General features: G+C 41.0%; 1 long non-coding RNA gene across 1 annotated transcript; it reads left to right on the top strand.

Moving 5' to 3' along the window:
* Positions 1 to 30,671: 30,671 nt before the first annotated feature.
* Positions 30,672 to 33,318, top strand: LOC117349973. Its single transcript, XR_004537218.1, has 2 exons — positions 30,672 to 30,906; positions 33,206 to 33,318. It is a non-coding gene; the product is annotated as an uncharacterized LOC117349973 (long non-coding RNA).
* Positions 33,319 to 72,089: the final 38,771 nt, after the last annotated feature.

Raw genomic sequence — 72,089 nt, 5'->3', positions numbered from 1 at the left:
ATGGAATAAACTTCCATCTTATATCATTTCTTTTCAAAAAAACACGTCCTTACTTAATATTCCCCTCCCCAATCGCACATGCACTCTCCCCAGCAAATAACACACTAGTCATCCCCTTGAACCTCATTTACCAAAAATATCCAAACTCCTAAATAAGCATCTCCCTTAGGTATCCATTTAACCTTCTCCTAAATAAGCATCTCCCTTAGGTATCCATTTAACCTTCTCCTAAATAAGCATCTCCCTTAGGAATCCATTTAACCTTCTCCTAAATAAGCATCTCCCTTAGGTATCCACTTAACCTTCTCCTAAAAAAGCATCTCCCTTAGGTATCCATTTAACCTTCTCCTAAATAAGCATCTCCCATAGGTATCCATTTAACCTTCTCCTAAATAAGCATCTCCCATAGGTATCCACTCAACTGATTCCTTCAAAGTTAGGTATCTTTCTTCAGTTGCCTATATTGTTTTCCCCACTGAACCTTGTAGCTACTTGAACCCTGTCAAGCTATTCTATCGATAAATCCAGATATCTTAGACTTGTATTTCTATACCACAACATGTAATTTACTTAAATCGTTGTAATGTAATTCTCTCGGTAATGTCCTGATCTCTTTTAACTGTAATCCGCTTAGAACCGCAAGGCACAGGCGGAATAGAAATCACAAATGTAATGTAATGTAAATGTAAGAAAGCAAGAGAATAATTTTTATGTTTAAAATACTTTTGATGTGGTATATATTTTATCATATGAAATATCCAGAAGAATAATGGAATGTTATGGATGAAATTGTGACCTTGCTTTATCAAGTTGTTAGGGTGGAGATTTATGATTGATTAAGAGTGATTAAGAGTGATTCTGAATCATGCTGCAGTTTAACTACCCCTTACCCTCTTGTTTTTTCCATTTCTCCTACCTTAAATTGAAAATTGTAACTTTTATTCTTTCCCTCCCAACTCATGTTTGTTTTTGATGAAAGTACACTGTTAAATGTTTGTTTCTTTTTATTACACTCTATTTTGATTTTATACATCGCTTAGTGATTCTAATAGGCGATTTATCAAATTTACTAATAAACTTGAAACTTGTAATACGTTATATGTTACATGTATTTTATGGGTTGTGCATTATTGTGTATATACGTTGATTTTATTGTATATGTTTTGTTGTACGACTACAAGCAAATAAACTTAACTAAACTATAGCCTCAGCACCCTGAGGCTGTGGGTTCAAATCCCATACTGTTCCTTTTTAAAAGCCCTATAAAAGGACTATTGGATTGTCCTTTTATACAGATTGTGGCCTTATTTATCTTATTTATCACATTCTTTAGTTATTTCATTCAGTTTGGGCAATTTTTCCCTAGGCTTGATGTCAAATAGGCTAAACGTTCAGTTGTAAATTCATCCACCTCTAGTTTTTCTCTTGCTTTTCTACCTCCTCTTTAGTTGACATCTTAGCTTGTCTTTCATTTATTTTACTCTCTTGCAGTTCTGCATTTTTTCCCCTCTATTATGCCTAATCTTTGATTGCAATACCCCATTTTGAATCTCCTCTCTTTTTTATCGATCTTCAAGAAAGGTTTGTGGGGTGATCTGGGAAACTACAGACCGGTGAGTATGACCTCGGTACCGGGAAAGATGGTAGAGGTGCTGATAAAGGACCGCATCATTGATCACCTTGCCGGACACAATCTGATGAGGACCAGCCAGCACAGCTTCAGCAAAGGAAGATCTTGCTTGATGAACTTGCTGCACTTCTTCGAGGGAGTAAACAGGCAGACAGAGAAGGGTGACCCTGTCGACATTGTATTTTCAGAAGGCGTTCGACAAGGTTCCGCATGAACGACTACTTTGAAAAATTGCGAGTCATGGAATCGAGGGTGAAATACTCACGTGGATTAAAAACTGGCTGGCAGATAGGAAACAGAAAGTGGGGGTAAATGGGCAATACTTGGACTGGAAAAGCGTCACGAGTGGAGTGCCACAGGGTTCGGTGCTTGGACACGTGCTCTTCAACATATTTATAAACAAACTGGAAATTGGTATGACGAGTGAGGTGATTAAATTTGCAAATGATACGAAGTTATTCAGAGTAGTGAAGACGCAGGAGGATTGAGAAGACCTGCAACGGGACATAAACACGCTTGAGAAATGGGCTGCAACATGGCAAATGAGGTTTAACGTGGATAAGTGTAAGGTGATGCATGAATACAGGATGTCCGGTGCATTACTTGGAGAGACCCTCCACAAAAGACTTGGGAGTACTGGTCAACAAGTCAATGAAGCCATCCGCGCAATGTGCGGTGGCGGCAAAAAGGGCAAACAGAATGCTACGAATGATTAAGAAAGGGATCACAAACAGATCGGAGAAGGTTATCATGCCACTGTACCGGGCCATGGTATGCCCTCACCTGGAATACTGCGTCCAGCACTGGTTGCTGTACATGAAGAAGGACACAGTACTACTTGAAAGGGTCCAGAGAAGAGTGATTAAAATGGTTAAGGGGCTGGAGGAGTTGCCGTACAATGAGAGATTAGAGAAACTGGGCCTCTTCTCCCTCGAACAGAGGAGATTGAGAGGGGACATGATCGAAACATTCAAGATAATAAAGGGAATAGACTTAGTAGATAAAGACAGGTTGTTCACCATCTCCAAGGTAGAGACAATGAGAGGGCACTCTAAAGTTAAAAGGGGATAGATTCCATATAAAAGCAAGGAAGTTCTTCTTCACCTAGAGTGGTAGAAAACTGGAACGCTCTTCCAGATGCTGTTATAGGGGAAAATACCCTCAAGAGATTCAAGACAAAATTAGACAAGTTCCTGCTGAACCAGAACGTACATAGCTAAGGCTAGTCTCAGTTAGGGCACTGGTCTTTGACCTAAGGGCAGCCGCGTGAGCAGACTGCTGGGCACGATGGACCACTGGTCTGACCCAGCAGCGACATTTCTTATGTTCTTATGACCTTATTCCTGATGCTTCTTTCCAGATCTCTTCTTTCTCTCTCATGAGCCCTAGGGCTATCTTAACCTCTGGACCAGGTGATTGAGGGGAGAGGACAGAAGGGGGTGTGATAGAAATGGATATGATTGGAAGACTGGAAGTTGTATTAGTAACAATGACTGTTTAAGAAACCATTTGCCATTCAAAGGGGATTATAATACTGAATAACAACTTTCTTTTTTTAAAAGGGGAACTAGAGTTCAGAAAGATAACTTGCACCTGGCGAGCCAGATTTAGTCAAAACAGGATATGGATGAATTAATCAAGAGAAGGGGGGAAAAGCAGGAAATGGTTTGTGATATGTTCATGTTTGAACACATAGACAAACCGGATCCTGACCATAATAATTTGAACAATAAAGTGCCTAACTTGTTTATGACATGCTCATGTTTGAGCGAACACAAAACCGGATCCTGACCATAATTTGAGCATAAAAAGACAGGCAGAACTCAGTGGAATCGGGACTTCTCGGGACTTCTCCACTGCTGACGAGCCGTGTGATGCTGATATGAGATGAATGCGCTGCCTCTGCTGTTTCACTGGTCCTCCGATAACAGAGTGATGATATAATATATGGTAACAAATTATTGATTCCTTACTGCATGATTTCATTATTATAAAATTGTATGAATAAACCTATATTATGCTTTCAGTCATCTGTGTATGCTATTAATTTTCCCAGTCAGAGAGCTGGTGAGGGGAAGGGAAAGTGGGATATAGCATTACCCTAAGAATAATAGCAATACATTAATTTGTCGTAGTCGGCAGGATCTCCCTAAATAAGACCGAACAATGTTCCGGCGAAAGGAGAAATCTAAAAAAGAACCTGCAGGGATACCTGGCTGGACCGGGGACCCGTATGAAATAATAGCGACAGAAATGGCCAATCATGGATTGGTGGAATCATGGGATAAGGAATTAAGGGAATTTGAACCAAAGAATGTGGTACAAGTACTTGAAACAATCCCTGTGAAAACAGGTGAAGCAGTTACCCTGGCTCGAAGGAGTTGGGTGTTGGCCTCTGCATACCGTGGGGTGCACAAGCGGTTGCAGACGGCACTTAATGAGAAAGGGAGAGTAGAACAGAGTAAGTTAGAATTAGAGGGACGGTGTCTGGTGCTGGAATGTAATAGTAAATTATTAAAGGATAAACTGGAACATTATCAGGATGTAGCAGAAAGAGCAGCTGTAAAAGTGGCACAATATAAGTATAAAAAGAAGAGAAGGAGGGAAATTCCACAGTATGGAGATTTTCTTTGTCTGAGCTGCTGAGATATCTTTCAGAAATAGGTATCGATCTTTAAAATGTGCTTAAATATTAACATATTGTGGATTTCAAATGTAGTAACTTGCAATTACCTTGTTAGCAGCAGGAGGATTTTTAGATTTTTAGAATGAAAACTTTACGAGCATACACAGGGAAATGTATGCTGTTTGGAGTTCCGATCAGCCGTGGGGAAAAGTTCTTGTTGTTTTTGATGTTCAAGAAACAAAGAAAGTTTGCGTATGTTGATTTAAGTTCAAAAGAGTTTCTGCAGTGTAGATCTGTGCTGTTAAGAATAATTAAGGTATTTTGGTAGTTTAGGAGCTGTTTGTCTGAAAATTCTGTACGAGAACAAGAAAAAAAAAACCAAATATGTTAATGTAGCCTGAATTTTTCCCTTGTTTCTTTATTTTTTAAAAAAAGGTTATCAGAATGTTGAAAGAAAGGTAATGCAGGGTCAGAAGGAATCAGGATGTGATATTAAATGAGGTGGATTTTGCCATAAGTGAATGGATAAAAGAAGTTTGAACAGCTAGATGGGTTTTAACACTGAATTGTTATATTGGAATTGGAATGTGGGAGAAAGGTTTGTGAAATATGTTAAGGAAAAAAGTTTCCTTGCCTTTGTATTTTTATCTCAGGGTTCACATTAGTTTTGAATATGAATTTTTGTGCCCCTGCATGGTTTATAAAGTATTTTTAAAAGTATGCATTGCCCGAAATGTATGATTAGGGAGTAATTAAATTTAAATGCATTTTAAAATTAAATTGGGAAGTTTAAAATAAAAAGATTAACAAAAGTAGAGGTTAAGTACCTATACAATTAAAATAAATGTGAAACAAAAGGCTTGTTAACCTTGTTATCGGAAAAGAATAATTATAATAAACTTTTATGTAAGTGGATGAATTCGGAATTGAAATTTTGCTTACTTTTTACAAGTAAGCTCTTCAGGATAGGAACCTAATAAAGAATATGGATTGAGAATAATTCCCTGATGTTAGGAAAAAGACAGTCTAATTTTAGAATGTATCTGCCTGTTTAAATTTTCCTGTGGCCATATTTGGTGCCACAGGACCCTGAAATAAGTCTATTTAATCTGTGTGTTTTGTGTTTCAGGGAAAAAAAAAAAACCTTTTTTGAATCTTTTCAACAATTCAACACAGAGACTGTGACTCTGTGATACAAGAATTAGTCATGTTTGCAGAGGGGAAAACGTGCCATGTGTTTCTTTTCTTTGTTCTTTTTGTTAATGACCATGTGCTTTCCTTCCAGGATTTACACTGACCCGCAGTACCACATTCCACCACTAGAGCTGTGGAGAACACAGAGAAAAATTCAGAAAGAACATTATGGGCAATTGGTAACCAGATCCAGTTATGCCTCAAAAGGAATAACTGTCTTGGGAGGGGTAATTGATGCTGACTATCAAGGGGAGGTTAGGGTAATCCTAATTAATTTAGGTGCGGAGGATGTAATAATAGCACAGGGAGAAAGAATTGCACAACTGTTGCTAATTCCTATATATATAGCTCCGGTGAGAGAAACCACAGCCCCTACAGAATTGACGGTTAGGGGGCAAAAGGGTTTGGATCCACAAATACTGTAAATGTTGGGGCCAAAATATGGATTAGCAACCGAAATGGTCTCCCCTCTCTCCCGCTGAAGTGATAGCAGTGGGACAAGACCGTACGCTATTGATAATGAGGCCCGGTGTAGAAAAATGGGAATATGTCCCACAGGAGAAATGTTACCTACGGGAGTAATACTGTGTTTAATTTTACAGGAAACCCTAATCGTCCTATGCGTATTCACAGTCCTTGGTATCGTATCTTTGGGTCACGTAGAAGGATGGACTCCGGCTAGGCGTCTGGTTTTGGATGACAATGCTCGATTTCAATGGGGATGGAGAAGTGCTACCAGCAGACGACAACAGAAAAATGTCTTTCAAACACAACTTTTGACAGCAAATGAACAAGTGTGGAGGACCGTCTTTTCTGATGTAATCCGTGCAGGCCATTGGCTACAAATACCTAGTTCGGGGATAAGGTGTGAGGAAACCCTATGTCAGGGATATTTTACCATTTACAATGTAACCAAACAGAGTATAATGTGTAAATACATAGTGATGCCTTTACTAATTGGGTCAGCTCCTAATCAACACTTTTGGACCCCCACCTTTTATGGACAGGTGATAGATATGTATAATCGTACCCATGATTTAACTTTTTGTGATGACACTTTAAGTGGAAAAGTTTGTAAATTACAATCTGCTGTATATGAACCATGTTTATTGCAAAATACTGTAAACAAATGTGAATGGACTATTATGCCAATAACCTATAGGTATATGGTCGAAATAGCACCACAAGTGGTATGTGTAGTAACTGATCAACCAGTGATACCAGGAATGGCAGTGCCTTTTTCGGGATGTATTCATAACATTTCAGTATTACACTGGGAAAATGACACATTCATATTAACTTCCGATGTAGATAAGGATGTGGCTATCATTTGGAATAGCACTAAATGGGATGTTCCAAATTGGGATTTAAATTTGACCAGATTTAAGCAAATATTAATTCAATCAACCAAAATACAGAGTGCCATCCGATACCTAAATCAAAGTATTATGGCTCATCAGCTTACCACCACTATTGCAGCAGATTCGATAGTGACAATAGGATCAGGAATAGCTGATGCTACTTCACATCATTGGTGGGATATATTTTTAGGATACTCACCTTCAGCCAAAACGACTATGGATTGGATCATCCATCCTCTGTTAATAGTTGTTATTCTGGTAATAATTTTATCTATCTGGAATTGTTATGTGGCATATGGCATTTGTTTTAAACGACAAAAAGTGATGATGGTTACATACAACACTCATTGTTAAGGGCCGAATGTGATACAAATGGATATGATTGGAAGACTGGAAGTTGTATTAGTAACAATGACTGTTTAAGAAACCATTTGCCATTCAAAGGGGATTATAATACTGAATAACAACTTTCTTTTTTTAAAAGGGGAACTAGAGTTCAGAAAGATAACTTGCACCTGGCGAGCCAGATTTAGTCAAAACAGGATATGGATGAATTAATCAAGAGAAGGGGGGAAAAGCAGGAAATGGTTTGTGATATGTTCATGTTTGAACACATAGACAAACCGGATCCTGACCATAATAATTTGAGCAATAAAGTGCCTAACTTGTTTATGACATGCTCATGTTTGAGCGAACACAAAACCGGATCCTGACCATAATTTGAGCATAAAAAGACAGGCAGAACTCAGTGGAATCGGGACTTCTCGGGACTTCTCCACTGCTGACGAGCCGTATGATGCTGATATGAGATGAATGCGCTGCCTCTGCTGTTTCGCTGGTCCTCCGATAACAGAGTGATGATATAATATATGGTAACAAATTATTGATTCCTTACTGCATGATTTCATTATTATAAAATTGTATGAATAAACCTATATTATGCTTTCAGTCATCTGTGTATGCTATTAATTTTCCCAGTCAGAGAGCTGGTGAGGGGAAGGGAAAGTGGGATATAGCATTACCCTAAGAATAATAGCAATACAGGGGGTTGGGATGGACCACAGGAGGAGAGGAGGGGGGTGAGATGCGGCAATGCTAGATGGGAAATGAGAGAAGAAACAAGAAAGGCATCTGGGTCACAAGGGGAGAGGAGACAAAGAAAGGCACTTGGCTCAGTGATGTTTTGAGGTGCAATACCCCCTTACCCCCAAACTGTGTCCATGCTGTAGGTCCAGCACTTCTTCCTTCCCTCCCCTGTGAGCCTAGCACCATTTTCCCTCTTCACTGTCCTTCTTGAGCACTGCAGTGCACAAAAACCTGTCTTTCTTCCAGGTGCAGCAACGGTAGCAAACTACTGAGGCCGTTTGGGATCCTTCTCTTTGCAATGTTCCGCCCCTCTGATGTAACTTCCTGTTTATGCATGGGCGGATGCTGCAGGGGGAAGGAGCCCAGTTGGCCCCAGCAGTTTATTACTGTCGGCTCCTGAAGGAAAAACTGTTTTTTTTGTGCACTGCGGAACTCAGGAATGGCAAGACAGAGGGAGGGGTGCGGGACTCACATGGGGGGGGAGAGGGGAGAAACACCAGTTGAGAACCGCTGACCTAGCTTTATCTATGTGCCAGTGAGGTCATGGGCATGGGCATTAAAAGCAGGATAGAGCTGCTGGCACAGAGCCTCGTACTGCAGTGCTTACAGACAGGCTGTGCTGGAAGCTCCCCCAAAGTCTCATTTCCTGCTACCCGTGTCTATAAATGCTGCAGCAAGAGGTTCTGTGATAGCAGCTCTGTTGCACTATATTTGTTGTTGTTGGTATTTAAGAACATGGAACCACGGGAAGGGAAGGAGGCCGGGGGCAGACCATTGGAGGTGGGGGAGGCAGAAGGGTCAATTCTAAAGGGACTTGTTGCACAGGGAGAGGGATTGTGGGACAGATAGGGAAAAATGCTTGAGTACCTGATTGTAAAACCGCTTAGTAATCTTGATAGGTGGTAGGTAAAAACCTAATAAACTTGAAACCAGAAGGGAATGTGCTGTACAGGAAAGGAGAGATGAAAGAGGGCTACATGCTGGGACACATTGGAAAGGGGAAAGAGACGAAGAAAGTATCTTGACCATTTCAGGTGAGAAAAGAGCATTAGGGAGAGCACCGTTTATGGAATAGGACTCAGCATGAATTTTTATTGGTAAGAACATAAGAATAGCCTTACTGGGTTAGACCTATGGTCCATCAAGACCAGTAGCCCGTTCTCACTGTGGCCAATCCAGGTCACTAATACCTGGCCAAAACCCAAGGAGTAGCAACTTTCCATGCTACTGATCCAGAGCAAGCAGTGGCTTCCCCCATGTCTTTCTCAATAACAGATTATGGACTTTTCCTCCAGGAACTTTTCCAAACCTTTCTTAAAACCAGCTACGCTATCCACTCATACCACATCCTCTGGCAACGCGTTCCAGAGCTTAACTATTTTCTGAGTGAAAAAAAATATTTCCTCCTATTGGTTTTAAAAGTATTTCCCTGTAACTTCATCGAGTGTCCCCCTAGTCTTTGTCATTTTTTACGGAGTGAAAAATCGATCCACTTGTACCCGTTCTACTCCACTCAAGATTTTGTAGACTTCAATCATATCTCCCCTCAGCCGTCTCTTTTCCAAGCTGAAGAGCCCTAACCTTTTTAGTCTTTCCTCATACGAGACGAGTTCCATCCCCTTTATCATCTTGGTCGCTCTTCTTTAAACCTTTTCTAGTGCCGCTATATCTTTCTTGAGATAAGGAGACCAGAATTGAACGCAATACTCCAGATGAGGTCGCACCATGGAGCAATACATGGGCATTATGACATCCTTAGTCTTGTTAACCATCCCTTTTTTAATAATTCCCAACATCTTGTTTGCTTTTTTGGCCGCCGCCACATATTGGGCAGAAGGTTTCATCGTATTGTCTATGATCGTACCAAAATTTGGGCACTTTTAAGCAGATAATATACCCGTTCCAATTTACCCCTACTATATCTGTGTTTCCCCAGTCATGGTGCATGGGTTTGTTGTGCCACTGGGGCTTGCGCATCTGAGAAGCCAAAAGCTATGCCGTCGGTAGTTTCACTACCAGCAGGGCCTCCCAAGGTTTCAACGGAGATGTCAGACTAACGATCTACCACCTGTCCTGGCAGCAACAGATGGACAGTGTTTGAGGCGTAGGATCGCATTTGATGCGACGGCGGCGACAACATCAAATCTGTACTGCGCAAAAGGGCCTCGCAATCTACTTCTGTTTCCTGCCACGAAACTTGATGATGTTTATCAAGTCGCTAGGACTCGAACACGAGCATTCAAAATATAAAAACAAACAAGTTCTCCCCGCACCCCACTCCCCCATTGTTTTTCTTGCTTGTATTGACTGTTTCTAGCTAGCACTGGTTGGTACTTTAAAAAGAACTTGACTATAAATTTGAACCAGAGGGACTTTTTTAAAAATGTTTTATCTAAACACAATAAGAGATGCTGTAACATCTGCTGATATATCTGATATTTTGGGCTTGGCATCAGTTGACTCTTGCTGTGCCCTGTGAATCACATCATTTGGCATCCATATCCACTGATTGGCACCGCTGCAGCTCCGAGTCCAGCATTCAGCAGCATGGTGTTAACAGGCTTTTTTTGCATTTAAAAAAAAAATCATCTGTGCTATGTTCCAGTCTAGCAATTAAGAGTCTTTTGGTAGAAATATTCACAAAAGATTTATGGATCCTCTATGCCATGTAAACCCAGAGACTGGAGCTCTGCATCAGCTCATTGACTTCATATGAAATTGTCTGGCCAAGCAAATGTCTGTTTTGCACATTGTGTTATACGCATTTGAAAGGAAGAAAAAAAATAAGCAAGTGTTAAGTACCCTGATCTCAATCAGGCCACGGACAGATAAGCTCCTAGCAGAACATTTTTATATTATTTATCCTTCCACCCTAAAAATCAGATATACAGAGATAAAGACAATTGAGCCATTAACTATGGAATTGTAACCAGTTCACAGTTTCAAACAAGTAAAGCAAACTTACGGAAGTACGATCACACCTGTGTTTTTTAATATAAATGTATGGAACATTTGTGTGTTTATATGTGCGTGGGGGAGGGGGGATTTTGCAGGGGTGTTTTTGAAAGGTGATGGGGTATGGCTATACAGAAGCTCACGCGGATTCTCAGTGGAAAATTAGTCCAATGGACGCATTTCCGCACAATTCTTCCGTGCGCCGGATAAAATCATATCGCGGGCCAGATGTGGCCTGCAGACTGTACTTTGGAGACCCCTGCTCTAGCATAAGCTCCCCATCCGTTCTCCGCAGAAAACACCTCTCCAATGGTCCCGGGGCAAATCTCACCCTCTACCTCTGCTCTTACTGGTGTCCTACTGGTCCCTGATTTCTAGTGGCTACTGGTGTTTTCAATGTTGCTAACCCCCTCTTTTACAAAGGTGCGCTAAGCTCTTTAGCGAACGCAAAACGCTAATGCATGCATGTTACCCTATGGACGCGTTAGCGCATGCTAAGTCCGGGCTAAAACGCTAAGTGCGCCTTTGTAAAAGAGGGCCTAAATGTTAGTAAAAATCCACATTAACAAATCAACATGCTTTTTTAAAATATTTATTTATTTATACGTTTTCAATTTATACAATCAAGATAAACTTGTACAGAAAGAAGATTCATGATAAGAAAAAAAAAATTATCAATAGACAATTAAACAAGCAATTAAAATAACTTGACATAAACCTTCTCAAGTCCTCAAATAGAGCCAAGATGTAAATCAAATGCGAGTACATCAAAACGAAACGATCTTTGTAGAATCATAAGCTATCAGAGAGTAAGGACATCTAATCTATTTAGCACTCTCCTTCTCGAGTCGGGACAAGGACAGGAAGGTCGTCAGTTGGGGAGGTTCAAAGAAAACATACTTTTGAGTTTTATAATGAATTACACATTTACAAGGATGTCTAAGAAAAAAGGTTGCCCCTTCAACATGCTTTTTAAAGTCAGCACAAGGAAATTTTTAAAGCCTAGCATATGTTGTGAGCTAACGATATGCAAATCAGGCTGTGTTAAAAATCCACGCAAACCCAAAAGCCGTTTGGTAATGCTGACTGTTATCACAGTTTGTCAGGTGGGGTGTACCTACTGTGGCTTGGCAGCGACTTCAACAAAAAATGTTTTGGCTTTTTTTTTTTTTAATTTTACTCCTTGAGTGAAGTGGCTTATTCCATCATCCCGAAACAGTTTCTGTCTGGATACAAGCCTCATTAAGGAAAGACATGTACCAGGCCTAATGTGATCTGAGCTGACAGAGCTTACAGGGGTGAAGATATGACAGCTGGGAAAAGGTCACCTATCAGTCAGCTTGCTTTATCTTATTCCAATCAGAAAGCCATAGACCAAGAGATGACATCTTGTTCCAACAGACCAGCCCTGCAGAGACAGAGACAGTTGTCAGATACCTTTGAATAACTCCTGGGATCTCAAGGGCTCATGATATATTGTGTACTGCTGGTATTATTCCATGGATTCCAGCGATGTTTAAGCAGCGCATGTTATCATCCCTCGGGTGTGAACTGAAACTCATCCTAGCTTGATGCTGTCACATTTGCTGAACGGGAAGCAGGAGGGGAGAGAAAAAGAGAACCCCCAGCTTGCCACCACACAGGCCATCAAGCATTTTTTGTTCCCAATTTATTCTTTCAGTAAATAATAATAATAATAACTTTATTCTTCTATACTGCCACAGGCGGTTCACATCGAAGAAGGCTGGACAATCAGCGAATTACAGAATGCAAGAAGAGGGGGGTACAACTTATTACATAAGAAATAGATAAGAGGATAACATATTACTCCAAGGTTGAACAGAAGACTAGGCGGTTCACATCGAAGAAGACTGGGCAATCAGCGAATTACAGAATGCAAGAAGAGGGGGTACAACTTATTACATAAGAAATAGATAAGAAGATAACATATTACTCCAAGGTTGAACAGAAGACTAGGCGGTTCACATCGAAGAAGACTGGGCAATCAGCGAATTACAGAATGCAAAAAGAGGGGGTACAACTTATTACATAAGAAATAGATAAGAGGACAACATATTACACCGAGGTTGAACAGAGGGAACATATAACTTGATAAGTGGTGAGGTTTCATTTTAGGAGATGAATTTGTCAAATAGTGCGGTTTTAATTGCTTTCCGGAATGCTCCGTAGGTCAGCCCGATCCTCACCGCTCACTACCACCATCTCGTTACCTCCAAAATCAAATGAGGGTTCTGCACTAGACGTGAAATTGTGTGCACATCGGGAGAAATGTCCTATTTCACTGATGTTTGTGTGTTGGCCTTTATGTACCACCTTTCAAGACCTACGACCAAATGGGTCCTTTTACTAAGGCGCACTAACCAATGTAGCACGCGGTAAAGATTAGCACACGCTAAATGCTAAGGTGCCCATAGAATATAATGAGCGCCCAGGAATATGGGAGCCTTTCAAAACCCACCAAAAACTTACTGTACCTACACATAGGTGATACCTGCAGGCTATGCTATGTATTTTTCTGGCCTACATGTCAGGCATCTGTCGCAGCCCTAGGGAGACACCTAGGGCCACTTAAGCTCACCCAAGGCCACACCCACACCCTGCCTTGGGTGAGCTTAAGTATCCTGATGGCGTCTCCCTCGACCATGACACATGCTCATTTTTTTAAATATGCATCCTGATTGACTGTTGAACAGCGATATGATGCCTACCCACAATCTTTGTAGATTTTTTTTTGAAAAGTAAAAAAAAAAAAAAAAAAAATCAATTCCTTTTTACCCATTCTACATCGCTCAGGATTTTGTAACTCTCAGTCTTTGTCCCCCCCCCCCCACCCCAGCCACTTCCTTTCCAAGCTTAAGAGTCCTAACCTCTTTAGCCTTTCCTTATCTGAGAGGAGTTCTATTTCCTTTATCAATGTGGTTGCTGTGCTTTGAACCCTTACTAATTCTGCCACCGTATATCTTTTCTGAGATACAGAAACCAGGATTGAATGCAATACTCAAGGTGAGGTCACACCATAGGCTCTTTAAGAGCGAGGAAGAGATAATAGAAGGCATGAACGGGCAGACTTGATAGGCCAGGTGGTCTTTGCCTTCCTTTTCGCTCTGTTTCTAGGCCACTATACATAAAATAATTAGACTCAATGTGAAAAAACCCCCAACTTTTATAAGAGAGTTGCAAGCGAGAAAGGGGCAATGCAGTTACCCAAATGGTTTTGCTCAAGGAGCATAAACTGCTCTTTGAGAGCACGCCTTTAGCATGTGCCGGGGGCGCAAATGAAGAAATGGTATAAATTTTGAAGGCGTTAGACGCCGCCTTTGGGAACAACAGGGGCCAGAGTCAAAGCGATTCAGGAAGGATTCAACTAATGGGATCAGAGAAACACAGCCTCCCTGGGGTGAGCAGAGGTAGAGTCGGTGTGATGTGGGAAGGATTCAACTAATGGAACCAGAGAGGCACGGTTTCTTGGGGGTGAGCAGGATTAAAATCAAAGTAGAAGGAAGGTGTTGATGCCCCCTGTACAGGTCATTGGTGAGGCCCCACTTGGAGTATTGTGTTCAGTTTTGGAGACCGTATCTGGCGAAAGACGTAAGAAGATTTGAGGCGGTCCAGAGGAGGGCGACGAAAATGATAGGAGGCTTGCGCCAGAAGACGTATGAGGAGAGACTGGAAGCCCTGAATATGTATACCCTAGAGGAAAGGAGAGACAGGGGAGATATGATTCAGACGTTCGTATACTTGAAGGGTATTAACGTAGAACAAAATATTTTCCAGAGAAAGGAAAATGGTAAAACCAGAGGACATAATTTGAGGTTGAGGGGTGGTAGATTCAGGGGCAATGTTAGGAAATTCTACTTTACGGAGAGGGTGGTGGATGCCTGGAATGCGCTCCCGAGAGAGGTGGTGGAGAGTAAAACTGTGACTGAGTTCAAAGAAGCGTAGGATTAACACAGAAGATTTAGAATCAGAAAATAATATTAAATATTGAACTAGGCCAGTTACTGGGCAGACTTGCACGGTCTGTGTCTGTGTATGGCCGTTTGGTGGAGGATGGGCAGGGGAGGGCTTCAATGGCTGGGAGGGTGTAGATGGGCTGGAGTAAGTCTTAACAGAGATTTTGGCAGTTGGAACCCAAGCACAGTACAGGGTAGAGCTTTGGATTCTTGCCCAGAAATAGCTAAGAAGAAAAAAAAAAAAAAAATTTAAATTGAATCAGGTTGGGCAGACTGAATGGACCATTCGGGTCTTTATCTGCCGTCATCTACTATATTACTATGTTACTATGTTACATTTCAGCAAGGACTGAGGCCAATGGGACCAGAGAAGTACAGTATCTGAAGATAGAGAAACGGAGGTTTCATAATTGACAGCACAATAGTAGAGCAGTAAAATCACAGAGGTATGTGAGCATTTCCATACTGATAAAATGATCCTTTAGCACAGTAGGTCTATAGTGGATTTCATGCAAAAAGTCTTACTATATTGGATGGTAACACTAGTGTCCAAAATTCCTGAGCAAATTACTGTGGTGGAGGACAGGACAGCTCGTTACATCAATCTAAGAAAGGGGAAAAAGCTTTAGTAATTCAGATCCTATATATCTTTATAGCTATCTGTCTTATCCACTCTTTTCAACTGTATATTTCTGCGAATGCCTCTTGTTTGTTGGATGTTACAGCCCAATTTAATTCAGCTTTCATTCTCCATTCCACTATTTTACATTACATTACATTAGTGATTTCTATTCCGCCTGTGCCTTGCGGTTCTAAGCGGATTACAATTAGAAGAGATCTGGACATTACCGAGAGAATTACATAACAACGATACAAGTATATTACATGTTATGGTAGAGAATTACAAATTAGAGGATATCTGGAATTTTTCCGATAGAATTACATAGCAAGATTCAGTAATTACAGGATACAGTGGAGAATAACAATATATTCGGGTAACAGAAGAAAGTTACCTTACTTTGAAGGGATAGGATTATTGGATACCGATGGTAAATGCTTATTTGGGAATCTAATATTTTTGGTAGGTGAGGTTCGAGGAGTTGACTGATGTGTTATTCACGGGGGAGAGAGCATGTGCGATTAGGGAGGAGATTAGTAAGTAAGGACGTGTTTTTTGAATAGAAATGTTTTGATTTCTTTTTGAAACACTTTGATGTCTGTTGTTTTGATCATCAGATTGGTGATGGTGGGGTCAATTTTCGCTGCCTGTGTCGCTAGAAGGCTGTCGTAAAGTTTCTTACGTCGGGTACCTTTATGAGGGGGGAAGGTGAATAGGTTCTGAGTTCTCCTTGATTTGAGTTCTTGTATGATTTTCTCTCTTTGTGTACGCCCATCATTTCCAATTCAGATACATGAAGGTAAATCACTAATCTTCATCAAATCCAAAATCCTCTACTTTGTACCAGATATTCAGCCATGAATTTTAGTTCTTTATTGTTTCCTTTCCATATTTTTTAAGTTCCAAAAATTTTATTGAACGTTTTTTCATAATAAAATATTCAGACAGAAGAACATATATTTCCAAACATTTCTTATTTATTTACAAGTTGAAACTACATCACTTGAAAGGAAATGAAATAATATAATAAAGGTAGTAACCAATATAATATACAAAACTAAAAACCAAGACAACAGCCCACAATAATAAGGGAGATGAAATCAATCACTTCCAAAGGGATTTAGATTATAAGGAAAAACTATAACAAAATTACAGCGTGCAGTTGGATTACTTATATGGCCTGGTTAGCAATTTCAAAGGAAGTCTCTGGAACTCTTGTAGTCGCTTTACCTTCAAGTAAAAAAATTGCAACTGATTGGCTTGATATGTAATGCACTACACTAACGTTCCCTAGTGGGAAAATTTACAAAATAATATAGATCAAACACTTCTCACTTTTATGAAAAAGTGCATAGTATAATCACTCCAAACTAATATGCATACAGGAGGAGGCCTCAGTAATGGAACCTACGCGTAGTCGTATTCATTGACTGAGGTTATCAGCGTAGTTACTCAGCTCCTATGTTCCAATCATTGGCCATACTCCAGTATCCTTTAATTCTAAACAACTTATTTTTTAGCCTGTTTAATGTATTCAAAAATCTAAAAGTTCTATACCATATTTTTTCTTTTTTTCTTTTTCTTCTTAATTTTCTAAAAGTTCTATAGTGATACTCTCTCAACTTCTTTTTAATTATTCAGATGTCAATTTCTAATTTCCTTTCGTCTTTTATAAATACTTGTTCATTCATTTGCACTGATTCATACTCATGAGACTTTACTGAAAAGACACTTTCCATTTATAATAGTTTCCTTTCCATTCAGTGAATTGCACTTATATGCTAGTAAGCACTTGTGTTTCAAAAAATGCCAACCTGGCCAGCGTTTCGTGGAATCCACTTCATAACCACTGCATCAGGGCCAACTTGTAAATGAACCAAGCCATGTTCTGTGCAAATCTCAACGCAGTGGAGTGATTATACTATGCACTTTTTCATACAAGTGGGAAGTGTTTGATCTATATTATTTTGATATGTAATGCAACATTTGCAGGGAAAACATAACTGGAAGGTCACTCCTAGGTTCAGAACATCTGACGGTAAGTCAGGAATTTCTGACGCCTGACTTGTGTCCACTTAGATACATCAGGAGCCAAATATTTCTTATAATAATGTTAACATAAGCAAGGGATACACACGTATTCTAAACATAAACCATCCCACCCTTTCCCATATGCAAAGAGTGCAGCACCATACATGCCAATGCATACATACACCCCCAATCATCATGACGTTTCAAACCTTATTACTTTCCACATATTTTTAAATGGGTGACTACAATTTATCAAATTCTGTTTTAACCCTTTTTTATTTCTCCATTATGGTTGCTTCATACTTCCCAACTACACAAACTGAGTTCCACCAGAATTGAAATGATAGTAAAGATGAATCTCTCCATGTTCTCAAAATGGATGGAATGGCCACAGCTCTCAATATAGCCACTAATTTTATATTATTCTTACTTATATCTATAGAAGTGTCAAAGAGATTAAATATGACTCCTGCATATGTTAAGGTACATTCATACATAACAAAATTTGAACATGACTCCATATCTGTTGCCAGAAGGCATGTACCATTTTCCAAATTTTTTAAACAAAATTCCAGGAGAACTAGAGAAAAAATCATTCTACTTCTATGTATATGATCTTAAAATCTGAACAGAGGTGAAAGAGGTGGAAAAATGAAATGAGACTTGGAAAACAACTTTATCTATCTATCCATCTATCTATCTACCGTTTTTTCCTCCAAAATAAGACACTGTCTTATATTAATTTTGGGTCCAAAAAAGGCACTAGGGGCACCTTTTACAAAGGTATGATAGGGCCTTAACGCGTGCAATAGCACACGTTAAATTCCCGAGCGGGCTAGCCACTACCGCCTCCTTTTTAGGAGGTGGTAGATTTTCGGCTATTGCACACTATAGCGTGCGGTAATTTTGTGCATGCGCTAAAAACCCTAGCGCACCCTTGTAAAAGGAACCCTAGGTCTTATTTTTGGGGAGATCTTATTTTTTTTCATGTACAATGATTATCTCTCCCTTCCTCTCCTCCACCCTAATTCTTCCTATTTCCTTAATCTCCCCCACATATGCAGCATCTTTCCTCCCCTCTCACCCATCCCCTTGTGCAGTATCTTTCTATCCCTCCCCCTCCCTCCCATCCCCTGGTGTAGCAGAACCCTTGCAGCCTATATCCCTCTCTCCCCTTGTGCAGCAGAACCCTTGCAGCTTCTATCCCTCCCTCCCCTTGTGCAACAGAATCGTTGCAGCTTCTATCCCTCCCTCCTTCCCATACCTTGTGCAGCGGAACCCTTGCAGCTTCTATCCCTCCCTCCTTCTCATCCCTTGTGTAGCAGAACCCTTGCAGCTTATATCCCTCCCTTCCTCCCATCCCCCCGTGGAACATTTTTTAATCCCTCCCATCCCCATTGCCGCCGCTGCGCACCCCCCTCTCCCTACTGACCCTTTTATCTCTCCCACCCATCCGAACCTCGACCACGAGACCGAAATACAGTACCTTATAACAAACCGCATTGTCGGCAGCACAGGCCCCATCACGGCTTTCTCACGCCCGGGTGTTCCTCTGTCGCGTTGCTATCTGCTCTTACCACAACCTCTGGCAACACATTACAGAACTTAACTATTTTCTGAGTGAAAAAATATTTCCTCATATTGGTTTTAAATGTGTTTCCCTTTAACTTCATCAAGTGTCCCCTAGTCTTTGTAATTTTTACTTTAAATCATTTTTATTGAACATGAAGAAGTACAATTAGAATTAGATATAAATGAAATTTGTAAATGTAAACATCAAAGATCAGATTTAAATAATTTCAATTTCAATTACCAATCTCTATCCCACCAACCCATTTCCCACCCGTCCCATTACCCACCCAATTTATAGAGCAATAAATATGTAAATATAATAATTGAAAAATAAATAAATGAGTAAATAAATAATGAATATATCTACCCATATTCCCTTCCAGAACTGCATAAATATGTAAATATAATAATTTTTTTGTAATTTTTAACTGAGTAAAGAATTGATCCTCTTGAACCCGTTCTGCACTACTCAGGATTTTGTAGACTTCAATCATATGTTTATGCTTATCGTATGTGTGTATTATATATTTGATACCCCATCGAATGTTTAAAGTCACAGCAGCTTACAAACATAATAAAGCAAGCAATTACAAATAAATAATCAAATTCCATAAAATTATAAAATCAAAATTCTAGTCCTAAAATACAGTAATCTAAAATAAATAATGTCATAATTTAATAATTACAGCTTCCTAAATGATGTCTCAAACTAAATTTGGGTCCGTACTTTCCAAGTCTTTGTGTTGACTCAATAAATTCAGGTTTTGCTTTTCGGTTGCAAAAGATTCACCCCCTCTTCTACAAAACCGCACTAGCGGTTTTTAGCACAGAGAGCCACGCTGAATGGCCCGTGCTGCTCCCGATGCTCACTGAGTTCCTATGAGCGTCGGGAGCAGTGCGGGCCATTCAGCACGGATCCCCGCGCTAGAAACTGGTAGCGCAGTTTAATAGAAGAGGCCCTCACTGCGACTAGTTGGGTTTCTTTTTTGCTTTTGTTGACTCAAACTAAAATGCCCAGTTGTCAATTTTTAGAAATATTAAAAGCTTTTTGAAAATAAAATGCATTTAGTAAGGATTTAAATTTAGAGTACAAAAGTTCTCCACAAATATATCAAGAAAGATTGTTCCAATTCAGTGATGAAATAAAAAAAAAAATAAGCAGCATATGAGTAGAGCTAATTTAGTTGACGTCTCTTTTCCAAGCTGAACCTTTTAAGGGCTCCTTTTATCAAGGCGCGCTACGGGGGTTAGCGCATCGGGCATTTCATCACGCGCTAAGCCCCGTGGCAGCCTAAAATCCTAATGCCTCGTCAATGGAGGCATTAGGTACTAGTGCGGCAGGCGGTTTAACACGCGGTATTCCGCGCATTAAACCGCTACCGCGCCTTTGTAAAAGGACCCCTAAGTCTTTCCTCATATGAGAGAAGTTCCTTCCTCTTTATCATCTTGGTCCTTCTTTGAACCTTTTCTAGTTGCACTATGGGGTCCTTTTACTAAGGCGCGGTAGCTGATTTAGTGCGCGCTAATTTGCGGTGAACAGGAAGCTAGTTCCTGACGCAGCGGATTGCGAAACAAGGTCATGCAGGGACTCTTGTTGAAGTTGCCATGCAGTGAAAGCCTTTGTGGATTACAATCATCGTTTGAGAGTGAAGGAATTTATTTAAGACTCATCGATGTGTTCACACACTTAAGTTATGAACTGCCTGGGAGCAACATGAGATAAGTGCTTGGCTTTCACTCTTGTTTGATTTATGAACTTCCTTTTTTGTTTTAATTATTTCTTTATTAGATTTCAAATTTTTCATGATCATAACAAATCATAATATAATAACTGTACATTAGAGAAAATAATATCAATACAAAAATGAATAATAGGAAAATATCTTGTACAGTTAGTCCACTATAGTAATAAAGTGGGGTGGTGATAACAACGGAGTTTACATACTTAGGGCCTGTTTTACAAAGCCGCATGGCAACAGCCCTGAAGCCCTTTGAATCTCTTTGGGCTTTGGGGCCGTTAGCGCGCGGCTTTGTATAACAGGCCCTTAAATTTCTAAGGGAAAGAAAAAGATGAGTGTCTTACTCTGGGTTGACATTTCCTTCGTACGAACTTTATGCCTGAAGATCTAATGGGGTACTGGTAGGAACAACCTCTTTGTTGACTATAAATTTAATTAATTGTGATGCTTTGAAAAATATATATTTAAGACCCTGGATATTAATCAAACATTTGGAAGGATATCTGAGTCCAATGCAAACCAAAATGAAAAGAGTGGCCGAAGCCACCAGTTCCATCTCTGATTTTTCCAGGTAATTGGTTAAATCCAAACTGTCCACAGAGAGATCTTGCTGACTCTTCCCAGATTTCTTCTTACCGGATGGTAAATACTAAACTTTAGATATTGGCGGATAAGAAGATTCTGGAACTTTTAGAACCTCTGATAAATATCTCTTGAACATCTCAAGAGGTGTATTAGCAATTACTTTAGGAAAATTAATTAATCTGAGATTCTGCCGTTTTGATAAATTTTCCAATATCTCAAGTTTAAAATTAATATTGTCACTATCTCTCATCATTAGTTGGCATTGGTTTTGTAATGTCCTGATTTTAGTCTCTTGATCTGTGTAATTTACTTCCAACTTCTCCACTCTATCATTTAATTTAGAAGACTCTGATAACACTCCAGCACAAATGAACTTCCTTTTGCACATTTGATTACTATTTACTCTGCTAAGTGATAGATCTTTGAACTTTGTGTTAGATCCTATTTTTTGGCCAGAGTCTATTTTTTCTCTATTTTTTGGATTTAGAGCTTTTTTTCCTCTCTGGTTTGTTTTTCGGGGTGGGCCAATGATTTGAACAATTACTCCTTAGAGGTGATTTATGCACCTGGAGTCATGACTAAACTGGCTTTGTGGCTCCTTTTGATAAATTGTAATTTGTCCCTGTCATTTTGCAGAGTGAATATGAGATGAATTTTTGTGTGGTAATTTAGAGTTTTGAAAATGGACATTTCTACTACTGAATTCCTGGACGTCTTTCTCAAAACATCCAAACACTGACTTAGATGTCCTATTGAAAATGCACCTCCAAAGCTACTAAAGTTGAAGCTTTAGCTACATCCCTATCAGAAAACTCTAAAATCGCTGAAATGTCCTGAGAAACTTCATCTTGAACCACCTGTTGATTCTGTGAAGCTTTTATAGCTTTTATAATAAACGAGATAAAAGAGGTATATTTTCTTCAGGAACAGGCAAAATTTATACAAAATTTTTTTTAACATTACTCTAGGTGTTACAGAAAACTCCTTTTAAGTAAAAAAATTTTTTTTGCTTTTAGATTATTTTGTTATTTCAATATTGGAACTGGTATTGTATTATTTCTTTGATTTGACCAATAATTATGTCAAAACTATAAAATGAAATAAAGATTTAAAAAGGTAAAAAAAAAGAAGAAAAGAAAACGCCTGAGGAAAATTAAAAAGTCAAAGATTATTATTACGAGAATTAATTTTCCAATGATTCAATTTTCCTTCTTAACGTAAGTTAGCAATATGTTTCACCACTATATCTTGCGCCTGATGAATCTCAGTCAAATCCTTATTAATATTAACTACTTGAGTATTTCAAGTTCCAATATCTAATTTCATAATTTTCAAATCATCTTCACAATTTTTTTTTGACCTCTCATCAAGATATTGAATTTGAGGACATAAAAATTCCCCAAGGTTTGCCATTAAAGTCCATAAGGAATCTAATGATACCTCGGATGGCTTGGTCAGAAGAAAATGAGGCAAATAATAATAATAATAATAACAGTTTATATACCGCAATACCGTTAAGTTCTATGCGGTTTACAGAAGATTAGTGGGGTACAAGTTGAGTTGACGTACAAGTTGAGTTAACTTAAGAGATGTGGGAACAATGGGGAGAAAGGGCAAGAGAGGGGAAGGAGGGAAGTGGGTCAGCTGTCTAGGTATTTCAGGAATAGGTGAGTTTTGAGGCATTTCCTGAATACCTCATAAGTGGTGGGCAATAGGAGTTGTTCTAGGTCTTTACCCCATAGAGCAGCCTGATGTGAGAGAAGATGCTCATGGTGTTTTTTTAGTTTGCATCCTCTAACCGGGGGAGAAACGAAGTGCGAGTGGGAGCTTCTCTTGTGTTTGTTGGCTGAGAAGGAGAATAGGTCAGTGATGTATTTAGGGGTTAGACCGTAGAAAACTTTAAAACAGAGGCAGGCGAACTTAAACTTTACACGAGCTTCCATAGGCAGCCAGTGTAGCTGTTTGAAGTATGGCGTCACGTGATCGAACTTCTTTAGACCGAAGATTAGGCTGACCACAGTGTTTTGCATTAGTTGTAATCGTCGCATATTCTTTTGGGGGATTGCTAAGTAGGCGATGTTACAGTAGTCGAGTTGACTTAATACGAGGGATTGTACCAAGATTCTGAAGGCAGAGTTATCAAAGTATGCTTTAATGGATTTAAGTTTCCAGAGGGTGAAAAAACTCTTTTTGATTAGGGAGTCCACCTGATCTTTCATGGTGAGGCATTGGTCCAGAGTTACACCCAGTATGTGAAGTAGATATTTGATCACAGGACAGAGTCCCATCTGCAGCACTTCCAGAAGCACCCACCACCCCCAACACCACCACAAATTTAACATGGGCCTCGGGTTCAGCAGCGTTCCTAAACAATGATGATGCCAAGCCCTGCTTTGAAGATTTACTGTTCTACGGCTGTGGGAGAGGACCTGTATCGTCGGGGCTTAGGGAGATCAAGCTGACTGTTTTTAAAGTTCCACTTTTTTTTGGTGATGGGCCCTGTGCTGCTGCCTATGCGGTTTGCTATAAGGTACTGTATTTCGGTCTCGCGGTTGGGGTTCGGTTGGGTGTGAGAGATGGCAGGGTCTTGGGGGGAGCGCTGCCGCCGCCAGCGACTAGGGCTTATTTTCAGGGGTAGGGCTTATATTAAGACCTACTCCGAAAAACATGCTAGGGCTTATTTTCGGGGTAGGTCTTACTTTGGGGGAAACACGGTATCTATCTATCTTTGGATGCACCAAGCCAGTCTAGTTTTCAAGATATCCACAATGACTATGCATGAGATAAATCTGAATACACAACCTACACTGCATGCAAATCTATCTCATGCATAGTCATTTTGGGTATCCTGAAAACCTGACTGACGAGGTGTGTACCGAGGACTGGCTTGAGAATCTCTGTTTTATATCTATCTGGTAAACTGTTTCTAGCCATTGACTGAACTACTTCCAGATATTCCATTCTGTGGCTTGTGCAGTTCATTACATTGAATATCCAGGTCAACCCAGATAGTAAGTGCCGGGCTATTTCCAGTGACTAGTATCCAATATCCAGGTGTTTTTTTGCTGGTTTAAATTGAACAGCCAACATTGTTATTCAGCACTGACTGGTTAGGTTTCAACTGGTGAAAGATAGTCCAGCTAGTTTGGCAGCCTAATTTGGCCACCAAACTTAGCCAGTCATGTGTTGAATATTGCTGGATTGCCAGTTATATTGTGTGATATAAACAGCTGACCAGTTCAGTGGCATTTAACCAGACATGTGCTGTTCCTGGTTAATTAAATGGTTTTAAACATTGGGTGGTAGGTGTTTAAGTTCCACTCATGGATTTTTGTATTTTGACCTTTTCTTTTTATATCTGTGGCATAGTCTAAGTGCCCCGAAGCAGCTGAGGGAAATGCTGGCCATTGTTGGCTTTGGGCTCTTGATTCAACAATACTGACAGCTAAGTAAACTGTCCCATAATTATAAGTCATAGCTGAGATTTAATATATAGGATTGGAAGGTTTTTGGTTTTTTTTTTTGCCTATGATGAAGAGTTAAGCTCTTTATAATGTGAAGTTTGGAGTTCTTTGAGGCTTTTTCCTTTCTTCCCATGGTGGTTTGTAAACTGGCCAAGGTCACCCCCCTGTCATTTCACCACTACCAGGTACTTCTAGTCTTCTTCCTTCCTACCAGCACCAGGTTATTCTATATGCTTCATACTCTACGCTCCTCCAGACACTTCCATGGTCTTTCTCTGGCTGCTAAAGATCACTCCAGCCTCCACAGGTCCCTCTGGTCATCACCAGGTCCTTTCCAACCCTCATTGGACTTTTGGGTCTTCTGGTTGCTTACAGTACTCTCTCTCTGCTGGTTGCCACCAGACCCGTTATTCACTCTGCTGGTCATTCATCAGTTACCCTCAGCTTAGGACTTCAAACTTCTGTGGCCACTTCTTCTAGTCCCTGTGCCAGTCACTTTCAGCCAGGATACCACCATTACACTAGTCCCTCCATGGACCTTCCTGTCACCACTTCTTGAGAACTCTCCCATAGTCACTCAGACCTCACTCTCCTGGTCACTTAGATGCTTTCCCTGCCAGTCCCTCTGCTGACCATCAAGCATGAGTACCCTCCAGTCACTCTAAGTTCTACCAAGCAGGCTGGTCAAGCTTAGGCTTATTGAAAGTTAGGCTTTCTCCAGAATTCCTCCACTCAAGGGTCATCTGCGCTCCAGCAGGAGCTCTTACTTTTCCCAGCTCTTTCTTCTAGAACTCTTGTTTTCAGCTCTCTTTTCCACTCAGGGTGAGTACAAAGCACCCAAGTGCCTTTGCTATATCGACATGTAAATGAGATCTTTCTTCTAATGCTGAGACTTCCCCCTGCTGACCAGTGATGGGATATATACCCCGTCACATGGTTACACTTTTTCAATTGTGATTAGTGGGGTATAGCATTTCTTTGGTGTGTTTAACAATTGGTTTATCCCAGTTTCCATTATGCTATAGTTAAATTTTCAAAAGAACCCATTTACACATAAAAATGGTTAATAAAATTAACTTTTTATTGTCTAATGATTGAATTTCCTGAAATTCTGACAGAAAAAAATATCTAGAATTTTTTTTTTTTAAAGTGCAAAAATCTATACATAGCACTATCTTGGTTTTCAGTATTTTAAGTTTAGGAAAATAACATTACTTGTCGCAAAAAGTTTTCTCTGCATAATTTTTTTTTTTCTACAAAATAGGTTGACTTCCAGAAATGAACCTTAAAAGTGATCTTCTATGCTCAGGCAGACAGACATGAAACCATTGTTGATTGGCACCAAAGGATTTATTACTAACCTGTTCAAGACCATCCTTAGGCCTGACAACTTGATTTTGCTGTGTTTTGCTAATAATGACCTCTCAAACTCAATTTATTTAGAAGCAGTCTTGCTATTGCTCAGACAAATATGAATGTGCAAACACTATCAAATCTGGTCATCAACAAAAGATATTTTTATGTACAATGACATTTCAAGAGTATAATGAAAAAAAAAAATCATATTTTTTGCTAAGGTAAAATATAATATTTTTTGTTTCTCATCAGACAAGGTCTTCTGATGGTTGACGTTTCTGACAGGCTACATTTTTGATTTTCCCTCCCTGTTTTGTTTTGTCCTTTCTTTGTGCAAGCGTTGACCTTACCATGTTGTTGGCTGTCTTAAGGATGGCAGGTCATCCATCATTGCCTCCACATGCTGTCAGCATTTCCTTTAATCTCACTTGTAATTTTCTAAAGGCAGTTTACAAAAGCCACAAACAGAATTTTAATGTTGCAAAACACCTTTTCAACTGGTAAATATTTCTCTTTTTTTAATGAGGTCATGTTACATCTTAACTACCTGACATATCTCAATGCTTAAACAACTTAGAGGAGCTAAAACTCCTTCGTCTTTTCAGTCTTTTAAACACTGAGGTGCCGTACCTACAAATGCTGCTTTAAGTTAGGTGGTGGTAGGCTGTACCACTGCCTAACTTAAGTGACCTGCATCATGATTTCCACTTAAGTGACCTGCATCATGATTTCCTCTTAACATCTAATTTAAATAAAAAAATGTAGCTACCAACCTGTGCCTCCCGAAGAGGCACCCTAATTGCGGATATGGAGGTGCCTATGGCTGATGTTGACTTGGCCAACGCTGGAAATGCCGGTTGACACCTCTTTAGATGCAATTCATGTGAAAGGAAGGCGCCATCAATATAGACTCCTGTCCTACATTTCCAGTGCCTACCTTTCACGCAAGTTGTGATCCTGCAAATGATGTTGCAGTGTGATTGACATGCCATCGGTAGGGCTTTTCTAGGCAGCCACCGATAATGGTGCCATTTGCAGAATCTGGCCCTGAAAGATTTCCTTTGTACAAGTTTAATGTAGAGAAATGTAAAGTCTTGCATGTAGGAAACAGAAACCTGATGTACAGCTATACGATAGGAGGGCTGGTAATGGGTAAAAGTAGCCTAGAAAAGGACTTGGGGGTACTGGTGGACAAGACAATGAAGCCGTCGGCACAGTGCACAGCGGCCTCTAAGAAGGCAAGCGGAATGCTAGGTATTATCAAGAAGGGTATTACAACCAGAACAAAAGAAGTTATCTTGCCGTTGTATCAGGCGATGGTGCGCCCGCATCTGGAGTACTGCATCCAATATTGGTCGCCATACCTTAAGAAGGATATGGCGATACTCGAGAGGGTTCAGAAAAGAGCGACACGATTGATAAAAGATATGGAAAACCTTTCATACGCTGAGAGATTGGAAAAACTGGGACTCTTTTCCCTGGAGAAGAGGAGACTTAGAGGGGACATGATAGAGACTTACAAGATCATGAAGGGCATAGAGAAAGTGGAGAGGGACAGATTCTTCAAACTTTCGAAAACAACAAGAACGAGAGGGCATTCGGAAAAATTAAGAGGGGAAAGATTCAGAACCAATGCTAGGAAGTTCTTCTTCACCCAAAGGGTGGTGGACGCCTGGAATGCGCTTCCAGAGAGTGTGATAGGACAGAGTACGGTATTGGGGTTCAAGAAGGGATTAGACAATTTCCTGAAGGAAAAGGGGATAGAAGGGTACAGATAGAGGATCATTATGCAGGTTCTGGACCTGATGGGCTGCCGCGTGAGCGGACTGCTGGGCATGATGGACCTCTGTTCTGACCCAGCAGAGGCACTGCTTATGTTCTTATAAGCTTGCCGCTGAGATATTTAATTAATTAATTAATTAATTAAATTTGTTTTCTAGCCCATTGTCCCCAAAAAGCTCAGAACGGACTACAGGTTAAAACAGACATAATTTCTGTACAAGTTTATGATATAAGTTTTTATCCTAACTTGATACATGCTAGGGGCTAATGATAATATACAATTTCCTGGTTACAATTTGCTATGGTTGTCCTTATGATGCAAAGTTTCCAGTACAAGTTATACCTAATTTGTCGCACAGAAAGTTACAGTGTATGATACAAGTTTTCCTTATGTGACACGTACTGGTTCTGGTACCAGTATACATCTCTTTGTAGTCTATCGGTCAAGGGTAGGGTTTTAGGTGAAGAGGTCTGTTTTTATTGCTTTTCTAAAGCTGAGGAGTCCTTCAAGGGATCAGATCTGCGGGGGCAGTTGATTCCAGTGACTCGGTATGAAGTGGGAGGAGGACCGTCGGTTTGCATTTGAAGGGCACGACCAGAGGGTGTTTTGAGGCGTATTTCATCCTGGGAGTGGAGGGACCGGTTCGGCACATACAGAAGAAACATAGTCATCACGTAGGCCGGCGCTATGTCATGCATGGATTTGTATGCTAGCATCAGACCCTTAAGGTTAAGGAGGGTCTTCTTTGCTAAAGAGTACAATGATTTTGCATGTATCATGGATTAAAGGCTAAAGTTAAGATACAAAAGCCTTCTGTTTTAAAAACTAGAGGTTTTTTTCCCCAATTTGCCATTCATTTAATGCAAGGGGGGTTTATTTAATACTGTGCCCTTAAATAAATGGTAGATAATGTGACACATTTAGCTATCCCTATTCATGTGGCATTAACTGGAACATGTTACTTGCTTTGTTAACCTTTAATGTGTGGTAACTACATCCGCATTCACTGATCATTTTCCGCCCCCTTCTATGTCTGTCAATCTATGCAAAAATTAGTTACACTAACCCTTACGTTATACAGAAGCATAGACAAATGAAGGCTCACATATGGGTGACCTCCAAGCTACAAAATGAAACAGGGGAAACAAAACCACAAACTCATTTTTTTGGTGTACACCATTCTGATTGGGACAATTCCACTTTGGTTCTGACCTCCAAGCTAACCAGAATGAGATGGTGGGAGTGTTGACAACTTAGGAGAATAAATTTTGTAATACTCTCTGGCCAAAATGGCCATCCCGTCTGGAGAAAAACATCCAAACAATAATGAGAGGTGAAAGTATGAACCGAGGACCAGGTGGCAGCTTTGCAAATTTCCTCAATAGGAGTGGATCTGAGGAAAGCTACTGAAGCCGCCATGGCTCTGACTTTGGGGCTGTGCCTCGACTCTGTAGATGCAGTCCATATGACCTGTCTAGTCTACTATCCCTCTATCTTAGAGATCCAATGTACTTGTCCCAGGCTTTCTTGAATTCAGATACACTTTTCTTCTCTACTTCCTCCACTAGAAGACAATTCCAAGCATTCACCACCCTTTCTATTATAAAATGTTTTCTGAGGTTATTTCTGAATCTGTCCTCTTTCAACTTTATCCTGTGCCTCCTCATTCGAGTTTCATTTCACTTTAGACTCACCTCATGCAAATTTATGCCACGTATTTAAACTTTTCCAATCCCCATATACTTTATGACAAAGGTGAAACCTTTCGCCCAATGTGCGGTGGTAGTCAAAAAAGCAAACAGGATGCTGGGAATTATTAAAAAAGGGATGGTTAATAAGACTAAGAATGTCATAATGCCCCTGTATCGCTTCATGGTGTGACCTCATTTGGAGTATTGCGCTCAATTCTGGTCTCCTTATCTCAAGAAAGATATAGTGGTGCTAGAAAAAGTTCAAAGAAGAGCGATCAAGATTGTAAAGGGGATGGAACTCCTCTCATATGAGGAAAGACTAAAATAGTTAGGGCTCTTCATCTTGGAAAAGAGACGGCTGAGGGGAGATATGATTGAAGTCTACAAAATCCTGAGTGAAGTAGAATGGGTACAAGTGGACCGATTTTTTGCTCCATCAAAAATTACAGAGACTAGAGGACACTCAATGAAGTTATACGGAAATACTTTTAAAACCAATAGGAGGAAATTTTTTTCACTCAGAGAATAGTTAAACTCTGGAATGTATTGCCAGAGGATGTAGTAAGAGTGGAGGGCTTAGCTGGTTTTAAGAAAGGTTTGGACAGGTTCCTAGAGGAAAAGTCCATAGTCTATGTGACAGGGAGAGTCTTGTCAGGCTGGAAGAAATCCTGCAGTGCTCTAAAACTATCCCTAAATCTACTCATAGAAGCTGGCAGGTTAGGGAAACTGCCCTGCAGAATTTATCCCCAGTGAAAGGCAACCAAAAGTTCTAGTGTAGAGAATGCTAAAATCAAAGAACTACAGGTACCAGCATGCAACAGGCAGGGGATAGCAAAACCCACAAAGGGATTAGCTCCTACAATCAGCTCTGCTGGGGGCAGGGTTAGTGAGCAGGGAAGCTATCCAGGCTCATTAGCAAAGCACCAGAGAACCACAGGTGTTTTGAGAGGCAATCAGCCCTATGCTAGAGAAAAGGGTGTGATCTCTAGGCCAAGGGGGCAGCCACAAACTTACAACATTCCTGAATCCTTGAGGAGAAGTAAGCCAGGATTCAGAAGGCAGAGACCAGAACTTCCCAGAACAAGCAGGTAGAAAACCTCAGAGCTGAAGCCTCTAACCTTTCTTCTGAAGGTACTGAATACGAGATGGAAATGCCAGAATAAATGTCAGTAGGGGCTATTGAAATGGAGCCTGAGGAATTAGGCATGTTTGAAAGCAAGGTCACAGAGTGAAGTCTAAGGTAAGTAAAAGCTGTCTCTGATAATGGGGTGTTGCCTCACAAACAAAGTAAGAGATAAATTAAAAATTACTGTTAGCAGAAGAGTTGAGAAGCCCATGATGCTTAGGGTGAGAGGGCTAATTACACGCTAAGAATTACTCCAGAGGTAAACTGTTTGAAGTTGCCATATTTTTTTTTCTTGAACTGTAAAATGAACAAGCATCGTGGGCTAACATGCAGTTTAGAGGTTTTTTGTTTGTATGTTTTGAATGGCACTACAGTATAAAGCCAGAAAATAAAGTCATCTTAAAATTCACACTAAACCCATGTACTGGACCTTTTTAAAATTGATGCAGACACCCCTTTACCCTTGGCTGAGGCTTGAATGACCCAGGTCAGGGTGCTGGCTAATCCAGTCCAGGTCTTACCCGGTCACATCTGTTATTGAGAAAGACATGGGAAAGCCACTTCTTGCCCTGTATTGGTAGCATGGAATATTGCCACACCTTGGGTTTTGGCCAGGTACTAGTGACCTGGATTGGCCACCATGAGAACGGGCTACTGGGCTTGATGGACCATTGGTCTGACCCAGTAAGGCTATTCTTATGTTCATTTTAGTAGCCTTCATCAAAGCCAACTCCATCCTGTTTATATCTTGTTGTAGGTACGGGCTCCAAAATTGTACACAATATTCTAAATGGGGTCTCACCAGAGTCTTATACAGGGACATCATTACCTCCTTTTTTTTTTTTTTTTTTTAACTGTACATTCCTATCTCTATGCATCTTAGCATCCTTCTAGCTTTCACTGTTGCCTTTTCAACCTGTTTGGCCACTTTAAGATCATCGCATACTATCAAACCCAAGTCTCGTTTCCCTTTTTTTGCACAAAAGTTCTTGACCCCCTTCACTGTACATTTCTACTGGGGACAGATGTGGAGGCAGAGAGTGGGCATGTTCTACGGTACACTAATCCAGGGTCTCTCAGACTTTTGGCAACAAATTCCAGAATTTTACTTTATTTTTTAAAAATTCCCTTCATAAGTATACACTAGAATAGATGACATGTACATTGTGTATGCAAGTCTCTGAATGTTATGAGTGTCTGCGTGTGTAAGGATACACTGCCCAGACAAGCATCATTCTTTGATGTGATTGGTCCGTGGAAGCTAACAGCAAGTTATTTTATTTTTATGTTTTATGCAGTAATTATCCTAAGTTGAGCAACAAAACAATTGAGGCTTTGTTACCGTTTGGATTGTCTTATCTTTGCCAACTTGGATTTTTAGCTCTGACAAATTAAATCGAAAAAAAGAGAACGACTATCAAGCCGCGTTTTGAGTCAATTTGCACTCAACAACAAGCACATCCATCATATTGATTAGCAATCCTACTTTACTTTCACTGTTGTTACAATTACCCATACATAGCTTAAAGAACTTTAAATAAATAACTCTCAAATTTACGCCCTCCCCCCTTTCATTAAGCCATGTTAGGGCTTTTATCGCTGGCCATGGTGGTAAAAGCTCTGATACTCATATAATTCCTATGAACATAAGAATATAAGATTTGCTGCTGGGTCAGATTAGTCCATTGTGCCCAGCAGTCTGCTCATGCAGCGGCCCTTAGGTCAAAGACTAGTGCCCTATTAGAGTCTAGCCTTACTTGTGAATGTTCGGTTCCAGTAGGAACTTATCCAACCTTGTCTTGAATCCCTGAAGGGTGCTTTCCCCTGTAACGGCCTCTGGAAGAGCGTTCCAGATTTCTACCACTCTCTGGGTGATGAAGAACTTCCGTACGTTTATACGGAATCTTTTCCTTTCTAACTTTAGTGAGTGCCCTCTCGTTCTCTTCACCTTGGAGAGGGTGAACAAAAGGTGTGTGTATGTGTTAATTGTTGGGTTTACAATTATATCATATCAGTTATAATGTTCCATGAAAAACATTTGTTCCATTTAGTGAAAAACCCATCTGTTTGTCCAAGCTTTCTTTAAGTGAATATAAAATGTTTTTTGGGTTTTTTTTTAGTTATGTTGTTATTGGACAGCAGTCCCGCTGTAGATGCAACATAATATGGTGATCTTGTATTTTTCCTCTATTTGATGTATATCTCCTTTTAAAATGTTCATTTTATTATGTACGGAAATTTGTGAGCTGCCTTGGATAAAGGCAGATTAAAAATGTTTTAAATAAATAAAAGAAACATTTGCTCCATTTAGTATGTCAGAGCTAAAAACATCCATTGATTTGAGATTTGTTTATATGCTATTTCTTTGAGATGTGTTTTGACGAGTTTTATTTTTGTGTGTTTATCTTTTCAGCGTCTTTTTCCTCTTGAGACTGAACTAATGGAAACACGATCTGTGTTGGGGAAAATTGAGTTGTGGATTTATTGTAACTTTTTGACTTTTTAAAAATTTTTCATTGACTTGGATTTTAAATGGTGGTTTTTTGCTTTTTGTTTTTTTGATCTTTACTATGGGTTAATTTGGGGAATTGATCACACATGTCTACTTTTTTGCCAGTTGTTTGAGGCTCTTATCATTGACACTATATCTGTGCTCCCTGCCAAGGGAATTGGGGGACTCTACAAGAACTGAGATAAGTGTGTTTTTTTCTATATATATATATATCTTTCAGACTTCCTTGTAGACCAGTGATCTCAAACTCAAACCCTTTGCAGGGCCACATTTGGGATTTGTAGGTACTCGGAAAAAAATAGTTAATGTCTTATTAAAGAAATGACAGTTTTGCATGAGGTAAAACTCTTTATAGTTTATAAATCTTTCCTTTTGGCTAAGTCTTAATAATAAGTCTTAATCATTTATAGCTAAAGAGACATATGATCAAGAAACGGTTTTATTTTACTTTTGCAATTATGATAAACATACCGAGGGCCTCAAAATAGTACCTGGCGGGCCGCATGTGGTCCCCGGGCCGCGAGTTTGAGACCACTGTTGTAGACATATTATACCAGTGATATTCTGGACAATGAAGGCAGGCAGGGCTTGTGCAATGATGTTATAAGTTGAACTTTCTTCAGCCTCCCCATGGCCATTTTAATTGTTCACGTCACTGAGCACATTCATACATATTTTTATTTATATTGCTATATTAATTCTCTAGAGAGCTAAAAACATAACATAACACCGGATTTCTAGACCGCATAACCAACAAGTTCTATGCGGTTTGCAAAAACTTATCAACAGAGTACAAAGAGGAATGTTAGAACAGAAATTTTGGGAAAAAGAAAAATTTCAGTTGTTTTCTGGGTTCTTCATAAGAAATTCTGAAAAGAGAAAGGTTTCCAGTTGTTCTTCAAAATTGTTCCTAGGCAGAAGATGTACGTAACAGATGTTGAAAATCTCTATCATGATATGCAGCTTGATATGCCCTCAATCGACCAATAACATACCCTCAATCGACCAATAAAAAACAAAAAACAAAAAAAACAAACAAACACGAAATGCCAAGAAAGCAACCTCAAACCTAAATCATCCTACCGAAACCGACTATCTACCAACTATGGAAACAGACTACTTGCTATGCAATGTAATGTAACCTGATTTATCTTCCAATGTTATTAAGTCTATACCCTCATTCTGTTATTAAGTCTATACCCTCAAAGTGTATTCTCCAATGTCATGTACCCTCCTGGAAATGTCCAGTTCTCTTCTTATGTAATCCGCTTTGAACCGCAAGGTACAAGCGGAATAAAAATCACTAATGTAATGTAATATGCCAGCGTATGGTCAAGATATTTATTACTTTTACATTCCTTAACTGATGGAAAGACAAAAAGAACGTGTGACTGCACTAATCAGATGCCCCTAAATTCTTTATATAGCACCATAAATTTTGCATGCAGATCAGAGCACAGTCATTTTGTGTACACAACTTAATTGTTCAACTCTCCAATCTACTGATCAAGACACCAGACTACAAAACTTTCAGAAAAAGAACTAAAAACCCTGCTATTCAAGAAATCCATCAAGACAAACTAACACCGCAGGAAGCATGTCAATCCCCCGAAGTAACCCGCTCTACTCTGTAACACTTCTGAAAATGTCCAGATAACCTCTTATGTAATCTGCCTTGAACCGCAAGGTAATGGCGGAATAAAAGTCACTAATGTAATGTAACAAGACCAGTCAGCACTGATAGTTGGCATTTAACACTCGAAAGGGTCCAGGGAAGAGTGACAAAAATGGTTAAGGGACTGGAGGAGTTGCCGCACAGTGAGAGGCTAGGGAAACTGGGCCTCTTCTCCCTTAAAAAGAAGAGATTGAGAAGGGATATGATCGAAACATTCAAGATAATGAAGGGAATAGAGAGTAGAGAAAGAGAGATTGTTCGCCCTCTCCAAGGTGGAGAGAACGAGAGGGCACTCTTAAAGTTGAAAGGGGATAGATTCCGTACAAACGTAAGGAAGTTCTTCTTCACCGAGAGAGTGGTAGAAATCTGGAACGCTCTTCCGGAGACTGTTATAAGGGAAAACACCCTCCAGAGATTCAAGACAAAGTTAGACAAGTTCCTGATGAACCAGAACGTACGCAGGTAAGGCTAGTCTCAGTTAGGGCACTGGTCTTTGACTTAAGGGCTGCCACGTGAGCAGACTGCTGGGCACGATGGACCACTGGTCTGACCCAGCAGCGGCAATTCATGTTCTTATAATTGGCACTAATTAGAAGTTGCATGTACAGCTTGGTTGGCACATCCTCTGAAGTGCTGTGTGTTAGTTCTAGTGCATGAATCTCAGAAAGGGGCATGGTCAGGGGAGGAGCATGGGCAGATTGTGGGCATTCCTAAAAGTTAAGTGCACTGTGGTAGAATATGCCCTGATTGTGCACAACTTGGGTGTAGGTATTTAGGCCTGGTTTTTCTTGGTCTAAATGGGTGCACCTAAAGGTTAGTGACACATATGGCCACTAAGCACAAGCCTTTTATAGAATTACACTAAGACCCATTCTAGTTGGCTCCAAATTTTTTTGGCGCCGTAAATACTGTAATATTTGGCCCATATTACATAAGCATTGCTGTGTGCTAACCAATTAGCGCATGTTTAGTATGTAAGTCCCCACTGCCTAAAAAATAGATGGCAGCATAGATTCACGTACTAATGCCCACATGCTAATGGGAAAATTATTGCGTGGCCATTACTATGGAAAATAAAAAATGTCGGCCATTTTACCCCAGTGGTAAAATTGGCCTTAGTGCATGAGAATGACTCGTGTAAGGCCTACATCAGGGGTAGGGAACTCCGAACCTCGAGAGCCGTATTCCAGTCGGGTTTTCAGGATTTCCCCAATGAATATGCATGAGATCTATTTGCATGCACTGCTTTCAATGCATATTCATTGGGGAAATCCTGAAAACCCGACTGGAATACGGCTCTCGAGGACCGGAGTTCCCTACCCCTGGCCTACATGATGCTGGGTTCGATGTTAGGAGTCACTACTCAGATAAAGGATCTAGGTGTCATTGTTGAGGATACGTTGAAACCCACAGCTCAATGTGCAGCGGCGGAAAGAAAGCAAATAGAATGTTAAGAATTATCAGGAAAGGATGGAAAAACAAAGATGAAAATTTTATATTGCCCTTTTATCGGTCTATGGTACAGCCACATCTCGAATACTGTGTAAGGTTCTGGTCACCGTATCTCAAAAAAGATATAGCAGAATCAGAAAAGGTACAGAGAAGGACAACAAAAATGATGAAAGGGATGAGACGAATTCCTTATGAGGAAAGGCTAAAGCGGCTAGGTCTCTTCATCTTGGAGAAGAGACGACTTGGGGGGATATGATAGAGGTCTATAAAATAATGAGTGGAGTGGAAAGGGTAGATGTGAATTGCTTGCTAACTCATTCCAATAATACTAGAACAAGGGGCATGCGATGAAGCTACCAAGTAGTAGATTTGAAACAAGCCAGAGAAAATATTTCTTCACACATGTAATTAATGTCTAGAATTTGTTGCTGGAGAATGTGTTAAATCAGTTAGCTTAGTGGAGGTTAAAAATTGCTTGGATAATTTCCTAAATGAGAAGTCCATAGGTCATTATTGAGATGGCTTGGGGGGAAATCCACTGCTTATTCCAAGGATAAGCATAAAAAAAAAATATGTTTTACTACTTGGGATCTAGCTAGGTACTTGGGACCTGGATTGGTTAGGATACTGGGCTTGATGGACCTTTGGTCTGTCCCAATACAGGATCTAACTAGGTACTTGGGACCTGGATTGGTTAGGATACTGGGCTTGATGGACCTTTGGTCTGTCCCAATACAATTCCTAAGGCCACTTTTTTTTTTACCTGTGTTTTTTGAAAGAGCCCCTTAAGATGCAGAGCCTGATTGGCACAGAAATTTATCCTATGTTGTGTCAATGAGAAAATAACACTTCAATAACCCTCCCTTTTATTAAGCTATGGTAGAGATTTCTATCACGGCCTAGAGGTCTAAATGCTTTGACACTGCTCTGAAGCTCATAAGAATTCTATGAGCGTCGGAGCAGTTGGCGCTCCGGGCCACGGTCAAAATCTCTACCGTAGCTTAGTAAAAGTGTGTGTGTGGAGGGGAGTGAAAGTTAAATTATGTCCCTAGTTTGTATTTTTTAGTTACATGGTAGTTACCATTAACAATGATTTGACGCATTGATGCATTGTTTTTGTCACTGATGATATAAATGTGTATAGTTTTCAGACTAACCAAACTCTACAAATGAGTTTGCTTCAAGGCCTGCAATAATGCAAAAAAAAAAAAAAAAAAGTACTATTAGTATTCACTTTATTATATATTGAGATAGGGTCATGTATTTGATATACCACCTTTCTGTAGTACAACCAAAGTGGTTTAAATATGATCCAGATCAGAGCTGTGCAACTTTGTTTTTAGGGATATTCTGTACACTCTTCCATAACATTCAAGTGTAGAAATTCCCCTGATACTCTAAAAAAAATAAAAATAATAATAATCCATTGAAGCTAGGAGTGAGCGAACAACCTATGTCGTGGTTAATGCCATAACATACACCCCATAGCTCATGCTAAACCTTGGTCAAGAAAGCTGCACCATCATGTGGAAAAATCTGTTCTTTGGAGACTAAATCTTACCCTAACCCAGTTCTGATATTTTTGACAGAAAGTTCACATGAACTAATCCGAACAAATCTTTAGAAATGGAAAAACACAGCTTGACGATTACTTTTCACTGTCACTAAACTCCTCTGACATGCTATTGTTTCATTTTTTTACTCCAAGGAGGCAGTTGTCAAATATTCTTCATAGAGTCTGTGGATAGTTTTATCCATGTATTTAAAGTGAATCTGTTCATTGTATGTTAGAAGTTGATGGGGCAAAGCAACACATAATTTTGAAAATGTCAAGTAGGTACATAGTTTCCTTTCCATGATTGAAACACGTTCCTGAAAAAACAACACACCACCAGAAAAAAGATGATTCCGCAGCAGTCCATAGACAAAGACAAGAGTGGAAGAGATGGAGAACAAAAAACTCTGGTGGCATCCAAAGATGAATTTATTAACTAGAAGATCGACTCAACACGAACCGTGTTTCAGCAAAGAAGTTCCTGTCTTGGAAGTCTAAATACATAAAAACATTTACATTAAAATACTTGCAGGAATAAAAATGTGAAACTATGAAAACAGAATACCTAAAACATAAATAAAAAATGATCAGGGATGATTATAGAGCCAATTAAAAATCTATAAGTAATATAACACTAATAAAAATTGATGAAAGCCCTATACCGTATTTTCCTGCGTATAGGTCACCCCTTCTGCATAGGCCGCACCCATGTATAGGCCGCAGAAAAGGGTGGCCTATGTTTAAAAACCGGAAGATAAGCCACCCCATGGTATTAGCCGCGGCTTATCTTCCAGTACCTCCTCTGCCTTTAAAAATCTTCCCCCCACCCCCGGTACCTTTTTCTGAGCCCCCTGGATGGCGGATGGTGAATCTCCAGCGGTGCAGATCAGCCGCGATCTCTTCGGCATCCGGTTGCCCCCGCACCGCCCGCTGAATGGCTGATGTCAGTTCTCACGGTACTCGTGAGAATTGATCTCAGTCACTCAGTAAGCGGGGCGGGGACTGGCAGATGCTGAAGAGATTGCGGCTGCCCTGCACCACTGGAGATTCGCCATCCAGGGGGCTCAGAAAAAGGTACTGGTGGTGGGGGGATGATTTACAATCGCTGCATAGGCCACCCCTTATAACTAGGCTGCGCCCCATACACAGATTTGTAAAACCCATGCATAGGCCATGACATATATATGGGGGCAATACAGTATATAAATTCCTGCAAGTATTTTTATATATAGTGTAAATATAAATATGCATTGAATGTAATGCTTGCAAAACAACTGCGGGCGAGCCCTAGAACATACCTTCATAAGCAGCGTCGGGCCAGCAACACTCTAAACAGGCTGCTTCGGCCTTGTTTGCCCGTGAATTCACTCTGCCGCGTTACTGATGACATCATCAGTAGCGCGGCAGAGTGAATTCATGGGCTGACAAGGCCGAATCAACCTGTTTGGAATGCTGACAGCCTGATACTGCTTAGGGAGGTATGTAGGGCTTGCTTGTGGTCAGTGGGGTTCGGATGAGAGAGAGGGAAGGATGGGGGTTCAGCTGCGGAGGCGGGTGCTCGGGGGGGTGGTGGTGCTTGCTCAAGAGTTCTGCTGCATGCTGATGGGAGGAAAGGGAAGCTGGGCAAGGGGTCTGCTGCATGAGGGATGGGATGGAGGGAAGGAAGGACAGAAGCTGAGTAAGGTTCCTGCTGCACGAGGGGTGGGAGGGAGGGGAGGAAAGACGCTGCATATGTGGGGGAGAAAAAGGAAAGAGGAAGAATTGGGGTGAAGGAGAGGAAAGGAGAGATGATCATGTACATACCCCGAAAATAAGACCTAGAGTGTTTTTTGGGCCTAAAATGAATATAAGTCAAGGTCTTATTTTCGGGGAAACACGGTAGGAGGAGAGTCCAGCAGAGTAAACCTGGGAGCTAATGGAAACGAATAACAGCTGTGGCAGAGATTCAAGCGTGTTGGATGGGAAACAGTTGATTTGGGGAAAACGTTCCTGTTTCACAGATTGCTCCTGAGGCAATGGATTGCAGCACAGCTTGTACTAAGGTCAGACGTTTCTCTCCTGAATGTTTATTCTGGCTTATATTAATAATAATAATTTATTCTTATATACCACCAAACCATTAGTTCAAGGCAGTTTACAACTAGAGAAAACTGTACAATCAGTGGATCACGTACATAAACATGTCAAATATCTCTCGGAAAATGCAACAGTAGCAATCAAGTCACATATCTGTCAAACAGGTAAGTTTTTAAAAAAGTTTTCAAAACGAGTGGTAAGACTGAGCTTGGGGAATAAGAATACTCCACCAAGAATTCATTGCACTAGCCGGTATAGCTATGCAATTGTGAGTAATCATTTGCATAGCTATACCGGTCATAATTAGGGAAAACCAGCATTTATAGCAGTCCATGGGGAGCTTAATATGCAATAACTCAAGCAGCCAAACTAGACAACCAAATCGCTAATCTACTGACGGCATCCCTCGACTACAAGACTTTTAGAAAAGAAATAAAGACCATACTCTTCAAGAAAACTCTGAAAAAAGAAATAATACCGCAAGTCTCAAACTCCACCTCTCACTAAAGCCAACTACCCCAAACAAATAACCGTTCCCATTTCTTACTCTTTTTGAAAATGACCAATTTTTTTTTTTTTTTTTTGTAAGTTCTTGTTGTAATACATCTTGGATAATTATTTTGTAATCTGCCTTGAACTGCAAGGTAATGGCGGAATAGAAATCCCTAATGTAATGTAATAACGTTCCACATATAACTACCTCATACGTCAATGGAATTGATGCCTCCAGTATGGTATTAATCTGTCCCCTTATTGACTTCCAAAAGTTAAGTATCAAAGGACAATAGAATAGCAGATGATCCAGTGTCCCTACATCAAGATGACAGTGCCAGCATCTATTAGATTTAGAACTATCTAATTCTGAACAGGGGTCCAGAAACTTCTATGTAACAAAAAATACCATGTTTGTCTTATAGATGCTGATGCTGTACATCTCATCCTCCAAGTCCAATTTCGTGGCCATTGAAATTCAGAAATATGCTCCAAATGTCTCTAAAACAAGTTTTTGGCTTTTTAATTCAAGAATTCAAATACTAATTTATACCACCGGGCAGCCTGATGTCCTAGCAAATCCGTTTGGAAGCACAGAACCTGCAAGCTATAATAATTTTTTAAATTTCGCTATTCAGGGAACCCCTTCTGAATGGCTTGCTTCAACTATAACCACTTATCAATTTGAGACTTTGAAATACCAAAAGATTGCCGCAGTCATGAAAAATGAAGCATTTTCCCATTTGATATAACATCATCTAGTGCAGTGATTCCCAACCCTGTCCTGGAGGAACACCAGCCCAATCGGGTTTTCAGGCTAGCCCTAATGAATATGCATGAGAGAGATTTGCATATGATGGAAGTGATAGGCATGCAAATTTGCTTCATGCATATTCATTAGGGCTAGCCTGAAAACCCAATTGGCCTGGTGTTCCTCCAGGACAGGGTTGGGAATCACTGCCCTAATGAATATGCATGAGAGAGATTTGCATATGATGGAAGTGATAGGCATGCAAATTTGCTTCATGCATATTCATTAGGGCTAGCCTGAAAACCCAATTGGCCTGGTGTTCCTCCAGGACAGGGTTGGGAACCACTGATCTAGTGTACATATGCCTGCCTGCATCCAGTGCTTCTAGGCGATCTTAGACTTGGATAATTTATTCTCTTGATATGGAAGTGGGAAGTCTAAAAATTTCATTAGACGCTTTTAACGTTTAAAAATGCATTATATTTAATTTTTTTATTTAAAAAAAAAAAATTACTATTTATCCAATTTTTCACATTCCCTTTCTGTATGTCTATTCCTACCCCCTCCTTTTCCATTTCTTGATTAAATATTGTAACTATTCCCTTCCATTTTTTTTCCTTCCTTATGTATCATGTTAGTCTGTTTTGTCTGTTTGTATCTGAACCTCATTTATTGTTTTACTTTTAAAATCCTACTTATTTTATATAAATTGTTAATCGCTTAGCTTGTAATAAGCGATCAATCAAATTTTAATAAACTTGAAACTTGAATTAATTTTCCTAAAGTAACCTTAAGATCACATAGGAAGCTTTGAAATATTAAGAACAATGGTCCATCTAGCCCAGTGTCCTGTCTTCGCAGAGGCCAATCCAAGTCGCAAGTGTCTGGCAAAACCCAAATAGTTGCAGCATTCCATGCCACCGATCCAGGGCAAGCAGTGACTTCCCCCATGTCTGTCTCAACATCAGACTATGGAATTTTCCTTCAGGAACTTGTCCAAACCTCTTTTTTAAACCGGCTACGTTAACCACTCTTACTATTCTCTGAGTGGAAAAAAAAAAAAATTCCTCCTTCATCGAGTGTCCCCTAGTCTTTGTAAAGCTTGTTGCAGTGAAAAAATCAATCCACTTGTACCCGTTCTACACCACTCAGGATTTGCACCGGAGACTATTCCTGCTGTTTGGCAAACTTTTTATGTTCCTTTTGCAAACTGAAGATCTCCCTCCTTCTTCCAATCTACATATGATAAATATTTATAACATATTAGAGACTTCTGATACTGTTATGGCCATACCAGCCAATAGGGACTGGATTCTTTAACTTTTAAGCATAAAGATGTGTTGTTTCTGAGTAATAAAATCAGGATTTATCCTGATGTGGCAAAAGAGGTGCACAAATGGATATATATGAGGGCTGTTCAAAAAGTATTAGACCTTTATTCATAAAAAATACTCATATTCAGATACAACAATCTTATACTAATCTCCTTCAAAGAAGTCCCCTTGGGCTGCCACACACTTCTTCCAACGGTTCTGCCTCTGTCGGAAGCAGCGCTGGAATGCCTGTTTTGAGATTGCTCGCAACTGGTCCATCACATTCTGCATGATGTCTTCTCTTGACTGAAATCCGGTCTCTTTCAGGGTCCTACCCATAAACCCAGGACTCATCGCCAGTGATCACTGCACTGAGGAAGTTGGGATCACTGTTCACATTTCCTGTGAGATCTTCAAACTGAGTTGCTTCTGCTCGATCGTTAGCAGCTCTGGCACGAACTTTGTTGAAATTCTCCTAAGCCCAAATCCTCAGTCAAAATGGAATGAACAGATCTGATGCTCGCCTTGTCTGCAAGTTCTCTGATTGTGATTCGACGATCCTGCATCACCAGGGTCAATGACGATCTCATTTCTGGATGTTGAGGGCCTACCAGAACGTGCTTCACTCTCCACTGATGTGAGGCCATCTCTGAAGCAGTTGTACCACTCCATTATCTGTGTGGGGCCCATTGCTTTGTCCCCGAAGGCATATTGAATCTTGCAGATCGTTTCCACTTGGGAATCACCAAGCTTTACACAAAATTTAATGCAGTAGCGTTCAACTTTTTCTGTCATTTTGTCAAAAATGAAAATCGGACGGCGCTCACTTAAACTTTCTCGCTCATTGGCAGTTTGCCAGCGACTGACAGCTTCTGTAGGCGGGAAAAATTCAAGCATTCACATTAGGGTCGCCTATATAAGTGCACCAAACCACGCCTCCTTAGCTTTATTTGTTTACGCAAGAAAAATTAAGATCTGATACTTATTGAACAGCCGTCATACTGTATATCCTCAGGAATTGAGTTTAAAGTTGCATATCTGATCTTCAACATACTGAATGATAAGCAGCCTGCAGTACTAATTTTTCTCTCCATAAGACACTTTTTTCCCCCAAAAAGTGGGTGGAAATATCTGTGCATCTTATGGAGCGAATATTGTGTCACAGACCGTGATGTGCAGAGTTCTCACTAGCGTTTTTTAGCCAGGCGCTCTGCCTGGCTAATTTAGGTGAGCGCATAAGCTGTCTGCCAGGGAAACTTATATCTTTTTTTGCCTTTTTAAATCCTGGTGGTCCAGCGGTATATCGTCAGGAGCGAGCTTTCCATGCTTCTGCCCTGCACTGAACCCCTCCCTCGCTAGATGACTGTCTCAGATCTCGCAAGAACTGATGGCAGCCACTCAGGGAGCAGCATGGGTCCAGGCTGAATGGTGAAAGCTCGCTCCTGCTAGTGCACCGCTGGCCACAAAATCTGAGGCAGCCATCCAGCGAGGGAGGGGCTCAGTGCAAGCTCACACCTGACAATACATCGTTGGTCCACCAGGATTTAAAAAGATGAAAAAAGGTACCGAGGGTAAACAATTGTTAGCTGGCTGGGATGGATTCCTCCTGTCATGGCCTACCACTAGACCACCAGAGGTGGGACAGTGTACAGAAAACAAGAAAAGTCTCCTCATTTATTGACAGTTCTTAATACCACTGTTGACTTCACATGGATTAAATATTATTCTGCTATAATTTATTAAATATGTTAGCACATCATTTGGTTCAGAATATTTTTTTCCTCCTCTAAACCTAGGTGCATCTTATGGAAAGGTGCATCTTATAGTGTGAAAAATACAATAAGTTCTTTATTGCATATCTATCATCCTTCTCAAGTATTAAGATCTGAAAATAAGGGCTGTTTAATTGTTCCTTCTTTGAAATGTGTGAAACTGATGAGTAATCGCCATTTGATGATCTTGGTGCAGGGACCTCTTCTGTGGAATTCCTTTCCTGAAGAAATCAATGATGTATCTAGTCTACTTCAATTCAGGAAACTGGTTAAAACTATCCCCCTCCTGTACAAAGCCGCACTAGCGTTTTTAGCACTGGTCGCCACGGTAACAGCTCCGACGCTCATAGAATTCCTATGAGCATCTGAGCTGCTACCGTGGTGGCCAGCGCTAAAAACACTAGTGCAGCTTTGTAAAAGAGAGGGTATATTATTTAATAATTTTTTTTCTTGGAAGGAGGTCTTGTTTTCTGTTGTTTTAATGCAGTTTTTATGGTTTACTTTTTTGTAAAGTCATTTTATATTGTGCTGTTTGTGCTATATAATTATTATAAGAACATAAGATTTGCTGCTGCTGGGTCAGACCAGTGGTCCATTGTGCCCAGCAGTCCACTCACGTGGCGGCCCTTAGGTCACAGACCAGTGCCCTATTTGAGTCTAGCCTTAAATGTGTATGTTCTGGTTCAACAGGAACTTATCTAATCTTTTTTTGAATCTCTGGAGGGTGCTTTCCCCTATAACAGGCTCTGGAAGAGCATTCTAGATTTCTACCACTCTCTGGGTGAAGAAGAACTTCCTTACGTTTGTACGGAATCTATCCCCTTTTAACTTTAGCGAGTGCTCTCTAGTTCTCTCCACCATGGAGAGGGTGAACAATCTCTCTTTCTCTACTAAGTCAATTCCCGTCAATATCTTGAATGTTTCGATCATGTCCCCTCTCAGTCTACTCTTTTCATGGAAGAAGAGGCCCAGTTTCTCTAATCTCTCATTGTATGGCAACTCCTCCAGTCCCCGGAATTGTAGGATGATATAAGAACATAAAAATAGCCTTACTGGGTCAGACCAATGGTCCATCAAGCCCAGTAGCCTGTTCTCAGGTCACTAGTACTTGGCCAAAACCTAAGGAGTAGCAACATTCCATTCAGAATCCTAAAGAATAGCAAGATTCTGGAAACCCAAAGAGTAGCAACATTCCATGCTACCGATCCAGGGCAAGCAGTGATTTTCCCATGTCTTTCTCAATAACAGACTATGGACTTTTCGTCCAGGAAATTGTCCAAACCTTTCTTAAAACCAGCTATGCTATCCGCTCTTACCACAACCTCTGGCAATGCGTTCCAGAGCTTAACTGCAAGTAATATATTTTAATAATGTAGCTGAGGCTACTTCAGTTAGGTGTCTTTTGTTTCCCTGCAAATATATTGTGCTGTGTTTTCTTTTTTTTTTTGTCCTCAGTCTGCACAATTGAGAAAGTGTTTTTGGCTGCAAGCACACCAGTGGGCATGACATCTGTTATGCCTTCTGGAAGTAACTGCTAATATTAGCGTTCCTATATAATTGTACTGAGGCCAACTTTTTCTTGCCTAATTCATTTTGTATTTTACGCATAAAGGCTTCCTCCCTCACTTTTGTTGACTTTAGTGGAATCAATGAAAAGCAAGTTTGAGGCTGATTCGCGTATGGTGCGTGCACTTTCACACATTAACGGTTCCTCACTGGTCCAAGTGTGTTATGTGACCACTGAGGAAGGCATTTTGGCCTAGATTCTCTAAACCAGGGGTGTCCAACCTTTTGGCTTCACTGGGCCGCATTGGCCTAGAAAAATGTTTCTGGGGCCCGCACAAAGTTTCAAACGCTGCAGCAAGACACAGGAGGGAGCTGGCAAGATGGTAAACACCCGGGGGCAGCAGAGGAAAATACTGCATCGCCCTCGACTTGGACCGCACAAAATACTTCACAGGGCCGCATGCGGCCCTTGGGCCGCAGGTTGGACACCCCTGCTCTAAACGGTGCCATTGCCGGTGCCTTCCTTAAGATCAACCCCTGATTGCATGATTACAAGCCTCTTGTATCTCTAATATTCCACTTTCTCCTCTCTTATTTCCATACTTACTATCATTTAGATTGTAAACCTGCTGGGACAGAGAGGATTATCTTTTTTTTAATGTATTAGTATTTTAAACCACTTTATACTAATGTACAAGCAATATATCAAATTTAATAAATCAAATCAATCACACGACAGCACTGTTTTTTTAGAGAATAGCTAGGTTTACCAGATTTTCTTTTGGGAAAATCTGGACCTATGGACATGCCCCTAGGACTTCGCAGTTCCGCCTCTGTCATGCCCTGTTTCACCCTCAGCCTCGTCTCCAGATGGCCCGTGCGGGCACCAAGCAATGGCATCACACGCTTGCGTGCACGTGATGTCACTGCGTTGCGTCCGCACAAACACGGATGCTTGCTGGGTTTTGAAAAGCTGTCCGGTCCCTACCCCCCCCCAGACATGTCTTCAAAAGGAGGAAATGTCCAGGGAAATCCGGACGTCTGGTAACCCTAAGAATAGTAGTTTTGGCAAAGGTAGGCCCCAGAAATGTAGGCCAGGGTTTTCAAGGCCTACATTTTCCAATGCCTGCCTTTGATACGAATCGTGCCTACGGAGGAACTTTACGGTGCCTAACGCCACTTCCAGTGTTAGCCACACCTACAGTGGCGTTAGGCATCGAAAAGTGGCTACATAGGTACAATTCTAGTGCTAGTTTTTTTTATGCACCTGGAAATATCTTTTAAAAGCACTTTTCAACAGTAATTTACTGTAAACTTCGATGCCGGTAGGACGCCTACTGGAGTCAAAGATGCCATTTTTTAGAATACGGGCTTTTATCGCTGAAGCATTAGCCGTGTTTGATCTCTTCACGCCAGTTGGTTTACATATTCCTTTACAAATAAAAGCTGTTGTTTCTTTTAGAGAATGACATGGTGACAAAATTAATCACCGTTCCCGTCCCCGCGGATAACCGCGGGAAATAATCCCATGTCATTTTCTAGTGTCTATTTCAGCCTCAGTCCTTCTACACCAGCGTTCTTCAAAGCAAAGCTTGCAGGTCAGTGGCTGTGCTTATGTGAGCCAAGGATAATGAAGCCATTGTGACATCACTGATGTGATTGGCTCTTAGGCACTGGTGGAATGAGGCATTATGACATCACAATATCTGCTCTGGATACCAGAGACTGTCATTCTTTAGTGTCTGTTTCAACCTCGGTCCTTCTACACCAGCATTCTTCAAAGCAAAGCTTGCGGGTCAGTGGTTGTGGCCATTCATACTCTGATTCTTATGTGAGCCAAGGATAATGAAGCCATTGTGACATCACTGATGTGATTGGCTCTTAGGCACTGGTGGAATGAGGCATTATGACATCACAATATCTGCTCTGGATACCAGAGACTGTCATTCTGTAGTGTCTGTTTCAACCTCAGTCCTTCTACACCAGCATTCTTCAAAGCAAAGCTTGAGGGTCAGTGGTTGTGGCCATTCATACTCTGATTCTTCCCTCTCTCCTTAAAGAATGACATGAAGATGGTTTCCCGCAGTTATTCGCGGGGACGGGAACAATGATGAATTTTGTCACCGTGTCATTCTCTAGTTTCTTTTTCCCTTACACGTGGAGTTATTTTTCTGTCCCTTATTTCTGATTGGATTTATATTCACTATTGGCATATTTTCCTCTTTTTTTCTGGGGGTGGGGAGGGATTGTGGATTCATTCTCCATTTATTGCTACCATTTCTCACTTTCCACTCAGTTTATTTTCTGTTCCCATTGCATCCTTTCTTATATCCCACAATGTGGGTTGAAGTATTAAGAAGCTGGACATAGCCAGAAATATACAGAGAAAATTAATTCTATCAGAGTAACCTAGTTATTAGATATTACAAATTTAGGGACCCTTTTACCAAACCACAGTTAAAAAAAAAAAAAATGTCCTTAATGTGTAATTTTGGGAGTCATTCTCAATCACTAAGGCCATTTTTACCACATGGGTAAAATGACAGTTTTCTTTTTTTAATTAGTGGCCATGTATTAATTTTCATATTGAGCATTAGCGCATGAGCACTTACCTATTTTGTAGGTGGTAAGGGTTCACTCACTAACCACATGCAAAGAAGAGAACATTATTTGAGAATCTCCTTTACTGTTGCCTTGTATGTGGGTGAAGGAAGAATCATAGAACAACACGCAGAAGTGCTGAAAAAGTATGAAGTAGAAAGGAGCTAATCTTTCAATTCACTGAAACATGCCAATGTGCCAAAGAAAAATCATCTGATTGCTTGAAGTTGCTTCAGGCTTTATTATAGAAAAGTTTAGAGCAGGGGTGCCCACACTTTTTGGGCTTACGAGCTACTTTTAAAATGACCAAGTCAAAATGATCTACCAACAACAGTGGCGTACCTAGCATATGTGACACCCGGGGCCCCATCATTTTTTGACCCCCCCCCCCCACATCTACATGAAAAATATGATTTTTAGTAACAATCCACATATCGCACAACAAGAGTGTACCTAGGAAAAGGCAGCATCTTAAACACTGCAGTGAGCACTAGAACACCAACACATACATTGTAAAACTAAACAAGCCAGATCCCGCACAGTCAATTGATCTTGTAGTCAATGCCAACTGAAAACTATGTTCTTTTCATACACACAGAACAGAGATACACCCTCGCCCAATATGGAATAATCACAAACTAAAAATAGAAATATGTAGACAAAAGTTAAACTGAACTGCCAAGAAACCAGACTCTGCATACAATGCAACATCACAACACCACAAAAACAGTAACACATGTCCTCTAATACTGTGCAAAATATAAAGACAGTAGATGTAAATTTGAAAAAACTGATACATAACAATCACCACTTTACAAATTAACAAATAAAAATAAAACAAATAATGAGAAATAAGAAAATACTATTTTATTGGACTAATCCCCGTAAGCTCGGTCCTCATCCCCGCCAACCACCTGATTCCATCCACACAAGCCTTGAATTGTTTTATATTGAACTTATTATATTAAAGTATAAAAAGAAACAATATTCTGTACAATTGTCAATTTATAAATCAGCATCTTCTCCCCACTCTCTTCCCCATTTCTCTTCAGCATCCTCAGCCCACTCTCTCTCCACTTTCCTTCAGCGCACACACATAAAAACAAGCAAGTAATTTTATATCATTTTCATTCTATTCATTCATAGAAATTAAAGTCTAAATAATGCCAGTCACATAACAAAACATGATTTTACAAAAATAATTCCCTGCACAGTCAAGCCTGCAAGGATTACTAGATGTCTTTCAGCAGCTCCCCTCCCTCCCTCCCCCTTACCTTTGTGGCCAAGTCAAAATGATCTACCAACAATAAAATTTTAAAAACACAAAGCACACTGTTCGCAGAGAAAATGTTAATTATCATTTATATTCCACGGGTTTTCAAAGAGGTCAAGGCAGATGACTTTATGCAATGTCACCTCTGTAACAACTATACAAAAATAGACAAATATACCTCCTCCCTTTTTACTAAACCGTGATAGCGGTTTTTAGCGCAGGGAGCTGCGCTGAATGCCCCATACTGCTCTCGACGCTCATAGGCTCCCTGCGCTAAAAACTAACGCCTCTTCAATGGAGGCGTTAGCGACTAGCGCGGCAGACGGTTGAACACACGGTATTCCGCGCGTTAACCGCCTACCGCAGCTTGATAAAAGGAGCCCCAAGTCTTGCAAGACTAAATATAAACTAACATTACAAACCCATTAAAACACAAGGAGAGGTAGGAAAAAGAAATACAAGTTGTTTGATAGTAAGTAAGACATTCAAGGGAAAAAGCATTAATGAGCTTAAATACACATTAGTAAATGAGGCCCTAAGCACTTTTGTCCCCCTTTTATGAAATCGCTTTTATGAAGTTGCGTTAGACTTTTTTTATCGTCGGCCATGGAAGGGTTAGCTCCGATGCTCATAGGAATTCTATGAACGTCGGAGCTTTTACCGCCATGGCCGGTGATAAAAAAAAGGGGTTTAGTACCACAAAAGGCAAAAATAAAATCTCAGTTGCAATAATGTGTTGATCCAGCTGACGGAACATATCTCTATTGTAGTGTCTCCAGCCTCAGTTTCCTGGGACTGAGCAGTCAGACACGTACAATTATGTTTCAGCCAATTTGGCTCTAAAACATAATTAATGTTTTGAAAACATTCGTGTTCAAGTGTGCTTGCTTTTCTTAATGAACAAATATACAGTATGTCATCATAAAGTAGACAGTTATTTGACTTTTATAGGAGAGAAAATTAGCAGCCAGCGGCTCAGATTCTGAAGGCACTCATCGATTCCCCTCAGCGCTTCGCCTGCTCTCTGCCATATACAATCTCAGCTTGGCAATTTCTAGAAGAAAATATATGATTTTAATTTGCAGTATTTCTATTGTTTACAAAGTTGGCATCTCTAAATGAGGATTATTGAGAGAAATCTAGGCCTCTGTTGTATCATGTTAACGAGGAACCCCCTCCGCCCCCCTCAAATAATGCATTAAATTGTCTATTTGGATTTAGTTCACCCTTTTTATGGATAACTCAAGGTGAACTGCATTCAGGTACAATAGGTATTTCCCTGTCCCCAGAGATTTATAGTCTTTTGTACAAGAGGCAACTGATATTGATATAACTTCCCCAATATCTTTCAAATTTTTTTAATATCAAGGTGAGATTTTACTGTACCTTGATTTAACATGGGATTCAGCAGCCTGCATAAGAACATAAGATTTGCCGCTGCTGGGTCAGACCAGTGGTCCATCGTGCCCAGCAGTCCGCTCACGCAGCGGCCCTTAGGTCAAAGATCAGTGCCCTATTTGAGTCTATCCTTACCTGGGTATGCTCTGTTCCGGCAGGAACTTATCCAACCTTTTATTGAATCCCTGAAGGGTGCTGTCCCCTATGACAGCCTCTGGAAGAGCGTTCCAGATTTCTACCACTCTCTGGGTGAAGAAGAACTTCCTTACATTTGTACAGAATCTTTTCCCTTCTAACTTTAGCGAGTGCCCTCTCATTCTCTTCACCTTGGAGAGGGTGAACAATCTCTCTTTCTCTACTAAGTCAATTCCCTTCAATATCTTGAACGTTTCGATCATGTCCCCTCTCTGTCTTCTCTTTTCAAGGGAGAAGAGGCCCAGTTTCTCTAGCCTCTCATTGTACGGCAACTCCTCCAGTCCCTTAACTATTTTTGTCGCTCTTCTCTGGACCCTTTCGAGTAGTACTATGTCCTTTTTCATGTACAGCGACCAGTGTTGGATACAGTATTCCAGGTGGGGGCATACCATGGCCCGGTACAATGGCATGATAACCTTTTCAGATCTGTTTGTGATCCCCTTCTTAATCATTCCTAGCATTATATTTGCCCTTTTCACCTCCGCCACGCATTGCACGGACGGATTCATTGACTTGTCTACCAGTACTCCCAAGTGTCTTTCCTGGGGGCTCTCTCCGAATACAGCACCGGACATTCTGTATTCGTAAGGTGACCATACATCCCGTTTTCGGATCCCCTGTCCCATTGTCCCCACACACAGGTTCGGGACGCCAAAATGTCCCGTTTTCAGGGACAGCGTCCCGAAGCTGTGCGCGGGGACAACGGGACAGACGATTGCTTCCTGTCCCTCCCCTGCTGCGCAAATGCTCAAGGCCCAGTCCAGCCCAGCACAAGCAAGAGGAATGATCGCCGATGCACCACCCAGCCCAGCACAGAAAAGGGAAGATCTTCGGGCACCAGCACTGGCATGTCCTGTGCGTTGGTACTGGGGCCGGTGCCCAATCGGGGTAAGGGATATCGTTTTGGTACTTGGGGGAGCATGTAAGATCGCAGGGGGGATGACTCGAGCGGGGGGATGCCGGATCACGCGGGGGGGGGGGGGTATGGAGCAGCGCCGGTGGCCTCAAGAGGGGGGGATTGGAGCAGCTCCAGCAGCCTCAGGTTGGGGGGGGGGGGGTTGGTGGAACAAATCAAAGCGAGTTTCCATTCATTCCTATGGGGAAACTCGCTTTGATATACGAGCAATTTGGTTTACGAGCATACTTCTGGAACGAATTATGCTCGTAAACCAAGGTTCCACTGTATTTGTCAAAGGAATGTTTGGAAAAGATAATACTGTTCAGTATATATAATGCTGCATAAATAAACTGTTAGGAGAAAGCTGAAAGAAAAATTAATTAGTAGGGATTTCATTGATTTAAAGGGATACTCGGCAAAGAACATCTTCTTTCCATTCTAATGCAGATATTTGTCAAAGTTATTGAAGCAGATGTTTTTAGCAACAAAATCAATTTAGCATGCATTATGCTTTATAGAAAATTATTGATATCATGGTGCTTATTAGTGCAAATTAAATTGGATAGGAAGAGCCTTAAAAAAAACAACTTTAATCAATCTTGGGAAAGGGTTATTGAGCATAAAACTACTATTAATCATTTCTATAGCGCTGAAAGGCATACACATTTAACATACAATAGAAGTCCCTGCTCAGAAGAGCTAACAATCTAATTGGACAGACAGGACATCTCATGATTGGGGAGATTATGGTAGAGGAAATGATATAGTGGATATAGGTATACGACAGCAGTGAGTGGGAGTTAAGAGTTGAAAGTTTCAGAAAAAGAGAAATTAGGTTCTTACCTGCTAATTTTCTTTCTTTCAGACTCTCCAGACTGGCTCAGTTCACTGATGGGCAATAGCCCACCATGACCAGCAGGTGGAGACAGAGACAACCCTCCCCCCCCCCACCCCGGCTGCAATACAAATAGTCGGGGACAGTCTCTTGAGAGTATTTACAGGGTTTATTGAGGTATGAGGCTAATGTATTTTATACAGTCGGGCCTTGATTCTATAAAGTCCACCTAAAGTTTGGTGCTGATAGTGGCACCCAACACCTCACTTTAATTGGACTTAATTGAAAATTAGGCACTTAACTCGAAAATCTCAATTCCATAAAAAGTAAACGCCTAGCCCAAAGTGCCAACACCAGGGGTGTCAAACTCAGCCACATTAAGGGGCTGAAATCCAAAACACAGGCTAACCCCCTCTTTTACGAAACTGCGCTAGCAGTTTCTCAGCGCGGGGAGCCGCGCTGAATGGCTCATGCGGCTCCTGACGTTCATAGAGTTCCTATGAGTGTCAGGAGCAGCGCAGTTTAATAAAAGGAGGCCTAAGGTATGGGCCAGACCCTGCCCCAATCTCTGCCCCAGACGCCGCCTCCATAATAGTCCTAATTGTAACACCATTTTTTCCATTCATTTTTCATATATACACACACAATATACTCTTATTAACAACACATAATGGTTAACCACAAAATTAAACTACACAAAGCATACCGTATGCTTCTCAATATTCATTCCTACCAGAACACAGATAACCCCTATGCAAATACGGGACCAAAACCCTAAAAGTACTAATATATATAAATGAAACCCTAAGATTCAAGACTCTGCATGCAGTACGACCCCAGAGAAATAGAAACAAATGCATTTCTTCCTTAACAGTGCAAAGCATAGACAGCAGATGTACCGTATTTTCACGCATATAACGCGCATACGTGTATAACACGCATAAGCGTATAGCGTGCGGGTCCAAAGCATTTCTGTAAAAAAAATTTTATATAGCACGCACACGCGTATACTGCGCATGCTGCAATAACCGCCTCCCACTCCCGCTTACTCTTCTGGCCTGCGAACCGGCATCCTCTCCCCCCGCTCGCGTCACCCCCCTCCCCCGCTCTCAGAGAGAGCGAGACCAGAAGGCTTTGAGCATGCACAAATGCTCAAAGCCCAGTACAGCCCGGCACAAGGAAGAAGGAGGATCTCCCTCGCACCGCCCAGCCCAGCAACAACGAGGGAGGATCTTCGGGCACTGGCACTGGCACGTCCTGTGCATTGGTGCTGGTGCCGGTGCCCAATCGGGTAAGAGATGTTTTGCGGTGCTGGGGGGGATGTAGGATCGCGGGGGAGGGGGGGTGATGCAAGCGGGGGGGGAGGATGCCGGTTCGCAGGGGGGATGCCGGATCAGAATGAAAAAAAAAAATTGTACAACGCGCTCACGCGTATAATGCGCAAGGCTATGCACGGTTTGTAAAAATCGTGTATAACGCGCGTGTTATATGCGTGAAAATACGGTAATTTCTCAAAATTTACACGATTCAATCACTAAATTGAAAATAAATTCTACCTTTGTTGTTTCCCTCCCTCCGTGCTGTGCCTCAACTAGGTGTCTCCCTCCGGCGGGTGTCTTACCTTCTGCAGTTTTATGCAGCCCGTGGTGCGATGCGGCATTTTCATTGCCACCCCCAATGTTATTGTTTATTGTTTATTGTTTAATTAGTTTCTTGATTAAACGCTTTATCGATTCTGCAAAGCGTTGTACAAAGCACTAGATAAAATAACATTGCAACAAACAGAATTACCATTAAAACAAACTTTTAAAAAATGAAAAAACAAAACTGTTAGACGAACTACAACACGTACTAGGTTAAATAAGGACGCACTAACAAAAGATACATGAAGGTAAAAGGGAGGAAATACAATAATTATAGTAAATGAGAGAGACATTAAGGGAAAGAACAAAAGGGCAGGACTTAATGGAGAAAAAAGAAGGAGAGAAAAGAGAAAAGAAAAGAAGAAAAAAAGAGAAAAAAGAAAAAGAAAAAAAAATAAATAAATAAATAAAGAAATAACAACTTCAATTAAAAGCATCTTTAAAAAGGAAACATTTTAAGCTACTTTTAAACGTTTTTAAATTATTTTCTGTTTTTAGATAAAGCGGAAGAGCATTCCAAATCGTAGGAGCTGTTACAGAGAAAATAGAGGTTCGACGTGTACCAATTATTTTTAAGGAGGGGATATTTAAATTGGATTGGGTTATGGATCTTAAAGATCTTAGTGGATCATAGGGAATCAATATTCGATCAATAAAAGCTGGGGAATTAGTCTGCATAGTTTTAAATGTCAAAAGGGCAATTTTGTAAGTTATCCTATGTGAGATAGGTAACCAGTGGGCATCTTTTAACAGAGGAGTAACGTGGTCATACTTTGTTGCTCTGGAGATTATCTTGATTGCCGTATTTTGAATTAGTTGCAGACGTTTCAAATCTTTGTGATATATACCTTTTAAAAGCGAATTGCAATAATCTATTTTTGAAATTATGAGTGAATGAATCAAAATGTTGAGAGAACTGGTATCAAGAAAAGGGGTCAATGATCGAATCATTCTTAGTTTGTAAAAACAGTTTTTAACCAGAGCACTTATTTGCGGTCGGAAAGTAAGCTTGTTATCTATAAGGACCCCTAAGATTTTTATAGTTGAAGTTGTTATGAGTGGTATGTTGTCGATGATAATTGGGGAGATTAATTTAGCTCCCTCTTTACCGGGGAACAGAAGAGTATTAGTTTTTGAGATGCTTAATGAAAGTTATCTTCTGGTCGGCTCCCTCCTCCTCACTGCCGCAGTGTGAGCCACGGGCGGCAACTCTTTGTGCGTCCCACGCCTCATCCAGAAGCATTCCCTCTGATGTTGCGACATCAGAGAGAAGGCTTCTGGTTCAGGCGCAGGATGCGTGCAGGAGCCGCTACCCATGGCTTTGGGCACATTGTGGCAATGAGGAGGAGGAAGCTGGCCAGAAGATAACACCGAGAGCGGCAATGAAAACACCACATTGCACTGCAGGCTGCAAAAAATGGCTTGGCAGGCCAGATTCGCCCCCCCGGGCCTTGAGTTTGACACCTGTAGCCTACACTAAAAGTGGATGTGGTTAGGGATAGATCATAGGCATATTTTTGTGTTAGCCACCTCTTTGTGAATCTGGTGCTGTCATGAACATAAGAATAGCCTTACTGGATCAGACCAATGATCTATCAAGCCCAGTAGCTCATTCTCACGGGGGCCAATCCAGGTTACTAGTACCTGGCCAAAACCCAAAGAGCAGCAACATTCCATTCAGAATCCTAAATAATAACAAGATTCTGGAATCCCAAAGAGTAACAAAAGATTCCGGAACCCCCAAAGAGTAACAACATTCCATTCAGATCCTAAAGAATAGCAAGATTCTGGAATCCCAAAGAGTAACAGCATTCCATGCTACAGATCCAGGGTAAGCAGTAGCTTCCACCACGTCTTTCTCAATAGTTGACTATGGACTTTTCCTCCAGAAAATTGTCCAAACCTTTCTTAAAACCAGCTATGCCATCTGCTCTTAGCACAAGCTCTGATATTGGCGCTAACTGTAGGTATTAAAAACCCTGGCTTAAATTGGGGATGACTAAATGTTAGACATCAACACAGCAGTTTAAGATCCCTTTCCCCTCCCCTCAACAAATCCACTGAAAAAGATGTTCGAGTCCACCTTCGAATTCCATGCTCCATTCATTTGGAATAAACTCCCATCTCTATGACAGATCTCCTTATACTTCCGCTTCCGGAAGACTCTTATGACATATCTCTTTTCCTTATAGGATAAGATGACGCTTGCCAGTATAGATATCCCTACTGATCAGGCATTGTTCCTATTAAACGCTGTACAAACACTTGTTAGCCTCATTGAATCCTTGATGAAAAATTGCGGGATATTAGACTGGTATAGCATAGTATATTATAATAGGGTTCATAGTCAAAAGCGTGCACTAACAACTGAGCGCAGACAACTGAGCGCAGGACTTAATCGCGCCGAAGAGAAACCGTATTTTAAAGGGGTCCGACGGGAGTGTTTTGGTGGGGAACTTTACTTAATAGAGATCGCGCTGGCGTTGTGGGGGGCTTTGGGGGGTTGTGACCCCCCTGATTATACTGGAAACTTAACTTTTTCCCTGTTTTTTAGGGAAAAAGTTAAGTTTTCAGTATAATGTGGGGGGTTAAACCCCCCACACCGCACCAATATGGCAGCGTGAGGCAGCGCGATCCCTATTAAGTAGAGTGGAGGGGTTCCCCCCACGCCCCCCGTCAGAACCCTTTAAAATATGGGTTTTCTTCGGCGCGATCAAGCCCTGCGCTCAGTTGTCTGCGCTGGGTTGTTGGCGCGCCTTTGTCCTCGCGCGCTGTTGACTCGTCACCATATAATAGGATGCTGAGTGCCACCTAAGCATGATTCTATAATGGGTGCCTACCTTTTATAGAATCGGTGCTGATACTGGTGCCTAACTTTAGACAGACTTTATAAAATCAGGGCCTTTTTGTATAAAACTATTCTCTATAGCAGTGTCTCTCAAATGGTGTGCCCCAAAGAGATTCCAGAATTTGACTTTATTTTAAAGACTTCTCTTCTTAAGTATACATTACAATGGATGACATATGTCGCGTATGCAAGAGCCTGACAATGTTATAAGCATCTGTGCGCGTAAGGAAGCAGCCGCCCAGGCAAGCATCATTCTTTGACACGATGGGTCCTTGAAAATTAACAGCAAGTCATTTTATTTTTATTATTTTATGCAGTAGTTATCCTAACTTGAGCAACAAAGCAATTAAGGCTTTGTTGCCATTTGGATCTTAACTTTGCGAGCTTGGATTTTCCGCTCTGACAGAAATTAAATTGAAAAAAGAAACAAAACCAGATGGTGAATGTGCCCACATAACTTCCAGGAACTGGCCTGAAACTTTCTGTGTTCTCCCCTCAAAGAACAATAGCTACCTTTCTTCCCTCCTTTCCCCCTAAACAACAAGGATCCCCCTTCTTTCCTTCCTCTCCCTTGAACAAAAAGGCCCCCATGTCTTCCCTTCCTCCCCCATCTGACAAATAAAGCCCTCCTGATGCCCTCCCACCTCTAATAGCCCCCCTGGACCTACCAATCTTGTCCATGGTGATAAAGTGGTCTCTGGATGAGGAGCAATGCCCATTTGTCTTGTCCAGGTTGACTCATGCATCAGAATGGATGTTGTGACCTCTAGTGGCAGTCTCATGGTGCTACCGCACTACTCCACTTGATAGAGGTTGCAGCAGCCATTTTGATGCTGGATTAGTCTTGGTAGGAGTAATTGGGTTTTGCCCCTGCCCAAAAGACTACTTTACCAAAGGGACTGAAATGGTAGGCAACATAATCAATGTTTCACAGACTTTAACTTATTTCAATCTGCTATTTTGGCTTATGATCCATCTTTGCTTAGTGTGTAGCACAGTACAGCACCCCGAGGTTGTGGGTTCAAATCCCATGCTGTTCCTCTAGACCCTGGGCAAGTCACTTAATTCCCCATTGCCCCAGGTATATTAGATAGAGTGTAAGCCTATCAGGACAGATAAGGAAAAAAACGCTTGAGTACCTGAATGTAAACCACGTAGGCCAGTGCTTCTCATCTCAGTCCTGGACTACCCCCTTGCCAGTCAGGTTTTCAGGATATCCATATTGAATTCGCACAAACTTGATTTGCATATGTTGCCTCCATTTTATGCAAATTTCTTTCATGCATATTCATTGTGGATATTTTGAAAACCTGACTGGCAAGGGGGTACTCCTGGAATGAGTTGAGAAACACTGACTTAGGCTATAAGTGATATATAAGTGTTTAAATAAAGAAATAAAACATTGACTCGCCTAAGGTAAAGCATTAGGCTGTAAAAATCCAAGGAATCCATTGTATAGGGGGTCGAAGTACTTCTGTGTACAAAGGAAGAGTGGGGCTTGGGGGTGATTGTGTTTGATGATCTCAAGGTGGCAAAACAGATAGAAAAAGTGATGGTCTTCATTAGTTTTAATGTTTGTATTGGTTACTTAGAATTTTATTATGTATGATGTTATTATTATATTGTATGCCGAGTACCTATTGTGTAAACCGCTATGAACTGCTGGTTAGGCGGTATATCAAAATAAAATTATTATTATTATATTATTATTATTATAGGGAGAGGAATGGCCAGTAGGAAAAAGGAGGTGATAGTACTGTATGGTTGTATCAGTCTCTGGTGAGGCCCTATTTGGAATACTGTGTGCAATTCTGGAGACCCTACCTTCCAAAAGATATATATATATATATATATATATATATATATATATATATATATATATATATATATATATAGGATGGAGTACCAGTTCCAGAGAGCTGCTACAAAATTGGTTAGTGGTCTTTTCATAAAATGTATGGGGACAGACTTAAAGACCTCAATATGTTTACTCTGGAAGAAAGGTGGAAGAGAGGAGATATGATAGAGATATTTAAATATGTCATAGTTTCAGGTGTAATTTAAGGAAATACTTTTTTTTTTTTTTTTTTTTTACAGAAAGGGTGGTAGATACTTGGGATAGTCTCCCAGTGGAGAGAAAACTTTTGTCTGATTTCAAGAAAGCGTGGGATAGACATGTGGGATCTCTTAGGGAGAGAAGATAGTGGATGCTGCAAGTGGGCAGACTGGATGGGTCATGTGGCCTTTATCTGCCATCATGTTTCTCTAAGTTTCGATTTGTTGTTGGTGAGTGGTAGCTTGATAGTCTGAGGTTGTTAATGCATGTGTCACTTTGAGGAACACTTTTCTCACTACATTATGGCTGATAGCAAGGATGTTTCAGAACATAATTATCTATCCACAGATCTGTACCCTTCAAGTAAAGCAGCTTCTTCAGGTATACGTATCTTCCAAGTATTAATAGAGTCTTGTAGGTCACTGTTTGAACAAGAAATAACTCACTAACACTAGAAAGAAATCATTTTATTAGATCAGCTGTAGACTATGGAATAATATTCCCACTGATGAATTACACTTCCCCCTCCGTGTACACGGTTTCGTTTATTCACGGTTTTTCATGCGCAGGCTCTGCCCCAAAATTTACGCCACAGGAAATCGCTGCTTGCAGCGTTGCACAGAGAAAATCGCTGCACTTTCTTCACAGGAACAGGTAAGATTATTCGTGGTTTTGTCTTTTCTAGGGCTTTTTACAGAAAAACTGTGAATAACATCCGAAAAGTTATTTGCGTTTTTTCTGTACTCATTGCCATGCTGTTCCCCTATCTCCACGAATACGGAGGGGGAAGTGTATTTCACTTTCATGAAAGTGCAAGACTTGACTCTAGTGCAGTATTAGTAAACTAGTGTTTAAGTCTGTTATAATAACGGGTGCTAGAATAGATGTGTAGAATTTCTTTCTTTCTGTCTCTCTCCCTGCCCCCGTATTTCTTTCTTTCTTTCTGTCTCTCTCCCTGCCCCCGTCTATCTTTGTCTCTCTCCCTGCCCTCTTTCTTTCTTTCTTTCTTTCTCCCTGCCCCCTGTCTGTATGTCTTTCTTTCTTTCTTCTATTGGCTCCCGGCACTATCCATGTACATTTCCATAGTCCTCTATTCCCTTTTGGCCCTCATTGATCCTCCACTGCATTTATCACCCTTTCAGTTCCAGATCCATTCATATCTATCCTTCCTTCCATTGCCTCCAAGGCCATTATTCCTGTCCCTATATTCCACCCCCCACCCAGCTTCTCTTCCTTTTTTACCCTTTCTCTTGTACCCCATCCCAGGACCAATTTCTCTCTCGTCCCTCCCCTGCCCCTCCCCACAGTACTGCAACTCTCTCCCTCCCCATTCCAACTTCTGCCACTTTAACCCTCTTTACCCAACTGCACCCCAACATCAGAGCCTGCACCAATTCAAACCCCACCCCCCAATGGTATCCTCAGCCCACTCTTTCCAGCTCCTGACTCCCCCACCTACCTCCTCCATGGCCACTGCACTGAATCTTTGGGCAGGCTGCCCCTCCCCAGCCCTTCACCCTTATGGACCCTCCACACACACACATCTGGTCCAGCGCCCTCACAGGTCTACCTTCCCTCCCTCCGCTTGGGTCTGGCCTCCTGGACCCCCATTACTTACCCGAGGCACCAGCAGCGGTCCTGACCTACCAATCCCTCCTCCCTCCCTCTGTTCCCCAAAGCAGTAGAAGAAGCAGTAATCCTGACCCGCCAACCCCCCTATTCCTTACCCAAAGCAGCAGTGGCAGCGCTATAAACAGTCTGTTCGCGGCCAGCCCCGACAGGGCCTTTCCTCTACCGCATCCGAAGTGATGCAGCAGAGGAAAGGCCCTGCTAGTGCTGGCCGTGAACAGCTTGTTTACAGTGCTGCCACTTCTGCTTTGGGTAAGGAATAGGGGTTGGCAGGTCAGGACTGCTGCCACTGCGCTGAGACGCTTCCCCGCTCGGTGGTTCTTTCATGCTCGGCGGTTCCACTGTGCTGAGATGCTTCCCTGCTTGGCGGTTCCTGCTGCCACTGCACTGAGACACTTCCCTTGCTCGGCGGTTGTTCCCTGCTAGGCTGTTCTATTCTACTGCGCATGCGGAGGCACGGAGTTTGAAGTGCGCATGCACGGCTAGGGTTTTATTATTATAGATAATTAAATTTTTTCACTTTTTAGAAATAAGTTGAATCCTGTTTTATTATATTCTAAATTTATATCAAGTTTTAATTCTTAGCTCATTGTGTTATTTTGAGGAAATGTTTTGATCTCTATATACTTTGTTGTTTATTGTTGTTTAGGTCTTTATAGTTTCATGTGTTGGGGTTTTTTTTTTCTATTTTTATTGTATGATTTATTTCCCAACCTGGATTATATCATCTGAATGGCCTAAGAAGTTAAAGGAATTATTAAATAATGTAGGCCTATGTCAGTCTCTTTTGCAAACCTATTTTTGGAAAACATTCTTAATGCTATCGCTTCTGTTTGTTTTCGCTACATGCTTCTTGGCACAGGGTGTTTTCCCCCATGTTTTCATCAAATTCCTTTTCCAATAAACTAAAACGGGAAACTACAACAATATTGTAAGAAACTTTTATACAGAAATGTGTTTTCTCACTGCCTACAAGGGACTGTGGTCTATCGATCATTTAAAGGAGAAAAAAAACAAACAGGATATTTTATAATTTAAAATAAACTTTGTCGGGCATTTATTTAACTAATCTATTGAAACCTATTACTTAAAGAAGTAATGACATTACAAATAATCATTAATGGGTAAGAAATCGCTTCAATGACCCCCAGCAAGGAGCATATAATGACATTCGGCAAAGTGAAATGACTGACATAAAAATTAACAACATGTAATGTTCCAAACTGAGCATTTCCATTAAGGGAAAATTACTAAATTATCTCTTTTCGCAACACTTATGATTTTACATTTAAATTTTCTGCTGTGATTTCTTCTGCAGCAGGTCATTAAAATGCAGTCACACATTAATCCGCTGTTTGGCGCACAGTTGACAGAAATATTCATAGTGGTAAAATTATTATTTTAATTAATGTTTTTTTTTTTAACTTACTGAATGCTGTGAATTACAAAAGAATAAAACACCCCTGACAGCTGAAAGGGTATACATGTCAAGAGTGAATGTATCATTAGTAATACTCTATAAAAATGAATAATGATATTGCTGGTGTTTGGTAAAATAACTTTGCATATTCTTTTAGATTCGTGATCGTATTTTGGTAAAACTACTCGCAGGGCCTGATTATGTATAAGATCGAAGGGCTACAGCTTAGAGAATGACACAGTGACAAAATTCATCAACGGTCCCGTCCCCACGGATAACCGCGGGAAATAATCCCATGTCATTTTCTAGTGTCTGTTTCAACCTCAGTCCTTCTACACCAGCATTCTTCAAAGCAAAGCTGAGCCCATTCATACTCTGATTCTTATGTGAGCCAAGGATAATGAAGCCATTGTGACATCACTGATGTGATTGGCTCTTAGGCACTGGTGGAATGAGGCATTATGACATCACAATATCTGCTCTGGATACCAGAGACTGTCATTCTTTAGTGTCTGTTTCAACCTCGGTCCTTCTACACCAGCATTCTTCAAAGCAAAGCTTGCGGGTCAGTGGTTGTGGCCATTCATACTCTGATTCTTATGAGAGCCAAGGATAATGAAGCCATTGTGACATCACTGATGTGATTGGCTCTTAGGCACTGGTAGAATGAGGCATTATGACATCACAATATCTGCTCTGGATACCAGAGACTGTCATTCTTTAGTGTCTGTTTCAACCTCGGTCCTTCTACACCAGCATTCTTCAAAGCAAAGCTTGCGGGTCAGTGGTTGTGGCCATTCATACTCTGATTCTTATGTGAGCCAAGGATAATGAAGCCATTGTGACATCACTGATGTGATTGGCTCTTAGGCACTGGTGGAATGAGGCATTATGACATCACAATATCTGCTCTGGATACCAGAGACTGTCATTCTTTAGTGTCTGTTTCAACCTTGGTCCTTCTACACCAGCATTCTTGAAAGCAAAGCTTGCGGGTCAGTAGTTGTGGCCATTCGTACTTTGATTCTTCCCTCTCTCCTTAAAGAATGACATGAAGATGGTTTCCCGCGGTTATCCGCGGGGACGGGAACGGTGATGAATTTTGTCACCGTGTCATTCTCTACGTACAGCTTAGATCCCCATATTGCAAGTTTCAAGTTTATTTCGTATTTGATAATATCACTTTTTTTAAAGATTACAAAGCGATGGACAATAAATAATTTTCAAATAAGGGGGACGTACAATATAGGGATAGGCAGATGTACACTTCGTAGGGAAATCAGGGAAGAAGTACAATTTGATATAGGAAAGAGAACGAATAAGGGGTTGTATTATATTAGATCAGTAATTGCCTACACCAATTGAGAACAGTAACTTGGTTTGAAAGGCTGATTAATTAAAAGTGTCTCTATGCAGGAAACTGTGTTTTGACACCTCCTGCCATCATTTTTGACACCCGCCCCCCCAATGTAAAAAAATATTTTTAGCAATGTTCCCCCCAGGTGACAGCCATGGTCATGGTCCGGGAACTTCCCTTCTCACAGCCCGGTGCCAAAGCTCTGGATAGTCCCCGTGGCCCAACATGTTCCCAGCCTTCTCTCCCTTTACCTTCCGTGAAATTGAAAAAACTGCTGGCCTCGGCGGTGATTCAGCTACGTCGCCCTTGGCTCCCCTTCCTGCTTTCCGCGTCTGCCTCTGCAATCCACCCGGACGGACACAGGAAGTTGCGTCATTGGCAGACGCGGAATGCAGGAAGGTGAGCCGCGGGCAACGTAGCTGAATCACTGCCGAGGCCGACAGTTTTTTCAGCTTCACGGAAGGTAAAGGAAGAGAAGGCTGGGAACATGCTGGGCCACGGGGACAATCCAGAGCCTTGGCACCGGGCCGTGAGAAGGGAAGTTACCGGACCATGACTCCCAGGCTGGGAACACCCCCTCATGGCTAGCACCCGGGGCGGACCGCCCCCCCCCCCCCTTGGTACGCCACTGTTCCTCCAGTTGGATTTTTTTGCCATTCGGCCTGGATTTGTACCATTCCCTCTCTGCTTTCCTTAGTTCCCTTTTCATAGTTCTTAGGTTGTCAGTGAACCAAGTTTAGGTCTTCATAGAGGTTTTTTTTACTTGGGTGTGCCAGGTTGTGGCCGCTTCATCGATGGATTTGTTATTTGAGTTCAGTGTTCTTGCTAGGTTAGAAAGGCCCACAGAGAGACCCCTTTGCATTTTAAAAGGTGAGGGGAGCTTTGGAACGGGGTGGGGAGAAGGGAAGGATATCATGGCCTACAGAGGACCCTGGAGCTGTGGGGCCCAGGGCAGTTGTCCTGTTTGCCCTCCACCCCCTAAACGCCGGCTCTGGCCACCGATGTTAAAAATTGTCCTGTAAAGTTGGAATTGGAACGTTAGAACACATGTTATTTAAATGTCCTTTTGTTGAGACATATTGGAGTAAGAGCTGGATAACAATGTCAAATCTTTTGTCTATCACAGAGCCACTAACTTATCCAATAATTATTTTGGGAGAATATGGCTTAAGTCTACATTAAACACCTATAAAAATCAGTTACTTAAGAATTTATTAATGATAGCAATTAAAATAATACTATCTAATTGGAAGGATTTCTCTAAAGTGGAATATAACTTATGGTAGAATATGGCATGTTTATATAGTATAACCCACCCAGAATCCACTCATAAAAATCACAAATAAAATTCATTCATATGTCAATGCAATCAAAGTAAACCAATATCAATAAATATAATATAAATGCATTAAAAACACTATAACTTTATTCATAACATCTCATTAATTAATTACAAATACATTCATGAAACAGAGAAAGGAGGCAAAGGAAACCACTGAGTTCGTGTTAAAAAAGAGAAATTTAGAAGTCACTTAGCTTAAGTTAGCCATAGTGTGATGCTGTTACGCACAGTTCATATAGCTCAAATTAATCCAAACTTCGGCTCACGTAGTCTCAAAAACAAGGCCAAAGAGACAAGGTGGAGTCCTGAGCCATCCAGTAAGAAACATCACATGATAGAAGTTCATATAAAAATGAGTCCCAAAGTATTAGAGTGCAAGTGCAGAAAGGTGATCCAAAGTAGAGGTCTGCACGGGAACGGGGATCGCAGGAATCCCCCCTAACCCATGGGACTCCCACGGGGACCCCCCCTCTGGCCCACGGGACTCCCACGGTGATGGAAGAGTTTGGAAGCAGGGTTTGTCCATATAATATAATGGACACGTCAGCCTAAGTAAAAGAGGGGGTTTATAAGTTAATTACCTGAACAGAAAACAAAAAAAGGGTTCCACCAAAGAGATTCCAGAAGGAAAACAGCAGCGCAAACACAAAAGAACCTGTGGAATTGATGATCCTGTCAGAAGTAATTGCTGATTTTTATGGGGACAGGCAGAGATGGAGGTAATTTCTTACGGGGATGGGTGGGAACAGAGAGGATCCTGGTGGGGACAGGTGGGGATGGAGAGGATCCTGGTGGGGACGGGTGGGGACGGGTGGGGATGGGTGGGATTCTGTCCCCGCGCAACTCTCTAATCCAAAGTAGACAAATACTTCATCCAATTTCCACAAAAACAGCCAATTCACTCCTCCTCAACACGAGCCGTGTTTCGATGGCTTTCTTTATCAAGAGGAAGAAACGTGCTGAAAACACAATGAGACACCAACATAACCAAAAAGAACCTCACAAATCAACTTATATGAAACAAACAAGATAAATATAGTACATATGAGAAAATTTATGCAATTAAGGGCTCCTTTTACTAAGGTGCGCTATTCGTTTTAGCGCACGCTAAATATACGCCCATCGTAAATGCTAATACACCCATTATAAGTCTACGGACGCATTAGCATTTAGCACGGGCTAATATTTAGCATGCGCTAAAATGGCCTCTGTGCAGGACGACTGGGCTTTCCTATGCCAGGCTGCCAGGTGATGATGGTCTGGAGGCTGAATTTTAAAGGTGTGATTAATATTTTTATGGGGGTGGGGTGGGGGGTCGGTGATCACTGGGGTAGTGTGTGGGGGTCTGTATGATGTGTTTGCAGTGCTTATCTGGTGACTTTAGGTGGGCTTTTGTGACTTAGACCATGTTTTAAATGGTCTAAGTCACAACGTCCAAGTTCCATCGATCGTGGGCTGTATAACTTTCGGTTATACATGCAGTACGACTAAGTGTAAGCCGGCCCACGTCCCGCCCAATTCCCGCCCTCGACACTCCTCCTGAAACGCCTCATTTAGCGATGGTCGTTCAGCGGCACTATGAAGGCCTAGGTCATTTAGAAATACGTCCAAAATCCGTTTTTATTATCGGCACTTGGACGCATTTTGACAATGTTTGTCCAAGTGCCGACTTAGCCCGGTTTTTGGACATTTTTCTCTTTCGATTATGAGCCCCTTAGCGCACCTTTGTAAAAGGGAAAAAATATTTTGGGAAAAAAAATCGTCCTGTCTGTTTTTTATAGAAACCTACTAAAACACCTAAGAAGGATATTAGATGCTAGCAGCTAGTGGCATGAAGCAGATATTGTTAGATGGACAGAGAATAATAAATGATCAGGTAAGCTTATAAGTCTTGAAATGAGATTTGAAAAGGGAGAGAGGAAATCAGCGGAGTGAGGTCACATTCGTATGTCTATTCAGATAAAGTGCAGCCTTGGAGAACTGCGAGCGACTAGACATGAATTGATATGATAAAAAAAAAGAAGAAGGCAGGGATTAGAAGAGTTGAAAGAATATATGAATAGCGGCAGAGAGATGATTCACATTGACTTTTCCATGTTGTTCAGTAGAGTTATGTAGGGGAGAATTTTTCATTTAATTGTCGTTTTTAGGTTTTCTTTTCGGTCATTTTCAATTAGTTTTAGAGTACACTGTTTTCATTTTTTTGCTAACCCCAAATAACGAGCACAAACACAAACCAGCATTGCTCCTTTTACTAAGCTTCGATAGCGATTTTAGTGCGCGCTTAGCACGTGCATTGAGCTGGCGTTAGTTCTAGCCGCGTAGCATGAGTTTAGTGCACGCGGCAATTCTGCACACGCTAAAAACGCTATCGCAGCTTAGTAAAAGGAGCCCTAAGTGTTCAATATTTCATCTTAGTGCATGCTATTTAATGCACAATAAAGCAGAGGTATAGCTAGGTGCTGTGCAAGGGGAGGGGGCAGCTTCTCCCCCAGATGGATTTTAAATGAAATGGTGCCTATGTCAAGCGGACCTGCAGACTCGTACTGGCATTTCTTTTATATAAGGTCTGTCCCCTCCCGATTGCAAAACCTGGTCAGGCTTGCGCAATAAAAGAAATAATGCATTATTACAATGAAAAGAAAATAACCATAATGAAGATGGCCATCCTTAATTTTTGGTTCAATTTTATTAGAAAATTTAACAAATTATATACCCACTACTACTGCTACTTTCTAGAGCGCTACACAGTGCTGTACAGAGTCAAGAAGGTAACAGTCCCTACTCTAAAGACTATCTGAATTCAAAAGTGCCTGGGATAGGCATCTGGGATCTCTGAGAGAGAAAGAGATAATGGTTACTGTGGATGGACAGACTAGATAGGCCATGTGGCCTTTGTCTGTCATCATGTTTCTATAACCATAAAGTTCTATGACATCACAATGCAGCTGAAAAGAGCCTTAGCCTATACGAAGAGGAGATGCAAATGTTAGTTAAGACCCTCAGCCAATAGGGAGAGGAGGAGATAGTGAATGCTGCAGATGGGCAGACTAAATGGGCCATTTGGCCTTTATCTGCCATCATGTTACTTCGTTTCTATAACCATAAAGTTCTATGACATCACAATGCAGGTGTAAAGAGCCTTAGCCTATAGGAAGAGGAGATGCAAATGTTAAGAGCCTTAGCCAATAGGGAGAGGAGGAGATAATGAATGCTGCAGATGGGCAGACTAAATGGGCCATTTGGCCTTTATCTGCCATCATGTTTCTATAACCATAAAGTTCTATGACATCACAATGCAGGTGTAAAGAGCCTTAGCCTATAGGAAGAGGAGATGCAAATGTTAAGAGCCTTAGCCAATAAGGAGAGGAGGAGATAGTGAATGATGCAGATGGGCAGACTAAATGGGCCATTTGGCCTTTATCTGCCATCATGTTTCTGTAACCATAAAGTTCTATGGCATCACAATGCAGGTGTAAAGAGCCATAGCCTATAGAAAGAGGAGATGCAAATGTTAAGAGCCTTAGCCAATAGGGAGAGGAGGAGATAGTGAATGCTGCAGATGAGCAGACTGGAAGGGCCATTTGGTCTTTATCTGCCATCATGTTTCTATATGATCAAAATGTATGTGAAACGTATTGTGAATGGTATTTAGTAGCAGGGAATCATTCATACCACATTTACAGAAATTCTTGACATCACACCATCGATATGGAAAATTATAGAACGACGGAGAAAAATAAACCTCAATTGTGAGGGGCTGGGACTACACAAGTACCCAAGCCAACTCACATCATCACTGATTTATGAAAAAAACTCCGTGTACATTTAAAAAAATAATTTCCATTCATACAAGGTTAATGTTTTTCAAAGATTTTTTCAGTGTGAGCAATGTAAGCAAAGTCCAATATACTGGAACATATCAAAAGGAAGAACAGAATCCCAAACTGACTAAAATATTAGCGAGGGCTACAGCTCAACTTTACTGATATAAACGGTTGTTAAGGCGTGGGGTCTAGAACAATAATAAGAGAGAAAACATCCACTCATCTGAAGGTGTGAAGTGATTCAAAAAATTCTCAATTCCTTGTCCCGACAGAAAAGTGTTTCTGTTTCGCCTAGAAGGCTACTTCAGGGGATAAATCCAATATCCAAATATCACCCCGCTTCTTCCAACACGATAGTAGTCAAGCTGGCTTGAGAATTTTTTGAGTCACTTCACACCTTCAGATGAGTGGATGTTTTCTCTCTTATTATTGTTCTAGACCCCACGCCTTAACAACCGTTTATATCAGTAAAGTTGAGCTGTAGCCCTCGCTAATATTTTAGTCAGTTTGGGATTCTGTTCTTCCTTTTGATATGTTCCAGTATATTGGACTTTGCTTACATTGCTCACACTGAAAAAATCTTTGAAAAACATTAACCTTGTATGAATGGAAACTATTTTTTTAAATGTACACGGAGTTTTTTCATAAATCAGTGATGATGTGAGTTGGCTTGGGTACTTGTGTAGTCCCGGCCCCTCACAATTGAGGTTTATTTTTCTCCGTCGTTCTATAATTTTCCATATCGATGGTGTGATGTCAAGAATTTCTGTAAATGTGGTATGAATGATTCCCTGCTACTAAATACCATTCACAATACGTTTCACATACATTTTGATCATATACGATTGTATTTCCTAATACATTTAGTTCTATGTTTCTATAACCATAAAGTTCTATGACATCACAATGCAGATGTAAAGAGCCTTAGCCTATAGAAAGAGGAGATGCAAATGTTAAGAGCCTTGGCCAATAGGGAGAGGAGGATGCTGCAGATGGTCAGACTACATGGGCCATTTTGCCTTTATCTGCCATCATGTTACTATGTTTCAGACAAGATAGAGAAACAAGACGCCAGGGTTGAGGGGTACAGTTAGGAGGGATGGTTAATTTGCTGGCTAGGGTAGTAAACAGTAGGGATTAGGGTTATGAATTGAAGACTATATCAAAGAGGTGGGTTTTCAATCTACTTTTAAACAAGGCATATGCAGCGCTGCACAGCACACATAGAAGATTCAGTCCCTACTCATAAACAATACGCTGAAGCCTTCCACCCAATGTGCGGCGGTGGCCAAGAAGGCAAACAGGATGCTAGTAATTATTAGAAATGGGATGCTTAACAAGACTAAGAATGTTATAATGCTTTTGTATCACTCAATGGTGTGACCTCGTCTGGAGTATTACATTCAGTTGTGGTCTCCTTATAACAAAAAAGATATAACGGCACTAGAAAAGCTTCAAAGAAGAGCGACCACAATGATAAAGTGGATGGAACTCCTCTCATATGAGGAAGACTAAAGAAGTTAGGGTTCTCCAGCTTGGAAAAGAGACGGCTGAGGGGAGATATGAGTGAAGTCTACAAAATCCTGAGTGGAGCAGAACAGGTTCAAGTGGATCGATTTTTTGCTCCGTCAAAAATTACAAAGACTAGGGGACACTCGATGAAGTTACAGAGAAATACTTTTAAAACCAATAGGAGGAAATTTTTTTCACTCAGAGTAGTTAATATAGCTGGTTTAAAAAAAAAATGTTTGGACAAGTTACTGGAGGAAAAGTCCATAGTCTGCTGTTGAGACAGACATGGGTCGGTAGTAAGGAATGCTGCTACTATTTGGGTTTTTTCCAAGTACTTGTGACTTGGATTGGCCTCCGTGAAGACGGGATGCTAGGCTTAGATGAACCATTGGTCTGACCCAGTAAGATTATTCTTATGCTCTTATGAGCTTATAATCTAGTTATGACAAACAAACTGGACAAAAAAGGTGCATCTAAACACAATTCTCAGATGGAGAATTACAGAGAGAATGATAAAAGCTTCAAAGTGGGGCTTTCTGCATGGATTTGAATACTAAAGACAAAAGAAAAACTGCAGAAACGATGTACAAGGTATGGAAAAAATGAATTAAAATATATTTAAAATGATAAAAATGGTTCTCAAGTGTGAGTCCACAGGACCCGACACGGTCTGTGTTTTGGAAAACACTCCTTCCTCAGGGGTCCGAATGATCTGATTGCATAGACCAGGGGTGGGCAACTCCGGTCCTCGAGGGCCGTAATCCAGTCAGGTTTTTAGGATTACCCCAATGAATATGCATGAGATATATTTGCATGCATTGCTTTCATTGCATACTCATTGGGGAAATCCTGAAAACCCGACTGGATTACGGCCCTCGAGGACCGGAGTTGCCCACCCCTGGCATAGAACCATACAAAACAAGTGAAGCCTTGAGGCAAGTAAAGTTTCCTCTCCGGCTGGCTGCAAGTCTTTGGACTACCGTCGTACTTTGTATGTTAGTATAGATTGGGGTAGGAAATTCCGGTCCTTGAAAGCCGGAGCCAGGTCAGGTTTTCAGGATAGCCACAATAAATATGCATGAAATAGATTTGCATCTCAAGGAGGCAGTACATGCAAATCCATCTCATACATATTCACCGTGGATATCCTGAAAACCTGACCTGGCTCCGGCTCTCGAGGACTGGAATTGCCTACCCCTGGTACAGATCATCCTCCGCTGTCATCCCACGGCCTATCGGTGTACTTCAAGGCTCTGCCTGGGCCTTCTCCTCTTCTCCATATATACCCACTCTCTTGGTACACTGACCTCCTCCCACGGTTTTCAATATCGCCTCTATGCCGATGACTCCCAGATCTAC

The sequence above is a fragment of the Geotrypetes seraphini genome, chromosome 1 (assembly GCF_902459505.1).
Source record: "Geotrypetes seraphini chromosome 1, aGeoSer1.1, whole genome shotgun sequence".
In the NCBI taxonomy this organism is placed as follows: domain Eukaryota; kingdom Metazoa; phylum Chordata; class Amphibia; order Gymnophiona; family Dermophiidae; genus Geotrypetes; species Geotrypetes seraphini.
Note: the sequence above shows the minus strand (reverse complement) of the source record. Positions and strands in the feature narration are given on the sequence as shown.